We start from the raw sequence: 72,089 nt of genomic DNA on the forward strand, positions 1-72,089 counted from the left end.
ATATGAATAAATGTGTTTGATCTGTAAGAATTATTTATTTATTCTTGGATCCAGGGGCTCCAATTGTAGACATGGAAGTGATGAAGCACATTATATTTTGGGCTCAACTGGATGGCAGAATACTAGTGAATTTAATGATAGAAGAGACAATGCTTAAACTTAGGTTGGGTGATAAAAAGGAGATTACAAATATTATTTCTAGTTGAATGAGAGTGACACCGTTAGGTATCTTACATCACATTCCAACAGTGATTGCAAGGTTGAACTTTAGCATTAACTTTTTAGTGGTACAACCTATTCAAGGAGCTACTTTATACCCAATTCTTTTGGGCAGACCTTGGTTATTGTAGTCCCGATGTGATCAAAGCTAGCATAAGGGAATGATAATGATAGGACCCAAGCATGATGGAGTGAAGCTAAGGGTTGTGGCCAAATAATTCTTGCATGAACCCATGGAGGAGAGTACATATACTAATCAATCAAACCCACCTAGGATGGAGGATGAGTTCAATGAGAGCTTGGAGATTGAGCAAAAGTATACTTGGTTATATAGGGATTTGCATCATCAAGCCTCCTTAGATGGAGATAAGACAACAATTAATATGGTGCACCAAAACAATATTATTAAACCCTTAGGAATGGGAGAGTACTATGTGCACCATTCTTCAAAATAAGACAATGATAGTGATATAGCTAACTAGTTGACCACATTTGATAGTGGCCTTTTTTATCTATTAGTAGTTTCCTTTGAAGAGAAAAATGTTGGAGATGAATGGGACATTACTACTTTAGATGTTGAAGGCTTTGTGAGAGAGAGTGCAAGGCCAATTATCAATGAAATACAAGAGCAATATCATTGTGAGAACTTCTTGGAGATTACTTGACCTTTCCTCTATCATGGGAAGAACAAGAACATCTTAACGGGCACTACGACAGGCTCCTGCATGAACAAATGCGACTCATCCCTGACGAGGAGGCTGACGAACTATGCTTAACCGTCACGTTCAATGAAGTGCTCTGCCGACCGAATCTCGTAGACATAGAGCTACTAAAGCAACTGTCAATAGGCCAGAGTCAATTTGAGCAGCGTTGGTGCGAAAGCCACGTTGTAATGGCCGAACTAGGGGCTCAGATCATGACAGTCTCTGAGGAGCGATTGGCCAAATGGCGATCCCAAAGGGACCCAACCTATGTGGCACCAACTTCCCTTCGAGTACTCACTAACATTCGGGGTACGGACTTAGCTGGGACTAGGCTTCAGGGCCCTTTGATTGATAAGGTTCTCACTGAGGAGTTACATATTGCCAGTAGACTGGGTCAAGGTTCCATGCTACTCGACGTGGCAAAATATCTATCAGTATTAAGTCAGCTGCCACGAATACTAGATGCGTGTGCCACGCTCCGGTACAACCCCGAGTTCTACACTTGGTTCTTATCCTCGTGATGTGACATGGATTCATAGATATGTATATAAATAAACACTGATTTTTGTGTCACCATGTATAAACAATATCAACACACAGAAGCAATGATAGTCTAGCGCAGGGAGAAGAGTCGGATTGGACAGGCTAAGCTCCTCATGTCCTCCTCTCATCACACTTTTGAAAGTCGTGTGACCAGCCCCACCTCCAAGTGAAGGGCATGCAACCCATATTGCCGCCATAGGAGGCCTTGACCAACAACTCTGATGGTGTAGACAGGGTGTAGTCCCTTCCTATACACCTTCTTCCCTTTTTGGTCTATCCTTACGAGGATATACCATGTCCCACTCCATGACAACCAATCCAGGCGGCTTAGCATAAACTAAGATCCGCTAATGACTGGAGGCAACGCGAACATCAGCATGGGGGCTATTCCTCTACAACAATCACCGCATGTCTCACCTCTCCCCATCTTGTCATAGGCGCTTGATAAACCACACTAAAATCCCTTCCATGCGAACAGTTGTATCCTGTATCAAGGTCTAACCCTTGGATTGCATCTTGCAGGCTTCCAGACGGAACACATGGAGAACCATGGACATCTGGCATGCAAAGACACTCTTCACAAACGACGGGAGCATGTGGCACGCGCCCCTCCACCGAAGCACTATGTGCCCACCATCAAGAGATAGACCAAGAAGCGAGGCCCTAAGCGCCACTGTCTAGGGGGAAGGCCGAAGAATCCTCAAGTCAAGAAGGCCAAGACTCAAAACACGCAACAGGTGGCAGCGCTAGTGGCCCGAACCCCCAGCTCACGCCCAGGCCCCAAATGCTCAAGGGCAGAAAGGGCAGCTCAGGAAAGAGAAGAATTTAATGAATTATTTGAAGACATCCTGGAGACGGTAGCAGGCCGGGATTACACCATTCATGTCCCGGCCGACATGTTCCCTGCTCACCCCCATGGGAGTCCCACACCAGCAGAGACGCAATCACCCGGCCATCCAGACTCGCCCCGCCTCGTACAAATCGAGTAGCCCATAATGCACAAGGGGCTTATCAAATGATAACTGGCCAGGACTTTTTGTTTTTAAATGGTTAAGTGTTCCCGACTTGTTAAGTGTTGACATGTTCCTGACTTGTATGAACTTATCATATCTACATTTAATATATGCTACGCCTTTAGCAAAAGAAAAAGCTAATCAAGCGTAGGGGATAAATATCTAGTCAACACCATAGAATTCAAATAAGTGATGTCTCCTTGCATTGCATTGGTTTATTATAGTTGTGGCATACACAATGCATATGCTCTCATGAAGTGACAAGTGGATGCAAGATAATACAGGTCCTTATGTGAAAATGCTCAATGCCCAATCACCGCAACACCCACAACCCCACAACGAGCCGCGGCAAAGCCACGCTGCCGAAAGCACCCTTGCCAATCGCCCACATTGCATGGCCCACAAAATATTCCTGGGCCACGCCCCCTTTCTGGGTCAGGCTCTATAGTTGGCTCACGGCAGTCATTACCTCAATTGTATCAACATCGCATGTGCCGCAAGGAGGGTTGCAATATCTCAAGTGTATCTCCCCCTTTCGCCAACTGCTTCTCTAATAGCGAGGCTAGGGCACCATCATCATTGTACTATTCATTTTCTGAGCCTTCGAAGCTTGACATTTTCCAACCCATTGAAAGGCTGATAGCCTCAACATATTGTAATGGTTGTACTCAGGCAAAAAAAAAAAGAAAGAAAAGAAAAGAAAAGAAAAGAAAAAGAAGTGAATGGAAAAATAAGAAGCACCCACGATCACAGCACAGCACCTAGGGGTCCTCAAATTAGGTACGTCTGGTGACCTTGGTCGACCGGCTTCGTCCCTAGTCCCCTAGCCCCTTACAATCACCCACAATTGTTCAGGGCACATCAAGGGCAGGACATACCTGAGGAGCTTGTCTCGCCTAGGATTAGACCTGTCACCCTGACCCACTTGCACAATTTTCTTTTGCACTCTGCCTTAGTACCATTGCAATCAGTGGTGATAAGCACCGCATGATTGGCCATGAAAAGTACACTATACTCATCAAGCAAGTCCAATAGTTTCCAGCTACTGAAAGTGCGGTGTCCTTGTATTCCATTATGCTCCATCGTGCAGTCACAGTGCAAAGGATGTCTCATATACCTTCACGTGTATTCCTTCTCCACATGGACAACTTTGCTTCATCCACGCATTGTTATGAGAAACTAGCCCACGGCCTTCTAACTAGGTAATATCTAAGCATGCACGAGCACTCACATAATATCTGCACCGAAATATATCCACAGTTTGGGTCCTCAAGTACAGGACAATACTCTAGGCTTGCTTAGAGTTCGACCTGTCTCCCAAACTAATCAAAATATGTCTTGTGCACGATGAGAAGCCTAGCACTACCCCTTAAGGAGAGACCACATGTGAGGTTTTCCAATTGCAGGTATAAGGTGTTGTTCGCTCTTCATCAACACTCAACTCCGAATGCTTATCCCTTACTATCCGACAAGCCCGCAAAAGATCATCATGTGCCGAATCCCCAACAAACCAACCCTTGTACTAGCCATCAATGCAATCCCCAACACAAAATTGCCCTACCGCCAACTCCAACAACCTTCCACCAGCCACCTTAGCCACCAACAGGTCCCCCAAAACTTTCTACCACACCACCACCAGCACTCCTCCACGGAAACCACCGGCGTCCTTGTCACCCACGTCTTCGGTGCCTGCTACAGCCTACTACCTACAACGGTGAGTGCCATGGGACTGGCACTCGTCTAGGAGGGGGGTAATGTTAACCCCAACACGAAGAAAGCAAAAGGAAGTGGAAGTGGAAAAGACGCAGGGCAAAGGCGGAAAAAAGGTAGCCCGACTGAAGAAAGAAAAGGAGAAAATGCCAAAAGCGCAAGGGCAACCTTAAAAGTCCAAGGCAAAAGCAAAAGGGGAAAGCGCATTTTAAAATAAAAAGGCGCACCCTGAAATCTTGTAAAAGAGCGCCGGGGCTCTCACCCGTGCAATTTGTAAATGTAGACGGGCGGTGGACAGGAAGCTAGGAAGATAGAAGGACAATGGGAAAAAGGGCCTAGGCTATGGCCAGCCATGTAAAAAGGGGAAAAAGGGATGACCGCCCAAAAGGGATTTAGGGTTTTGTATATAAAGTGGAAAAGTAAATGAGAAGCTCATTCTTGTGTGTGGCAAAAAGTAGCTCTCCTCTTCTTCTTCTTCTTCTTGTTCTTGCTTGCTTGAGCTTGTGCTTGAGAGAGGGAGTGTGAGAGTGTGAGGGAGTGAGTGTGTGAGGGTGAGGGACCGAGGAGGAGAAGCTCTCCATCTTCTCCTCTCTTCTTCTCTTCTCTTCTCTTGTCTTGTCTTGCTCGCGGCAATGGAGCTTGGAGCGTGGAGCTTGAGGATGGAGCTTGCTTGAAGCTTGCACTTGGATCGTGGAGCTACCGGAGTGCGCGGGAGAGGAGGTAACTCGAACATCACGGAGGTAAGCTCACTACACCCGTAGATATGGATGATGCGTCGGTTATGTGAGAGGTAGCCATTAGTGCTCGGCTTGGAACGCTTGAAACAATAAGTGGTCCGTGGGTCTTGGCAGTTGAGCGAAATCTCCCACAGTGTTGCAATCTCAACTGTGGTAGCCTACTCTTTTTCGAGATGCAGCACAATTTGTAAAGCATGCAACAACAAGTGCCAACAAACCAAGGTACCCATTTGCAAGGACTAAGTCCAATCATTGCAAGATAACCATTTGAGGTGGCTAAGGCCCAATTTTACATCAAGTTTAGGTCGTGTAACTTGGTCCATTGCCACTTGTGTTCATCCAAAATATCAGTGATGAGTGTTTTAAGTTTTGCAGCTGGGTTACTAGCTAGTTTGTCCATTAGGTGCTCTAAGATCTTGAGAAGATCTCATTTGTTATTTGGGACGTGAAATGTGATAGAGGCAGGTCGCCTATGTGAGCTCCTAGCCATCATGCAGATTGGTACTGAGGGTGTGTCCCTAGGCTTACTCACTGCCTTAGCAGCTTGCTCGTATTCCTCGTTATCCAAGAATGGCAGATCAATTGTGGCTAGCACATGCATCCAATCTCACTCATCCTCAGGGCAAGGGATATACTTAGTCAATGGCATGTATGATTTCCTAATCTCAGCATCGGCCTTGAGCATAGCTAAGATGGTGTCTAAGTCAACTGGTGTAGTCTTCCAAGTATCCATCTCCACTCTTACCGCGCTTTTATTCAATTTCCTAGGAAGATCATACCATTACCCTAGTCCTCTATGACTCGTGCATTGTACATCCAGGGTTGGCCTAACAGGATATCATAGTCCACTCCTTTTTTTACTATAAAGTTCACATAGAACTAGACTTGTACAATCTTCAATTGTCAATTTCTCAATAGTCTGGATGGCTTCACTTTCGTTCCATTAGCCAGTGTGAAATTGAACCTAGCATCCTTGACAAGCAGGTTACCCTAAGCCTAGAGTACTACATGGCTAAGTACACTGACTCTTGCCCCCATGTCTACAATCCCTTTCCTCATGGTATCACCTAGAGCCAGGAGTGGCAAGACCATGTGCATTTTAATGCCTTCCCAGAAAGCATTAACATGCAAAGACTTGGGTACTGAGTATAGCATTAGGCTCGGTATTTGTGTTATTGTGTCATGGTCGTACAAGTCATCGGGTGGCAACTTGCTCCATCAATCCCTCCACCCATTGCTTTAGCTCCTTCCATAGCGTCGGATGTTGCCTGAGTAGATCTACCTAGGCTCAGAGTTATAGGGGTGGTTGCTAACATTGTGAGAATATTGCTAGCCATTTCTTGTCTCCTAATTTTGTGCTCCTTGGCCAATGGGCTCAACTAGTTTGCTGGCCTATGGCCAATGGCACAATTGTGCCAGCAAACCACCCCTATCGGCCTATTGGCACAATTTGAGGTGCGGACACATCTCTTGATCGTGTGGGAGAGTATGGTGTGCTTATGCTAGAGAGATCATCGATCTCATCCTCCAAGTTAGGCTCAACATGCTTTAGGTATTCCTGTGCTTCTCTCACCCACTCCTTGACCTTTTCTATGGCTTTGAGTTGGCGCTTCCGATTGCGGTACTCCCCTACCTTAGTACTCCCTTTCTCAGCAGTTTCTAAGTAGATATTTCTACCTCAATGTCCATGACTTTCTTTCTGATAGGTAGTGTCGTTGCACTTTCGGTTTTCAATGTGACCTTCGCTTCACTTTTCTTCTTTCTTTGCCTACAAATTTTCTTTTTGATTGAGGCTACATCCATGCTACTAAGCCTTGGCAATGATATGCCAGTCTGCTTCATCTGTGCGTAGATCATAACATGCAACGGAATGTGCGTGGCCTCTCGATCAAGCGTATTGATGCCCAACAATCCCAATGGAACTGATGGCACAATTTTTGAACTAGAGTATGTCTTCAGCCCAAGGCAGCATGGCAGTTGGCAGATAGGCAGGTGATTCCACACTCAGCACATCTAAGATTGACCTTGTCTCTATTTTCTTGCTCCCCCTTGGGGCAATGCAAAGAGATGTGTCATGGATGACCACAAGTCAAATAAGAAATTGGCTCTTGGGTCTACCCTCCTAAACCTCTACCTCTCTCCCTCTTCCTAACACCATCACTGATACTAGTCGATAATCCATGAGAATTGGATTTCCCTCTTCGTCGTACGAGACCTAGGGGTTCATGTAAGGCTCCTCATTGTTCAGTTCCTCCACATAGTGAACTATAGTCTCACTTGGTGGATGGGTTACTTAAGGTCCAGGTGGCCTAGGTATGCTTGTGGGATTGATCTCCATCCTAGGGATGGCTAGCTTTGCATCATTAAGTGCTAGAAGGGCCAACGAGGCTGCTCTCCCAAATAAATTTGGAGGCCTACTCCCTAGGTAAGGTTGGTTGTAAGGCTATGAGTATGGGAGTCTCCTTGACAGTCTGTAGTGCATGGCATCGTGGCCACAAACCTACTGCAATTGGTGCAAGGTTAGGACCTAGGGTCTTGACACTCAACTGGAAGGTGGTTTCTGCCACAATGCACGTATTGGACATGTGATCATGTAGGTCTCCTCATCATTTCTTGTAGTCTAGCTAGCTCCATTTTTATCTCTGCTAGCTCTGTTAGGCAGCACCCTTCCCTTTACCTTGGTTGCTTGGGCTTGACCATTCGCTAGATGTCGTTGCCGTTTATAGGGTTCTAGAGTTGAGTTCATCTTAATTCAAGCTCCTGGAGCTTCTCTCCTTAAGCTAGCAGTCCACTCGTATGGCCTCTTCAAAGACCCTAGCAAGTGTGTCTCTCTACAAGATTGAGTTCCCTACCAAGGCCTTGTAGAGTTTCTCACTATGGATTCCATTGATGAACACTGCAGATATTGCTTTGTCGGTGGGTCGCTTGTTAGTGGGGATTCTCTTATAGAGACTCTACACGTGAGTAACATAGTCCTTGATGTCCTATTTGTCCCCCTGCTTGACATTCATCAACCACACTATAATATTATTCAAGTACCTGGCCTTCTGAGAATCTCAAAGACTCTTGAGGTCATTGAAATTGTTGCACTACGTAGAGTCTAGGCTTGTGTACCATGTTTTACCCTTATCGCCCAAGCATAGGTCAGTCGCTTGTGAGCACTGAGCAAGATCTGTGAGGCCATTAGCTTCACAGACATGCTCAAAATTCTCTACAAAACTTTACCCAGGTCATTGCTCAGCTAGTACTTGTCTAGTTGTTTCGCAACTATGAGGATCCTCGACTGGCTCTTGGAGCCCTAGGTAACTCCTAATCCTTCAAGCAATGATGTTGCTAGTGCTTCCAAGCTTTGTTCTGTTGCTTCATGAGAAGCTTGCTCAGTCTACCTCTAGTACTCTTTCCCTCAGGCATTTGGTCCTGTTCGGTTTCTATTTGCTAGGGCTAGCATGCGGACTTATCACGTTTCTATTTGCTAGGCCTAGCACCTGCTTGACTTCTCACATTTCTATTTGCTAGGGCTTGAACATCTCACATTTCAATGTCCTATTGCAATCTCCTAGTCTTCCTATTGCTGGTTATATATGTTGCTATGCTTTGCAAGGCTTTCTGTGCCAGCTTTCTTTCCTTCTCGAGGTCCGCTATGATGTCTTCTGACGTTCTACCATGTTGGTCCAGCCTGGTTTGTGCATCGTATTTTTTCACCATCCGCTGAATTTTGACCAAAAAATCTCCCAAGTCAAGCTCTTTGTTTCCACGGTTTAACTAGGTTTTGCCATATATGTAGTCTCTTGCTTCACTAAATTGTTGATGAGGTTGATCAAGTTGTGCAACATCGTGCTCACAATGGTGTTTCTCCTTTGATGTGTCTGGCCTTTGGTGTTGTTTCTATCACTTGGTCCTATCGATTAGGATTGCTTGATCACCCATCTAAGTTTGAGGGTCATCTCCTATTGGTGGGTTCGTTGTGTTCATTAAGTCTGAGTGTGTTCCTTTTTATTTACAAACAATCCTCAATTTAGGTTCTCTCAGTGTGTGCATGGCGCTTTTTTCTGTGCACCGTCTGATTTCTGTGCATCCGATTCAAACTAGTCCGATTTTGGCGTCTTATTTTTTTGTGACTTAATTTATACGGGTCTGATTCTAGTGTGTCTGAATGGCCGTTTTTGTTTATTTGATTTAGGTTCGTCTGATTCCCAGGTGGTTTTCCAATTTTGGGGCGTGCGATTGATTGTTTAAGTGCCAGATTGTCTGAATTGGACAGGTCACATGTCCGGACTAGACGGGTTGGATGGTGTCCAAGTGATTCGATTTCCAAAATCAAACCATCCAATTATCCAAAATTGGATAGTTAGAGTCCGATTCTAGGAATCGGACTCTGTCAGTCGTGTTCAATTCCGACTACTGTGCTTCAAGTCGAGGCTAAAATTGAATCAATGGTGGCAACAATTTTGGGCATGCCAGGCCACACAAACTTCCAGAATGCAAAAATAGACAAGGGGCAAGGTTTGTATATACCTGGAATGGCCATCATAAGTTGATCGATCGGTTTCTTTGGCCTTAGACTCTCTCTTCTCTCTCTCTTGCTCTCATTGCAGAAGCTAAAAGTGAGCCTTCAACCCCCTTCCTTGGGGTCTTAAATGCCCAAGCGCTGCCCTGTTAGTGCTTATGACTTGTTAATGGATTGCAACCCCATTTTTCCCTTGTTTTTGCCCTATTTTGGGCCTGTTTACAATAGAAATCCTAAATCAATTTGCTTATATTTCTTGACTCTATTCTACTCTAAGTGCAACAAAAATCACAACCCAAGTACTGAAATGATTTATCCTACTCGTGTACTCATCAAAAACCCAAAATATTTACTTTTTTTGAAGATTTAAAACCCCAAATCTCCTACCTATATAAAGCACCGGTTCGGGGATGCAACACTACTTCGACACTCGATTTGAGGCATGCAAGTGCTCAAGCTTGAATCTGTTTGTCGCAGCAATGGAACCAAAATGTAGTGGGAGCTCATGCTTGACTACCAAGATCCATAGATTTCTTATTGCTTCAAGCATTTCAAGCAAGCAAAAATGGCTATCTCTTACCTAGTCGACACACCTTCAATCCTATAGGGGTGTAGTGATTTTACATTGATGCTCGAATGAGTAGCCTCCTCCCTCAAGCAAGTTGATAGCTCCACGATTCGAGATGTGAGCTCAAGCAACCTAAAGCCTCCTCCTTCAAGCTCCATCCTCCATAGCTGCTCATGAGAGAAGAGAAGAGAAGAATAAGGGAGAAGATGATGGAGAGCTTCTTCACCAAGATCCCTCACCCTCACGCTCCCTCTTTCAAGCACATATAAGCAAGCAAGAAGGAGAGAAGAAGAGAAGAAGAAGACACCACTTCTTCCACACACCAAAGAATGAGCTCCTCATTCACTTTTCAGGCTTATATATAAGCCCTAAATCCCTTGGGCACCCGTCCCCTTTTTACATGACCGGGAACCTTGCCAAGGTCCTTTTTTCCTATTCCCTTCTAGTTGTCTTATCCCTTCAACTATGTCTGTTTAGACTTTACAACTTGCACAAGAGGGAGCCTAGTGCTCTTATAAAATGAATTACATTTCACCCTACGCTTTCCTTGCAAGAGCCCACACAAGGTCTCCTTCATCCTTGAGAGAGCCTCCCTCATCCTTGACAAAGCCCCTTGCTAGAATGTTTGGTGCTTTCCTTCATCCTTGAGAGCACCTTGCTAGAATATTCAGTGCTCTCCCACGTTTTTTCTGAGCTTGCCTTCTCCTCCACTTTTCTTGCCCATCCAAAATGAGCTTCTTCATTCACTTTTTGACTTGGTCTTCTTTGGTCTTCCTCTACTTCTTTTTGGCTACATGGCCGTGTCCATGACATGTCTTGTAATAGGCCATGGGAGTTAGAGAAAACATTAGAAAGTAAAAGTGAGGCTAAGAGGACACAATCATCCACTAATGATGATGACTTTTTAGATGTTAATATGCACACAATAATACATTACTATGATCCAAGAATACATCCAATGCTAGTGCCTAACATAGTTGGGTACCATAGTGCAATTGCTAAGATCCATAAAGCATTGCATGATGTCTATGTGTGTGGAAAACCATTGACTAGTCAGTGATGGGGAAAATTCCCTATTGCATAGTGTTGGACTCCCTAAAACCACTTTGTGAGTTAGCAGAAAGGGAAGTCCAAGGAACTAGTGACTCTTCCATATCATTAGAGGTGGAAATGGAAGAGATAAGTAACACACTGGTATTAAGTCAAGAGGAATACAAAGATCTTGATAACCCAGTGTTGATCCCAAAGAAGAGGACTAAATGCCCTCCTCCTTATAGGGATCTGCTAGTGTTTTATGGGTTATTGGATGAGGATCCGACACTACACTTAAAATAATATGGCCTAACTTGCCTTGCAAGTGGGTTCAATGATCTACATCTGGATGCTTGTGTTTTCAAGTGCCCTAAAGGAAGAGGCTAGGAAATGGTATTGGAGCCTCTCAAGAGGGTCAATCAAATCATTTGAGGATTATGTGATAGATTTTTAGATGAATATGAGAAGAATGTTCCCATGACTCAAGTCTTGGGATAGCTTATATAAATTTGGCAAGAGTTATATACCTCTGTCAAAGGGTACACGAGAGCCTTCGATGACATTTTGAAAATTTGGCCAAGGAAATTCAACAGAAGATATGCTTGGTGAAATCTTTGTCAAGCTTGGAAATAAACACGTAGTTCCAAGTTGGGTTGAGAAACCTTAAGTCGATGAAGAAGGAAAAGGTTCAAGCAGAAGATTATGAGAGATATATTTAGAGGTGTTGGGAGAGCTATTGGGGTTTCCCCACACCCTTGAAATTCATAAGGATTGGCAACATTTTCTAAATTTTAGTCATACTAGAGGTGCAAGTGGCAGGCATACTAGGCATTAACTATAAAGATCCTAAGGCCTAGGAACCTTGGCATCCTAGTGCAGCCAATCCTATGTTCCAAAGCCATGAGCTAGATGGAAATCCGTGTAGACTTAATGGGGGAAGTAGACTGGTTAAGCAACCCCACAATGGTCTAAGTTTGAAAAAAATCATATCAATGAGATCATTCCCCTAAACATAGCTAATATATGCTACCATATGGAGGGTATCTCAACTATTGAGAGCCAAGGTTATAGGAAATCTAGGGCTTACAATAGTAAAGATCCACCTAGAGTTGAATCTAATAAAAGTATCCTATTTAGAGAAAGTGATAAGTAGCAAGCGAGCCAATATATTATCATGAAAGAATATAAAGAGTGGTGGCATCCTATCAAGCCATGCAATGCTTAAACGGAGATGGTTTTGGAGGCCTAAAATCTCTAAAAGTGTGGTTGTTGTGCTAGATGAGAAGCCAAGAATTCTAGGTGGATATACCATGGTCAATCCTCGAGTGGATGAGACGAGGGGCCATAATGATACATCTAACAATATAAACCACTCTAGGATGCATTGACGTGATGGGCCTAGGATTGAAGCCCTACCTTGTTTGGGTTGTAACAATAACACATTTGAACTTCCAAATAGGGAAGGTTTCAATGAGCATAAATCTATAATTCTCCTTATAGGAGGGGACTCTGGAAAGGTTGGATGATCAATCTATTGGAATGACAAGCAAGGTGGAACATATGAGCCCAATGAGGTCATTCATTTAGCTAATAGCACACAAAAAGAAATAGCCCATATTGATGTTATATCAATGGGAAGGCTTGGACTTGTGGATATACAAAAGATCCAAGATTAAAACTTAGTGATTGAATTATAGTGAGATCACATGCATATGTGGCATGAGGTTAGCCCTCACACATTATGTCACTTTGGTTTAGCTTGGTTAGTCTCATAAGGTGCAATTTATATGCCAAGTAGACCAAAATTGGCTAGAGAAAAATGACTTTTTAATGTTTTCTTGTTTTAGTGCCATACCAAACATATTTGATGGAGTACCTAGAGCAAGCCTCTTATTGTGCTGAAGCTTCTTACAGCAAGGTCCAGGTGATATCCTTCCTTTATAATGACAAAGGTTCAAGTCTTGATTAGCACTCCAAATTATTCATTTTTAAATTTGGCACAATGCTACTAGTAGACCAAAAAATCTAGGGGGGCTAACAATTTTTGTAGGTCCCTATGCATGACACATTAGGGAATGACTCTGCAATTGAAATGTGTTCGGATGTGGGTGTACCCCCCCTTATCCATGTGAGTTTCTCTTTGTGATGTATTCTCACTCAGTTTAATTAAATTTTAATTAAAATTGTACACTTGATAATGTTAAATAATAATGATAATGTTGATTGTAAGTTGGAGATAATTTCAACTCCTAACAAGCCAACAAGCACAATTTATAAATGGACTTGAAATGGCGTTGCAATTTTTGTTGGAGATACAAGGTTAAGGATATAAAGAGCCAAATGTAACATGTGAAGCCACGTCGAGGAGCTGTAGCTTGATTTGTTGAGGTGGGTGTATGCATTTCAACTAGTCCAATTGGTTGAGGTTGGTTACTTGTGAACCCATTTCAATGAGCCATAGCTCAATTGGTAGAGAGAGGCACATGTGTTTGAACTATTCATATGAATGATTCCCCCCAATTGTTTCATGGCTTTGCAACACTTTCCATCCCTAGGGATGGTGCCCTCAACTGGATGAGTGGGTGTATGCATTTCAATTGGTCTAAGGATCAATGTCTCTGAACTACTACATGGCTCTATGGCACTTGCCATTGTGGGGATTTTTACTTTGTTGGGAACTAACATTCAAGGCGACCCTAAAGTACCAAAGTTTAGGTTATGTGTGTATGAGGAGGTTCAAGCAATTATCTACTACCTCAACCTATGAAGACATTGTCAAGCACTCTAAGAACTATTCTAGAAGGTAGTCCTAGTGGCCCTATTATGCTACCCTTCTAGGTAGCTGGTTCTAGGAGTTTCTGTTAGTTGTGAGATAGTTAGAGAAGCCTACCAAATAAAGAAAGAAGATTATATATATCTATAGAAAAACCCAAAATACGAAGATGTGTAAAAAGGGGTTCTAATCCCTGAACAAAAGAAGCAAAAATGAAGAAAATGAAAAATCAAAGAGAAGATAATCATCACCTTGCGAAGGGCTAGTAGGTTTCTCGGAATGAGTCACCGATGCCTTGTCTTCTTGGGGGTGATTTCTAGCTAATCAAAATAAATAAGGATGGTTGGAGTAAAAATAAAAGTGAGCGAAAGAAAATGATTTAGTTTCGTCTTACGAGGGCTTGGTAGGTTCTCAGATACTGAGTCAAGATCTGAGGCCAGATCTGAGGCCGATGCCCTATTCTCCTTGGGTCACTATGCTTAGCTCCCTCCTTTTTACACATCAAGTATCAAGTCCTAAAGTATATAAAGAGTGATGAATCAAAAGTAGTTGGAAATGAAAGATCTAGCTATATGAGTCCTTGCCTAGTAGGATCTCCTAGTCCAATTGTCGTGGGGTAGGCAAGTAGATCAAACTACCACTCGAGATGACTTTTGTGATACTTCTTTTCAGCCTATCTATGTTGAAGTAGTTGGTTAATGACTATCTCTGGATCTCTATTAGGTTATACTTGGCATATCCCTTATGGATCTTTGTGCCTTGATTTGGTTCAGGGGATAGGGTGAGAGCTTTGTTTATGTTTTGTTGTGTATTCTTCTTTGAAGCAGTTTGATGCACTTTATAGTTTCTTTATGTGTAGATTAGTTTGTGGATTTAACAGGTTGAGTCACCCTATCCCATGGTCGACAATGAGAGAGGACTTTAAACACCAAGGAAATGCTCAACAAGTGCCAAATCACGAGAATTTTAGGTAGAATTCAAAGCTCAATGGAAGTGGAAGACACAGATCCAACAATTTTAAGTGGCCATGAAAGTTGAGAATTCAAATAGCTTTGAAAGCTAGACTTTGCAGTGGTTGCAAATTTTTCATAGTTTTTTCAAGTGCTAGATCAAAGCACGATGAGTTCCACATAGTTCAAGACTTCAAGATGAACACGCAGAAATTTTCAAAATTGGAATCAAGCACTGGATGCAGAAGAAGCTGAAGATCGAGCACCCAACATGATATAAAGGGACTTGGAAGATTTGAAAGGGCATGACCCTTGGAACCCTTAGTGGCCCAAAACTTGACAAATTGGGCACAAGGGGGGGCAGGCGGGGGTGGGGGGGGGGGGGGGGGGGGGATGCATACATTTTTTTCCATGGCGGCATGAGGAAAAATGGTGCCTCCTTCCTCTTGGGCGGCTACGATTTGTTGAAGGGGGGCCTATGGACTGCAAAAAGCAAGTATATAATTTGATTATGTCAAGCCATTCCTCGATTTTTTTGCTCTCCATTTCCACCTTTGCCTCCAAAAATGGTAGCCTAGATGTAGAGGTGCAAAATCAGTCTTTCTCTCTCCTCCCTCTAGGCAATTCATGTGGAAATCACAAAGTGAAGGGTGGGATGAGGATTGGTCGTGGCATGAACCGGATTGATATAAGTTCAAGAAGAGGACACTGAGAAGTGATGTCGAGTGCTACTTGGATATTGATGGTGGGTCCAATGGTTATTCGTGTATTCAATTATAATAGCCCGCAACACATGAATTAGCAGTATGCCTATTTTATGGGGAAATTTTGCTTGTTTTTTATAATTTATGGGGTCCAAATGAAGTGCATATGTTATGAAAAATTATATAACTTTTTTGACATGTCTTTGAGGGTATGAGTGATAATATGTCAAACTTGTAGTTAAATATGGTCATTATTAACAGTTTAAAGCTCGAAATACAGTATTTAATTTGAAAAAATAAGGGTTTTCTTCATTTCGAGTGAGGAAATTGTATTCTTGTGGGATGAAATGAGAAATGATAGTGGATTTGAGCAATTATAATCAAGTTACATCAAAAAATATAAAATAATAGTCATTAGTAATAAATAAACAGAAAAAATAGAGAAAAAATAATTTATGTACTTTAAAAATTATGAATGTGTCCGTGGATGTATGGTAGGGCTAAAGCATAAGGGTTAGCCTCAACTAAGCCCTATTTCTATGTTAGAGTGTGTATTTATTACTCTCCATACAAAAAACAATACATTGATACATTCTCTACACCTACCACCACAAGCATAACATTAAAACCGATAGGGAGGGGAGGGATCATGAGTGCTTAATATAGGCTAAAATCTGATTTTTATAATGCACTTTACAAATAGGACACCTTTGTTTTAAAAGTTAAAGGGTTCAGTAGCACGAGTATGCTCTTTGTTGTCCCCTACGCCGCAAAGTAAATATGTTGGTAGTATGAAAATCATGAAAACAATTGGTTGTGCACATCCATGTTGCTGATTTGATTAAATAAATTGTTTGTGCACTCTTAGGCATTCACATTTGCATTGCATCCCATATACATGGTATCAAACCAGTATCAGCACACTTGGATTGCATAGCACTTGGTTTCATAAATGTTGACCCACGTTGAGAGAGTGAGAAGTCCCAAGACTTAGGGTTAGTACGCTCGTTTCTTTGGGGGTTGATTTAGTGAGGATTATACTTTATCTCGTGGAATGATTTTTATAAAGAGAGGACTATGTGTCATATGTGCTTTATATTTGGACAACGCATCTTGGGGCCAATCCCCCAGGTGTAGGAGAGCTGTAGTGGGGCCGCGGTAGTCAATCAAGGGGTGCTCCTTGTGTATGTGCTACGAGGTGCTAGGCACCATTATGTTTGGATACTCCTTGTGAGGAGTTGGGAAGGCATCCATTGGACTATGAATGGTATAAACATGTGTGTAAGTTAGATCAAAGTGTATCCTTCATACGCTCCTATCCATGAGGCCATGGGGTGTTTTGTATAGTTGCAAAGCAACTTGAGAAGTATCACACAGTAACGATCCTTACAGCTTTGTCGAGCAATTTGAGCAAGTATGTGAGGCAAAGAGCCTCATGGACCCCACTCACTGTGCTCAAGCTTTTGGACTCTGCCTAGGGGACAAGGGACGAACTTGATTTACTAGCATGAACAATGCGAAGCGCAACAACTTCAATAGCCTAAAGGATCTTTTCATTAAGAGATTTTTCAAAGCTAGAGACTCAAATAACCTAATTGTCAAGTTGATGAATGTTAGCCAAAAAGACGAGGAGTAAATTCGAGACTATGTCACTCACGTGAGAAGTCTCTTTGCAAGAGGATTCTAGCAAGATGGAGTGACCCAATGAGAGAGTAGTCTCCACCATGTTTATCAATGGAATCTAAAATTAAGAACTCTATAAGGCCTTAGCTAATAACTCAAACTTGTAAAGGGATGTGTTAGTAGCCAGGGACTTTGAAGAGGCAATACACGTGGATGACTTGATTATAGAGAGAAGCTCAAGAGTCACATCGCAAGAGAACATCACCTCTAGGAACACGGAGAGAACCACAATCCTTAGTGATTGATCAAGCCATGGCATGCAAGATAAGGGAAAAAACATCGACCAAAACCAAGAGATAGCTAAGTTGAAGTTAGATTTGTCCAAGCTACAAGAGATGTTGAGAAAGCCAGTGCAACCCCACTTGCAATGTGTGCATTGTGGTGGGAACCATCTTCCAACTAACTTTCCCAACTCTATATCATGGCCTTGCACTAACTGTGGTAGGTTTGGACATGATGCAATGCACTACGTTTCCAAGAAGGCTCCCATACCCACAACCCTATACTTAGCCCTACTATCTAGGGAATAAGTGGTCCAACTTTGTAGGAGGAGCTCCATTAGCTCTACTAGCACCTAATGACTTGAAGCCAACTGCCCCTAGGATTGACATCAACCCCACAAGAATCCCTAGGCCACTGGGACCCATAGTGACCCATCCACCAAGTGATGCTCTGATACATTTTGTAGAGGAGCCACTTGAGAATGAAGAATATGTGAATCCCTATGTCTCCTATGACAAGGAGGGTAATCCTATATTGATAGACTTTAGACCAATGCCGATTATGGATTTAGGTAGGGGAAGTGGTAGAGGTCTAGGAGGGAGCTTGAACCAAGAGCCACTAGCACGTTGGACTTGTGGACATCTAGGGCGCATTTCATATCATTGCTCTAAAAAGGAGCAAGAAAATAAGGACAAGGCCGACTTGAGATATCCAGAGTGTGGATTACACATTTGTACACTGATTGCCCTAGACAAAAACCCTCCACTAGTACGGCAATTGTGCCATTAGTACCACTTGGACTCTTTAGTGTCGAAACACCTAATGATGAAGCCACACCAATCCCACTAAATGTCATAATCTGAGCTCAAAGAAAGCAAGTGAGTACCTCATTTCTTGGACCTAGCAACTTAGATGCAACATCTGATGGAAAGAAGAGTCAAAGGAGGAGAAGGAAGAGGGTAGATTCTAGCATAACACTTAAAATGGATAGTGCCACCACATTGACCAAAGGAAAATAGGTTGCGAATGAGGAGGCATAAAAAACTACCCCTAAGATAGTGGAGAAGGGAAGTGCCAAGGTTGGAGAATACCCCAACTCAAAACTCCATTTAGAAGTTGTGGTGGACAAAGTCAAAGAGTGGGTGAAAGAAGCTCAAGTGCACCTACAAGATGGAGAGCCTATCTTGGAGGATGAGATTAATGAGCTCTCTAGTGTGAGTCCACCAGTCTCCCCTATGCACTTGAGATCAAGAGGCACATTAATGCCCCATGTAGCACCACACACCACACAAGTAGAATCTAGATGCCATGGACAAACAAACTACCCAAGAGGATAGGCGAAAAAGCCTTGAGTTAAGGAAAAGGAAAAGGCTAGAAATTTGCTCATGACATTGATATCAACTCCTGTAACCTTGCCATTAGGAGATTTTCTTAGACAAAATCCCACACTATTGCAAGTGTTGAAGGAATGGGTAGAAAGACCCGATGGACATGGAGCAACCAACTGCTAGACCATGATGCAGAGATACATATACCAAGCTTGACCGTGAACCCATTGTCTAAATCTCTATAAGTAAATTCCTTTCGGGAGGGCTCAAAAATGCACATAGTCTTACTTGTTGTTGCATTGGGTGATGCCACATGGAAAGGAATTGTGGGCACAAGAGCAAGAGTTAGTGTACTTAGCCACACAGTTCTGCAAGCTTGGGGAAACCTACCAATGGAAAGTGCACAGTTTAATGTTACACTAGCGAATGGAATGAAAATTAGACCATTCAAAGTGCTAAAAGATTGGAATCTAAAGATAGTAGAAAGCCAATTCTCAATTAGCTTCATAGTCATGAAGGAAGTGGACTATGATATTTTGTTAGGTAGGCCATGGATGAGAAATGCTCGAATGATAGAGGATTGGGGTAAGGGCTTGATATTCTTGGGCAACAGAGTAGAAGCTGTTCGAGTAGAGATGGACACTTGGAAAACCTCACTAGTTAACCTTGATTCTATCTCTATAATACTAAAGGGTGACTCACAAGGTAAGAGTGAACATAGACCCTTAACTAAGTATATTACTTGCCCTAAGGATGCGTGTGATTGAATGCATGTATTTGCAACCATTGACTTGCCATTCTCAGATGATGAGGATGAGTATAGGCAAGCTATAGAAGCAGTTAGTAAACCCAACAGAGTCATGGCTTCTGAGTTACCCAAGAATGATACTACATCATTAGTACCTCTCTACATGATGGCTAGAAGTTCCATCAATCGACCACCTATATCACCTACCATGTACCAACTAATAAACTTGAACTCCATGGAATTCTTGATGAGTACCTAACAAGAGAACTAGCTGGCAACCCAGCTGCAAACTATAATCCTCTTAAGGATCTCATAGAGAATGCGGAGTGGCAATGGACTAAGGTGCATGACCTAAATATATCGTACAACTAGGCTCTCATTGCGGATGAGAAAAGTTCTACGAACGAGTGCCATGGGAATGATGAACAGTCTGAGCATGAGGTTTTTGATTATGAGTATAAAGACTATTATTCCAATGGTGAGGAAAGTGAGGAAAAAGCTGAGACCATAGAATACAACACAAAGGGACGAGTGATTGAGTAGATAAGAGCACACTCTAAACCCCGAGAGACTAGTGCTTTTAGGGTGGAAAGAGGAGTTATCAAGGTAAATTGTGATCATACCTGGTTAGAGCACCTAGACATAGTGGACCATGAGTGAGCTGGGTTACTTCAATCAAGTGCCACACCACTGCTTAGAGTGGAATCAGTCTTGAAGCTATGACCACCAGGGGAAACTCATTCTTCCGGTGAAGGTTGCGAGTTCAACTCTGAGTCAAAAGTCAACTTTGAGAGTGATCTAGAAATCCCATGACCACCTAAGACCAAATGCACCAAAGGGGACCTCCTGGTCCATCTGAGGTGCATGAGGCTTAAGGAAGAAAGAAGGAAATAGTCCAAGTCCTTGAAAGCTGAATGACAAAAGAAAATACATAACTTACCCAAACACTTCAATAATTATAAGAAGGGCAATCACATACTGGTGTTAATAAGAGACAAATGAGCAAGACAAGTTAGTGAATCCATTGAAGGACCCACTAAAGTTAAGGAAGTCAACTTGGCAAGGGAAGGGGACAAGCCTCGACCCGTGTACATAGCCAATGACTTAATTGAGCAAGAGGAGACCAATCTCATAAATCGCTTACAAGAGTACGTGGATATATTCACTTGGGCCTTAGAAGAGATGAAGAGGTAATCGATTCTAATATTGTAACTCACAATATTCCTATGATCCCCAACGCAACACTAGTCAAACAAAGACCGTACACAATGAATCCAAAGCACGCTCTTATTGTGGAGGAAATAGACAAGCTATTGAATGTTGGATTCATTTACAAGATTGAGCATATAGAGTGGGTATCACCCATAGTAATTGTCCTGACAAAGAATGGGAAGATTCAAGTGTGCGTGAATTACAAAAATATCAACACAATGACAAACAAAGACAATTATTCATTACCGTACACCGAGCACATGCTTGAGAGAGTGATAGAGAAGGAAGCCTATAGTTTCTTGGATGGATTCTCCAATTTAACCAAGGGCAAGTGCACCCAAATGATAGGCATAAATGGCATTCGCAACAAAATGGGATGTGTTTTCCTACATAGTCATGCCACTTGGGCTAACTAATGCACCTGCTATCTTTCAGTGTCTTATATGTGCCATTTTTAAGGACATGATTAGAAAGTGGCTGGAAGTATTCATTGATTCCAGTTGTGTGTTCATTCTTGTTGAAAGGAGCACCTAGACAAACCCTACAAAGTCTTTGAACAGTGTAGACAATATGGTCTCTCACTAGCCCCCTTAAAATGCTAGTTCTAGGTAAAGCATGGATGTATCCTAGGAAACGTAGTCTCAAAAAATAGCATTGCTATTGACTTTTCCAAAGTTAGAGTGATTGTTGATTTACCACCACTAACCAACTACAAGGAAGTTTAGTGCTTTCTTGGTCACACTAGGTACTATCAACGGTTTGGGTTGAATTACACACTCATTGTAGGACCACTTTACAAGTTGTTGATTGTATTTGAGTGGACTAAGGAGTGCCAATGTGCTTATGAAGAATTGAAGAAGGCTCTAATGACCGCACCTACTCTATGAGCCCCAGATTGGTCCATTACTTTCCACGTGCACATTGATGCATTAAAGTTTGCCATAGGAGCAATTTTGTGCCAGTCTCCTGGAGAGTATAACTTGGATTACCCTATGAGCTTTGCAAGAAAAAAACTTGGTGATATGAAAATGAACTACTCCACAACAAAAAGGGAAGGGTTAGCTATGGTCTTTGTGGTTAAGAAATTTTGACATTACCTTCTAGCTATGCCCTTTACTTTCTTTGTTGATCATCAAGCATTGCTTTATCTTGTGAACAAACCATGCACAACAGGATGCATTGCTCAATGGAGGTTACTTTTGCTATTAGAATTTGGCTTCTCTCTAGTAGTGCACAAGGGTAAACAACATTACATGGCAGACCATATGTCTCACATAACCACAAGAGAAGCAGTTAGACAAGGCATTATAGATGACCTACCCAACACACATATGTTTAGAATGTCCAATGAAAGAGATTTGTTTAGATTAGATCTTACACTTTATTGGGTAGATGGCATAGTCCACATCCTAGAATATGGATTACTTGAACGTCCAATTGAGAAGACTAGGCTAAAACATCTCATTTTAAAGATTCAACCCTATCAATCGATTGCCGGCCAACTCTATCGATTAGGGCATAGGATGGATTGTTGAAAGGATGTGCATGTGAGCATGAGATGCATTATGTCCTTGTAGAAGCTCATGGCGGAATTGTTGGAGGACACTTCAATGGGGACAGCATACAACACACATAAGGTTCTCTAGTCTCAATTGTGGTGGCCTATACTATTCCCCGATATGCAGCTAAGTTTGTGAAGCACTGTGATGAGTGCCAATGAACCAAAGTCCCTATTTATAAGGTTAAGATGGACTTGACCCCAGTGATAGCATGCCAATCATTTGAAAAATGGGGAATTGATTTCATCAGTCCAATAAGCCTTATAGCACAATACTTACAAGTGAGGTACAAAATTGTAGCCACCATACACTATCTCACTAAGTGGAGGACCATTGCCAATTTTCTTTGGGAGCAAGTGATCTCACGATTCAGATGTTCCATAGAATTAGTCAGTGATCAAGGCACGCACTTCATCAATGAGGTGATTGTCCACTTGTTATCCACTTTCTTGATAATCCATCAGAAATCCTCACCATTTTATGGTCAGCTGAAGCCATAAATAAAATCCTAGTGACTGTCCTAACCAAGGTGGTTTCTTCCTCATGTAGTGACTAGGACAACAAGCTAATGTAGCATTACGGGCTTACAGGATAGCCTACAAAAAAGTTGTAGGATAGATACCATTCAAGCTAACCTATGGAACTAAAGCAATCTTATTAGTAGAGTTATTTGTTCCAAGCTTGAGAATAGCAATCCAAGAGAGATGGGATGGCAAGGAAACATGGACAAATCACCTAGTAGAACTAGAATGCCTATCTGAAACCTAACTCATTGCAACCCATGCCCTAATCTATGAGAAGGCATGACGCAAGAGTTGGTTTGACAAGCATGTCAAACAATACAACTTTGAATAAGGAGACTTCGTGTTGTTGTACTCTATAAAGGGTCACAAACAAAAGATAAAGTTTAGGGGGTTGGAACCTTTCAAAGTCCATAACATTAGTAGAATTGAAAATGTGGAGCTCAAAACCATAGAGGGAGAGAGTATAGGCTTTTTTAATGGCAGTTGCATCAAGAAGTGCTACCCTCCATCACACCCACTACACAAGCCTCCAATGATAACAGCACTTGTGTTTAATGATAATTTCCCAAAAGGCACACATCTTTAATGCATTAATCGATGAGGGAGCTGACAACAACATCCTCTCATATGATCATTGGACCCTCATTGGCAGTCTCAAGTGCAACAACTGACTCAGCCCCTTTGGGGGGTAGTCCTATCCACTACTAGGGAAGTGCAAAGTAATGGTCTATATCAAGACTGAGAGCCTCCCAATCATCTTTTATGTACTACCTAACAAAAAAGATGTTGCAAGAAATCACATTTGGGTCATGTTTTTAAGAAAAGACTCACTGCAATGTTGATTACGACTCTCAGTGCATCCACCTTACGATAGGCAATGTTAGGATAGTCATGACTTTTAGGAAGGGTACCATGGCTTTGCCAAAGCCCACGGTACCACCAGTAGTTAAACCTAGTGTCAACCCTAAGGAGAGGGATAGTGGACCTACACAAACACCCAGTGTGAAAAACTCGCAACACTTAGAAGCCCTAACCAAAGCTGTTATCCAAATAACCAAGTGGATTCCCAAACATGAATCACAACCTACCAAGGGCACATCCGCAATGTCTCATAGCTCTCGTGTCTTGTACACCAGACCTAAAAGAAAAAGCTAGTGTTACACGCATAGGCAAAGGACCAAACCGCGATGGGTGCCAAAAGCTCTATTGCATGCCCAAGGTTTCTATGATGGCAACACCCTAGTGTGGTTGCCTAGATCCACGAATGGCACACTTGCCAATCCATTGCAGCCTCCCAACCAACATACACATACCCATAAGCCAGCCAAAGGTAAAAATTAGAGTGCACAAAAATATGCTCAACCCATGAACACTCAATGGGTCTATTGTCCAAAACTTAGACCCACTAGTATTAGGCATTGCCCTAATACCTCCAGTGCACCACCCACTACACAAATAGAGAACTACACATCCCTTGAACCTCAAGCTCCATCACAAGCGATAGATAGCAAACATTCCAATGACAACATCATAGCGAAGGCAACCATAGCTAAGAAATCTAGTTGATAATCATCCATAGGCCTTGAACCATCTTATCAATGTCAATCCATTCTTGAATCGGCATCTGATATGGCCATAAATAAAAGAGATGGCTTAGTAACATGTATTAGACTCAACTTTCACATTGTTTGCCAAAAGCTATGAGCGCTTGGATCTAGGCATACTTGACGAGCAAATAGTAATTGGCATATGATCTTTGCCTTATTCTTAGGAGGAATTTGAATTCATATTCATAAAAACTCCCACGATTCAAAGAGAACTCATTGTGAGCTATTTTGTTATGATAGGAATCCAAATGATAAGGCTCTCATTTACTGAGGATGAATGGAACAAATGTCACTTAACCACGGAAATGTAGGTCTTCAACCAGTTACGATACCAAAGCATACACAACCTAGAAGAACTTATGGCAATTGAGGACGCGGATAGTTAGATTGTTGAGCATTGCAATTTATCCAAGTACTTTGAGAAGGTAGGCAACCATCAAATAGATCATGGCAAGTGCATAGGTTTCTTAGATCCTTTGATGCCAAGAAGAATAGTGGTATAGTGATGACGGTCAAACAAGGGGACATAACCAAGAGGGTGGAAGTTGTGTGTAGCCTAGAGTTGGTTGAGAAAGCTCTAGGGTTAGTGGACAAGCCAAAAAAGAGGCCAAAGAGAGACATGTACGGCATGCTAGGGATGAATAAGTAGTAAGTGCACACGAATGATAGAATCAACCTAGCAGACATCCCCGATCCCACTATCAAATTGCAAGCTAAGATGTTACATGATCTTTTCTCAAGTCAAAGGTACAATGCACTCACAAAAAAAATAGGGGTACCTTGCTCAAGAGTATTGCAACTAAGGCATTGGATAAATCTAAACTCCTATGTCCGAACAACATTCCAAATCTCAACTAAGATATTGGCATTAGCTCTAAAGGGGCCATAGGCGAAGAATCCCCAACAACAAAGGCTGAGTTAGAAAGAAAAAAATGTGCATCCAAGGCATCAAACATAGGTTTTTGAGGAGTGCTAACAGTCCTAATACAAGAGGTCATGGGAGATATGGATAGAGAAGAGAAAGGAGAGGAAACACCAAAACAATTGCCAAACCCATGATCATCATTTACCCATTTGAGTAAGCCCTCCCATCTCTTTCTCTATAGGGAACCTTTGGGACAAAGAAGCTAACAGAGTTCAATAGAGGAAGAAGTAGAGCAAGCAGCTAAGAAGAGGGAAGCTAACTGCCAAGCTCAACAACAAGGAACCTCAAGTGAGAGAATAGTCAATGAGCAGGGGGAGAAAGGCTCAGTCGGGGGGAGAGGTGAAGAATTATGTTGAGGATTCCCATCAAGAAGACCAGAACCACCAATGTGAAGTAGTTGTCTCAATGAAAGTAACATGATGGCATGGGTGCAATACCTACTAGGGAAAGTGCATGGCATGGCACCAACAACATGAAAAGAAGGGACCCCAATGGTAGGAGCCAAGAGACCAGCAACAAGCTTATGCATAATCCCACCAAGGTCCTAAGGTGCCACACCTTGAGTTATCAACCACTTCAGTACTATCAGCAATGTGCAACATAGAAGAGTATGATGAAGAGCTCTAGAGTCTGTGTGAGAGAATGAATGAAGAGAGAAAAGCTTCAATTACTGAGCTAGAAGTAGAAAAGGATGCTTTTATAGCCTTCTGGCTAGGAAAGACAAGGAAAATGGCGATATACACTAAGGAAGTGATGGTGCTAAAAGAGGCCTTGAAGGAAAGACAGGGTGAGGAAAATTTGTGGGACTTGTACAAGGAAGAAAGGGAAAGTTGCATGGCATTAGAGAAATTGTGTGCCCTTAACTTCAAAGAAAACAAACTCCTGGAGTTAGAAAACAAGGAGTTGAAGCAGCAAAGGGATGATTTGAGACAATAGTTGTATGCCACAAAAATGCAAAAAGATGAAGAGGCTATGAAGAAGATGGCAGAGCTACATAATCAACTCCAAGTAGCACTCCATGAGCATGGCATCCTAAAGGAGTAAGTGGAACACCAAGGCCAAGACAAAGAAAAGATGCTTGTGATATGAAAAGAGTAACCATCCTTTCATGAGAGCAAAACTAAAGCCTCAAATAGATGAGAGAGAGCTCAAGGATGGGTGAAAAGGAGCAATGCTAGAATTAGGGATTTAGCATAACACTTGGCACTATCAAAAAGCAAGCACATAATGGCTGAAGCAAAAGAAAAAGTGATAAAGATAGGGATGCTAGCACAACAAGAAGCCTTCTTAAACATTGTGTTGCATATCACTCAAGCAAAATGAAAAGAAACAATCAATGGGTTTAAAAGGAAATTAAAACTCACAAGGAGAGCATTAAGATATGGTCTCCATGAAAATACACCTAGAGCTAGCACCAGCCTAAGTATGGAAGAGCAAAGGCAACATCTGATTAAGGCAAGGTTATCTAGACAAGATCTTGGCCTGCTAAGACTTGGGGAATAAGAGCAGTAACCACATCCCCCTATTACGGAGCCTGTAGAGCTAAATCTTGAAGAAGGACCTAATTTTGAGTAGGAGGATGATAAGAAAGAGCACTCTAATGTGTCAAATCCACCCCCACAACCAAAGTTGCAAGCAAAAACACATGACAAAGACCCCATTGCCCCAGAGAGAACTGTGGAAATGAGGCACAAAGGAGGGAATTGGTAGAGCTCACGCAGAGAGAGCTTAGTGTCAAGCCTCAACTAGTGCTTGAAGTCCCTATCCCTCAACATAAAGAATGCTTGCCAATCAACTAGGCATGAGGACTGTCCCTATGGGAGCAATATGAAAGCTACTACAACCCATTCAAATTCACCTTCTCCTAACCCTGATCACTTGATTGAGTACCGTCACTAGGGATGGTGAAGGAGGTGATCAAGCTTTCAATGTAGCTGGGCAAAAGGTGGCTAGAAGAATGCATTGCCATGTGAAAGGGATAATCTGACCTACATGTCCTACCCAGGGAGATACAGACTAGATTTTGCTCCAAAGGTGCATGGAAGGTACGATTTCCCTTGAATTTACAATGTTAATGTCACGTCCCCGATGAGGAGTATATGACCTTCACTGAAAAAGATTTATGCCCATCTATCGCGCACTTTCTCAAGGAGTTTTCTTCATGTCCAAATCCAGTGTTTATCACCACTTGTAACTATCTACATTTCCTAAGAATCCTTCTTAAGCAAAAGCCCACTATAGAGGAACAATGGCTATCGCCTCTCTTTTTTTATATAAATGTGGGCATAGATAGTTGTGATATGGCTAGATTCATGATGAGAGCTACCCGATTGCTAGCTTTTTGTATGAGCCTACTAGAGGATATGAGTGATAGTCAATTACAAGATGTGACTTAGTAAGATCCCTTGCAAAAAAACAAAACAAAAACAAAAAATAATAAAAATAATAAAAATAGTAAAAATTTCTCATTTGTAATATATGAGTGCCACGAACACTACATCTAGGGACCATTAAATCCCTAGCCCTCCCCACTTCACGCACCTAAGTGTGGAATAACACCTCAGGCTTGTCGAGCCCATCTTCAAGTTTCACCACTTCTTGCACAATGTACTACAGAGTAAGGTAGAAACTCCCCCTAGATGGTGCACCAATACTTTCTTTACAAGTACATTCAGTAGTTGTGCAGGAAGCCAACAACTCTTGAGGCCCTCTTCAATTAATCAACATGTTTTCAGCACTAGCAATCCCTGATCAGTATTCACAAGGTCATCCTACATGACCAATTTTCCAAAATCCCCAAGTACCATTTCCCAGACCACCCTCTACCTCTCCAATCCATACCATCCAGTGCCATGGGATTGGCATTCAACTAGGAGGGGGTAATGTTAACACTCAAAACAACATAAGGTGCAAAGACGGCTTAAGAAGGAGCATAAGAAGACAACCTGATAGAAAAACAAGACCAAGAAACACATAAAAATTTTTAAAAATCAAGAACATGGCACACAAGAGATAAAGCACATTTTAGCCCTTTGTAAAAGAGCACCAAGCTCCCTCCTATGCAAGTTGTAAATGAAAAGATGTATGTAAAGGATCCATGAGAATATGAAAGAATAGAAAAAGAGTGGAAAAGAGGACCAAGGCCAGATGGTCAATCATGGAAATGGGTTGGGTACCCAAGGGAGAAGGGCATGTATAAAAGCCAAAAAGTGAATGGATAAATTCATTCTTAGTGTGTGCAAGAACTAGCTCTCTCCTTGTTCTTGCCCTTGCTTCCTTCTTGTGCATGAGAGAGGGAGAGTGTGAGTGTGTGAGAGTGAGGGAATGGATAAATTCATTCTTTAGTGTGTGCACAAACTAGCTCTCTCCTTGTTCTTGCTCTTGCTTCCTTCTTGTGCATGAGAGAGGGAGAGTGTGAGTGTGTGAGAGTGAGGGACCATGGAGAAGCTCTTCTTCTCCTCTTCTTATATTCTCCTTCTTCTCTTCTGTTTTTTTGCACGCACTACTATGGAGGTTAGAGCTTGGAGCATGGAGCATGGAGCATGGAGCCTGCTTGAGCAAGCACCTTGAATCATGGATCCATTGAAGGATTTGAGCAGGAGGACTACAACTAACAAATTCAATGGTAAGCTCATTATATCCTTGTGTGAGAGTGTGCAAGGCTATGTGAGAGATAGCCATTGCCACTTGCTTAAAACGCTTGACTTGATAAGCAGTCCATAGGGTCTCGGCGGTTGCTAGTGATAGCAATGACAGACTCCCTTTGTACTATGAGGGCATATGCTAGTGCACTACAAGGTGCCCATTCTTTCTTCCTTATTCACCTTATCTCCCCCTTGCAAATAGGGTGAGTGTTGTACTAGTTCTAGAGAAAGAGAGAAGAGACTAGCAAATATGTGAGAATGCATTTTTCCTTTGTGCACCAAGGAGATGTTGTGCTGGTGTATGTGTACATGTGCACTATGCGCTATGTGCTCTGCATTGTGCACTGTGCATCGTACATTGTGCACTAAGTGGGGGCCCATGCACAAGGGTGTTATGCAATAAGATTAATTTCCTAACATGATAGGAGATGGGTGTACTGTGTTGTGGGTAATAATCTAGATGCAAGGGGTAGATGTAAAATTTTACTTGTGCATAGATGCACTAGTATACGTGTGCACTAGTGTACTTGTAATGGACAATGTGCTCTATGTGTTGATGGTACACTAGTGCACTATAGAGTGACTGGTGGAGGAAAGGGTAGTGGATGCAATAGTGGCTTTTATTTTGGGAGTATGGCATACAATGATGAGCTACATATATGTGAGTGTGTGAGATGTAATGCACTAGGTGGTGTGCATCATGATGGGTACAGTGTATACAGGTGTGTGTGTGTGTGTGTGTGTTGGGATGGAATTTTGTGCAAGTGACTACATGCAAGGTTCAAAGGTAGTATATAGAGGGCACTATGGGATGTCTCATTCTCTCATACTCTTACCTCCCCAAGTCCCCCTTGAGAACAAGGCAAGCATTGTGCAACAGAGGAAGAGAAGAGGAGACACAATGAGCACAATGGTGTACATGTACAGGGCTATGGTATTCATGTACATGCATGTGCACCGATATGAATCAATTACAATGCAAGACAAGACTTAATGTGTCTTAGTGAAGTTGGTATTGTATCCTAGTATGGGATTCCATGTGTGTGTGTAATTTGCACCATACACTAATGTGTGTGCACTTTGAGGCACCTCCTTCCTTCCTTCCTTTGCCCTTGTTCCCCCCTTGTCGGAACAGGGTAGAATTAGGTTGAGAGAGAAAAAATGTAGAAGAGACCCAACAAGTGCAATGTGTTACATACAAGTTTTGTGCAAGGTGTGGTATACATGTGCACAGTGCATTGTGCACTATGCATAGATGTGGTGCACAAGATTAAACACTTCTAAATGCAAGTTTCCTTTCTCATTTTTTCCCTTATTCCCCATTGCAAATAGAGTTATGTTGGGCAATCAAAGAAAAGAGAAAAGATGATCTCGTACACTCTTGTGTGTCCAAGAGGTGATGTGCACTATACATGTGTGTATGCACCAATGTGCATGTGCACTGTACGCTATACACTATGCATTGTACACTAAAGTGAACCCCCACAAATAGCCAAAATAATTTAATGCACCATGCTATCCAATGACTTTAATCAATTCTATCAAATATTTAAAAGAAAATAGACAACCACTTCTAGATAAGAGTCAGCTATTTGCTTTCCATTGAATCCTCTCTCTCCACCCCCTCACCATAGGATGAGTGTCAGACAAGCTAGGTTGTTAGGTAGCCTTCCTCCACTCTCTTCTCTTTAATGCAGTCAAATCCCTCCAACCAAGCAAGTACAACTAGCTCAAATTAATAGCAAAGCATAAACCTTTAATAAATTCTACATGCTATCAAATAGCAAGTACAACTAATTCAAGTTAATAGCAAAGCACAAACCTTTAATAAATTCTATGTGCTATCAAACAATCCGCTGAAGCTCCTCCTTTGGCTATGCTTGTGGTAGTTACCTCCTTCCAACTTCCTTCCTTAATCGAAATCTCTTTCTCTCTTCTAGTTGTTTGTGTCCACATCAAACAATGCTACACGTATAGCAGATGTGGCAAGAAGATGGTAGAGAGAAGGATGGCCAAGAAGGAAGTGCAGATGGCTTTAGTAGGAGAAGAAGAGATTTAAGCTACAATAGAAGATGAAGAGAGGATTTTTCTTGCAATCTCTCAATCCCTTGATGAAGAAGATAATGCTTATGGTTCAAATTTGTAGGCAATCTATTGTTGCAATTCGTTAGCACATTCTAGGAGTAGGTACATGCAATATGTAGTCTATAGCAAGCTTCAACCCTTGATGAAGATGATGAAGATTAAAAAAAAAGATTATGTTGATGAAGGGCAAGTTCTTTTAAAAAGTAACCTAGTCTGAACCTACTCTCCCTATCTCTCTCTATATTTCTCTCTTATCCCATCAAAACTAATACTCAACTCTTGTGATGAGAGTGCTAGCACCATGTAGCACTTTTTATCATTTTTTTCAATAATTCTTTTCTCAAACTTGTACAAGTACCATAATGATGTTTATCATTTTCCTAACTAATTCATTATTTGTCTAAATACAATTTTTAAACATGGAACCCTATACTATGATCTATCTACTATCCATATTTCGAACTAGACACATGAGTACACTATCTTATTTTGTGGTTTTGATGTGCCTGAGTGGCTTCCTCATCAATGTGTCAAGGTCTTGGTAGTGAAACCAAAATGTCAGACTCTACAAGCTTGATATTAGGACCATTGGACATGCTCTTATTACTTCAAGAGTTTGACATATGTGAGTTGCAACTAGCTCTCACCTAGCCTACTCACGTAATGGATCCAAAAAACATGGGAGAAAAAACTTACCTATACTTACCTTCTTTGTTGTAGTACATTTATTTGTTTCCCTCATTCTCGATCCAAGCATACACTCCTTCGTACTCTTCAATGTCCCTTCCTTATTATTGCAATGGAGTGGAGATCCCACAACAAACTCAAAATAAGAAGAAATGAATATGGTTTCTTGCTCTACATCCCTCACCTTCTTGTACTCTCAACTCAAGCACTTGCTCACAAAGACACTCACCATGATGAGATAGAGAAGAGAAGATGGTATGTGAAGAGCTTCACACTCCATGTCCCTAACTCACTCACAAGCTCTCAACTCACTCTCCTGGCAACAATTGCAAGAAATCAAGAAGACAAAGTTTGTATATACATGAATAGCCTTTTCCATCAGTTCTCATCCTTTTTATACAAGAAATTTAGGGTTACGTTTTCCCCATGTCCCTTGGGGTTGTGCCCCTTTTCTGGCCTTGTAAACTAGTCATGGCTTCTATTCATGCTTCTAAACCTCAATCTTTAACTGAAAATTGATTAATACAAATGATAACTTCAAAGTATCAATTAGTTGTTACAATTCACACATGTAGGGGCCTACTCTTCAACAAAATAATAACATTAACTTGTTATAAAATCATTTCTTTTTCACAAATTTGTAGGCATTATTCCTCCTTGTAGTTAACACACCCTTGATCAGTCCTCTTTAGTTCCTTGATTAGTCCTCTTTAGTCTTCAAACTTGTCTTTAGTAGCCTTTCTATTTGTGAAGTTATCATTGGGTGAGATCTTTCACCTATGCATAGGAAGGGCCCTCACGTGTGCATGTAATTAAAGTTTTATTGATATTTTTCCAAAATTTATTATCCTTACTAGAAATGCATGATCTTCACCCATTGACTCACAAATTTTCTACTTTCATTTAGTATTTAATTGTTGAAAATATAAATATACAAAGTTGAAATATATCTTTAAGGTTTATAAATGGTCAACATGCCTTATTAAATCCAATTGTCATTAGTGCTAATGAACTTTCGAAAAATGATAGTTTGAAGTTTCCCTCCAAGTCAAACTCTGTTTAAAATATCCCCTCTCGATGACCGAGATCCGTCATGCCTCTATACATCAATTGAGCATTCACAAATACAAGTTAGTGTATAAATCTATAAATGAATTAAAATGCTTTTCAGCATGTTAACTTTATAAGTACAACTAAACACTAAATATCATTCTGACGGGAGCATTCATACTCTAAATCATATAAACATCTTGATATTTATTTTATAGAATCACTCGCTTGTGATTTCAACCCTGTACACAGCAACAAACCGTGATTATGAAAAGTATAAGTGTCCCCATCAACTCTTTGGCTATGAAACCTTTATCTCACATTGAGAACATGCCTAGCACTAAAGGAGAACCATTTAAAGCACTCTCCACTTCCAACAATGCGTACAAGGAAAACTAGTTAAGGTGTTGAACTTCTTATGTAGGTGCCTCTTTGGCAACATATATGTAGCAATGATGAATAAATATGCATATCAAATTAACAAGAAAAAGTAAATTAAATCAAGAGGGAGTTTTTTTAAAGGTTTGGGAGCATCTTATAGATGCCATGCAAGATTGGGGTGAGGTATGATAGATCTTTGGATTTTATATCTATAGGTGCAAACAAATGGTGTTGGACATGTCGTGTATAAATAGGTAAGTTAGAAATGATACCATTATAACCTATTTTTACTTTTGGGTATTTTCAAAAGCAGGGATCCGATTTTGTGGAACCCTTCCTTTGCACAACCAATAAGAGGTACTATGTTTTGCATGCCTATAGGGTATGCTAGTAGATAGGGCAAAGCAATAGCCATTGCAAAAGAACACAACATGGTCAAGTATTTTTTACTAGAGAGCATATGCTCAAGGTCCTTCTGCCTGTGGAAATTTGGCATGATGGATGATCTAGCTATCAAAGAGGTATGCTTTGGCATCTTCGATTCTGATATGAGTCCCACTCATACTATTCATACTATGATCTTTTGGAAATTTGGAATGATCAGTGATGGATAACCCAGCTGCTAAGAGATGTTGTATGGTTTGACATCTCGGATTCTAACATGAGTTTCACTCATTATATATTCATCTCCGAGAATGCTGTGGAAAGTTGGAATGTGGAAAGTTGGAATGATGGGTATTCTAGCTATTAAGAGAGGTGTTGTATGGTTTGACATCTCTAATTCTAACTTGTTAATGGTTTGACACCTTAGATTCTAAGGTGAGTTCATAGTACAATGTTTGGGCAGAGAGACATGTGGGTGTGTATTTTCCATTCTTCCTCGTGGGGGTGGGTACTAGACTCTGAGAGGCAGCCTACACGCACGCATATGCTCAAACCTGCTTACAACGTACAAGCTACCTTACTTGCGGGCTTGGAGTTTTCCAAAGCTTGAAAAGACATAAAGGAAGACATGTACATGCAAAAGTTGGTTCAAAGCAAGGCAATACATCATACGATTCAAGCATCTGGCACAACAAAGGATGAAGGCACGAAAGGTTTGATTCTCGACTAAAGAGGAGAATCTGTCAGGTCGGGGATTTTTCCGCTTGAGATGTGATTGTCGACTCGACACAAAGCTGGATAAAAGCTCTCCATGTAGTGCGCGTTAAGCATGAGCCATGAGCTAGGAACATCTTAGTGAGACCACCCATATGGTGTGTATATGAACCACCTTCCCCTTAGGGCTCAAGGATGCCTCATGGGTATCCCTTCCCAATCATTTCTTTTCTACTAGGTCCATTTTGTTAACATGGTCTTGCTCTCCAAGAGAATTCTCTCTGCTATTCCTACCACTATGGTCAAATCATTGTCTTTGTGGAAGTGTCCTTTACGACATTGCAAAATAATTTTCTTAATGAATATTTGAGGTTTTACTGCATCATTGCTTACTTCCATGGTGGACATTCTATATCAACGTCACTTTAAATAAAGAACGTACACAAAGCATGTGGTCAAGTAACAAGAGGATGAATGGAAAAGGTGCTTGAAGCAACAAAGCAATGAAAGGGGAGGTTCAATTACTAAGTAAAGGGAAAAGGGTTTCAAGCTAGGGAGGCAACATCAAGTATGGTAAGCTTTCATACATTAGTTCCCATAAATGATGTTAATGAGACAGCTACTTTCTAAATGATCCATTGCAACCTTAGAATTTAGTTGGTCTTCTTTCAATATATTGTCTTAAGGGCCAAACTAAAAGCTTAATTGACAGTCTTATTTACTGTACTCTAAAGGCACATTTAAAGTTCATACCATATAAAGTTCTTAGGGACTTAATGATTTTTAATCCTTCTCACTCTTTAGTTCTTTCACTTCCTATCTTGCTCTCTATTGATCTCACATACACTTGTTCTAGATCCTACCTCCTCTATCAGCATAATGATTTGGTACCTAGCTAGCTAGCTAATGTACGTTTCTCCTCAAAGGGAGATAACATTTTCAATATATCTAAATTAAATTATTGACCCAAATTACTATATGATTATGTTGGAGCAAGATGATCCTCATCTAACACACAACCTCAAGACTCCTTTCAATTCAACATTTTGGGCTTTTCAAGTCCCATTGCAGTGTTCGCTATTCCTAAAGAGTGGAAATAAGCAAAAGGTAATGAAATGGGGCCTTCATAATGTGGACTCGTCCCACAAGGTTTTTGCAATTCTATTGGCTTACAAGGTATCTTGCTCTATAGACCTAGTTGAAGAAGAAGATACGGCACCAGTTGTCCGTATGCTTTTCTCGGATAACACTATGGAAGATGAGCCTAATAGCTTAGAGACTCTTGCCCCTTATTTCGAGTACAAAAAAGTATCCAAAAAAGGAGGCCTACATTGCAAATTCAAAGGAGGTGTAAAGTGATCCTTCAACAAGGTTTCACTTTAGCACCACCAATCATCCATGCACCTAAGGAAAACTTTGATCTCATAATGATGTCACCAATGACCCTTGATTTTTTGGAATACTTGAAGTTTTGTATAGTGTTGGAGTACCTAAAGATGAAGGAAGAGAATATGTATTCTTTCTTAGTCCATTACAGGGATGATAGGGTGAGACTTTTTCCTAAAGGCCTAAACATAACTAAGGATGGTCTAATGATATATGGACAAGCCATAGTAAGCAAAGGAAGGATTTCTGTTATAGCTCTTAGCATGACAAACTTAGATGGACTTAAGGGCAAGAATAAAGGTGTTTTTTGTAGGAGAGAGCTCCAAGGTTTTCCCCGTGACTAATAGGTTTTCCTTGAGCCATAGGTACCTAATAAAGGTGTTCTAGGGTTTTGTCTTGGTAAAACGTTGTATTTAATTTTAAGGTTCAAGGCTTAATATCTTAATAATAGGTGTTAACATTTAAGACTGAAAAAGAATGAAAAAAGTCAGGTCAAATCAAAGTAGGAGTATGCAAGTCAAAGTGATGGAATTATTTTAGAAAGGATTATTCTTTTTGGTTTCATCATGTTACTTTAAGGAACCTTCATCTATAATATGTAGCTACAATGTATTCTAACTGATTCTTACACATGTAAACATTTATTACTTTTATAACATTATATGAGAGTTAGGCTCACTCATGTGCAAATTGTGAAATCTTCCAAAATTAGTATACAAGGCCCCGCATTAGATGTGGGGTTTGTAGGTATGACATTTCTATTCTAGTTTGGTCCAATTAACATAACATGTATGCATAAATTAAAAAGGCATGATCAAGAGCCAAAAAAGTGGGTAGGGTGCCCAACTTTTGGTGAAAACCCTAATGTTAAACCTAATGTATAAAAGCCAGAGAAAATCCAAAAGGTGAATGGAAGAGCTCATTCATGTATATGCGATTTTGAGTAATCTTTTCTTTTCATTTCTTATTCTCTATATTGTACTACCATTATTGAGTGTGTGTGTGTGTGTGTGTGTGTGTGAGAGAGAGAGAGAGAGTGTGTGTGTGTGTGTGTGTGTGTAAGTGAGACTATGTATGAGTAAGGTACTTGTATTGAGAAACTTATCTCTGTTTGTTACTTCTCATCTCTTATTCCCAATGATGAGAGTTTGAGAGTAAAGTGTAAGGGATACTTGTGAGTGAAGGTGAGGAAACCAAGCAAGGAAAAGCTCTATTACAACTACTTCTTCTTCTCATCCTCTCCTTTTGATGATGGTATCTCCATTGCTAATGCAAAGGGATTCAAGCATTGCTTGAAAGAAGCATCATGTGTATCCTGGAGCCATTTACGAACCTTCCAAGCTTCAACTATAACATGAGAGGTAAGTAGGTGAGTTTGCTACAACTTGATGCTAGTCTTACATGCTTGCTTTCTTGAATAGGAAGGGAGATTGCATAGCTGGTTTGGAGATGGAGTGTAAGGTAGGTGGGTGAGATATAACTTGGTCCAATGTGATTGAAGCTGTTGAATCAAAAAGATCTTCATTCAAAGTCTCACGATTGTGTGTAAATTCTAAACACAATTGTTCTCATGAGTCTTTAGCTTCCTTGAAGGCACTAGATGGCTCTCGTACATAAGTATTGTAATATCCATGCCCCTTCTGTGCAAGAATGCACACTTGCAAGAGGAAAAGAAAACAATGGTTAAATAAAATTTATTATTATTATTAAATTTTCAAATTTTTGTAACCATCAATTCCATAGCTTCCATCATCAAAAATAAAAATAATCATCATTGTTGTCATGATAAAAAATCAAACTAGTTATCATCTCTTCTCAACATTGTCATCTCAAGCTAATCTTTTCCAATAGCCACCATTTTCACAATGTCAATTACATGATGAATTGAGAATAGGCAACTTCATTATATTTAATAACTACAACACCATCATTGGGCTCATCATCTCCATACACATCAACTCCACCATGTCCATCAATTGTATCAAATAGCACAATCATTGCTAATCAATGGAGCAGTCACAACAATTTGAAATGGTCCATCACTAGGCTATATAGTAGCCTTGAACCTTAGACTATGAAGCTTTTTCCTTTCAAAGGATTATCATGCCAAAAAACTTTTTTTTAAATGTTGCTTATTAGAGAGAGAGAGAGTGTGTGTGTGTGTGTGTGTGTGTGAGGGAGGGAGAAGATTGAGAGAAAGAGAGAGGAAGAGTGAGGGAGAAGAAAAGATTGAAAGAACTAGAGAGTGAGAGAAAGGAAGAAGACTTCAAAGGACAAAGAAACTTAAGAAGCTAGTACATCCCAAGATACATTGTTTGAAGCCAAAGCCTTGAAGAGTCCTATTTTGAACAAAGAAACTTAAGAAGCTAGTACAACCCAAGATATATTGCTTGAAGCCAAAGCCTTGAAGAGTCCTATTTTGAACAAGGATCGTACCTTGACCAAGGCCATAAATTAAAATCCCCTTTGCAAGCTTTGGATACAAGAGTGCTTGAATCTCAAGAGTGATGAAGAGCATAAGGATTGAAATGTGTGACAATGCCATATAGTTTGTGTACAATGGCCCTGAAATGATGAAACATGGGAGTAGGATAGGAGATAGCACATGCAAACAATACCACCCTGACCCCAAGCCAAAGTGTTCCTTGTTATGCTTGCACTATACTTTCAATACTTTAGTGAATAATTCCTTGTTATTTCTTGATAATAATTATGCATATAAATGCAACCACTAGGGTTTCAAACATCTTATGGTGGTTTCCTAACTTTGATAAGGGGATTCCAAATGATGATACCCTAGGGAGGATTTCTAGAACGAGTATTCCCTGCCATAATGGAATTGAATCCAATTATTGCTTCATGTTAACTCGATGTTAATACATATCAATTTTAAAAACAGTTTGGTATCAATGAAAGATAACATTAAATAATGAAAATGGAGTACTAGATAAAGAATTGAAGTACCTAAATATAGGCATAACATGATAGGGCCATTTGACAATTGACAAAAAAGGAGGAAAGGTATAGGTAGTTCTAATTAGCCTAGTAGTCCCAAATCGATCTAGAGAGTTCAAACATTGCAAATAAGGCTACCTATTTTGGTTAGTCCAATTTGCCTAGAGTGAGTTTGAAAAGGTTTATAAGCCAAGTTATGTAATATGCCCTAACAAAAAGGAAGGTCTCTTTTTTCATTGTTAAAGGCAAGGTAAGGACATAACCTAGGGGTCTATTAAGTAGTCTTTAAGGGTATTTTGAGCCTTTGTAATTGTTCAGATGTGAAAAGTCATGATTAGATTGTGACTCTTTTTGGGAAGTTAGAAGGAAGAGTTGTCAGATCTGTTCGTGTCTATTTTTTGCATGAAGAGAATAGATGAATCTGTAATCGATGTGGTTATTCAGAAACTAATAAAAAGAACAGAACATATTTCTATTACTGCGTTTCTATTTGTATTAAAATTGTTATCTATTTTGAGTAATTGATTATCTGATTTATGAAATGGAATCTTTGTGGTCGGAAATGCACCTATTGATGGAAGGGATGATTCAGAATTAATGTTTAGAACATAACAGATTAACCTTGATGTGTCTCAATCTGTCTTATACAATGTTTCCTTTCTTGGTTTAAAATGTATCTGAATTGCAAAATGAATTTTATTTGGTGGAAAGTTGGTCTATATGTTGAAGTGATGTTCAATGGTGTGTTTTGACAAAGGTAGAAAGGCCAATAATAGTCGCAATCTGAATTTGTTTTATATCAGAGAGATGTCTGTTTTGGGTGAATTTAGGGGAAGGCTTTTGACCCCTAACACTTGCCAATCCTGCAAATTAGTATTTGGGCATCAGACAGGATGGTTCAGAATGGAACAAATGTAGAAGATTCGTGAGTTAAAGGATACGGTCAGAAATGGATTCTTGGCTTGAGGAATTTCAGTATTGGACTAGTGAAGAGGAAGAACAGGAATCCTTTGCACACGCTCTGTTCTATAGGAGTTTCAGAATTGGACAACAGAAGAGGAGTTTGAAGCATATAGTCAGGTATTTCTGAACGCACAGTTTTGTGATTTACCTTTGGACATTATTTGAAAGGTTAGGGAGGTAGTGTGGAATGAATAGACAAAACAGGTTGCTCTTTTTGGCTTGAAGTATACAAGCAATGTGTTCAGGAAAATTTGGCATGATCAGTATCTTTGGCAATTTTTTCAACCATATGGGCTGAGTTATACACCTAAATTGGTCAGGGGAAGATGGAAAAATCAGCATGGTTGTGCAAGTCATCACTATGAACATTGTGCACCTGGTTCTTAGCAGTAGAATAATCTGATGAGACAGAATAGGTGTATGGTGTATGTCTGCTGAAAAATACAGCGGTGAGAAGAGAAACAGAAGAAGAAGGAACAACAGAGGTCCAATAGTGGTAGTCAGGTGAATATCCTGGATTTAGGGTATTTGAATAATCAGGAAGTATAGACTAAAGAAGTAGGTCCTAGTCATGCAACAAGAGATGTTGTTACTGATCAACAATTACAGGTTACACCAGGTGAGGAGGAGAGAAACAAAAACAAATTTGTGGGATTGTTAGCATGGTCACAAATACAAAGACATGAAAGGAGAAAACTAAGGTTTCAACCATTGCCTAAAACACCAGCAAAAAGAATGGTTGCAGCAACACAAAAGACAGGATCAATGGCACAACCCCCTAATCCAGCAAGAAGAAAGGTTGCAGCAACACAAAAGCCACGATCAATGGCACAATCCAGCAAATCTCAAAGTCAAATTTGAAAACTTCAAGAGTGAGTCCAAAAAGGAAGACCCTGATGCCCATGTAACTCAATTCAGCACAAAATGGGAAGCAAGTGGACTAGGAGTATTGTATAGAGATGATGTGAAGAAGCAACAATTTGCTGCCACATTGGAGGGTAAGGCTATAAACTAGTTTACACATTATGGTGCAGCCCATTTTGTTGATGTACAAGCATTACAAACAGCATTTCTCGCAAGATTTAGAAGGTGGAAAACACCCACCACTGATATTTTGAAGAAGCTTAAAACAATGAAACAGAAGATGCTCCTTGTGGAGGATTATGCACAACAGATTTTAGATTTGAATGGGACTTGCACCCAATGAAAGGCCAACCAATGAGATGCTGGGGGATTATTTTTGTAATGGATTGAGGAAATCCCTGAGAACTGCAGTAGCCAGTACAGATATTCCTAGAGGTGCATGAGGATTTAATCAATTGGTAGCAACTGCCAGAAGAGCTGAGAAAAGGTTGGCAATCGTCAAACAGAAGAAGAAGAAGAAGTATAGTAGTGATTCAGATTCAGACTCAGATTTCGAGTCTAACTCATGTTCAAATTCAGAAGATGACAGTTTAGATTCAGATTCTGATTATTCAGAAGATGAGGAAAGGAATCCAGAAGCAGGAAAAAGAAAAGAAAGGAGAAGCAGAGAAGTAAATCTAGGGGACAAAAGGAGAAAAATGGAAAGGAAAAGACAAAGAGCAAGTCTCAAAACCTTACTAACAAATTATTGCAACTTTGAAGAGTATGGGAATTTCAACATCTCAGAAGAAGGACAAACCATATTGTAACACATGCCAAAAGCATGGGCACACAGATGCTACTTGTTGGTATAATCCTAACAATAGGGCAAACCCAAGATATCAAGTGCCAAGGGCAAATGCACCACCTACAAATGCAATAGAACCAGACAGAAATAGAGTAATGGAAGGTCCACCTAGAAGATTTCTAGGGAGAAATAACTGGGGACTACATAATCCTCAAGGAAATGGTAACCTGAATGATAACCCATGCACATACTGTGGAGAAATGAATCACAAGCAGGGTCCTAATTGCTCATTGTGGTGTAAACATAGAGAGGAGAGAGGTATTCCTATTATCAGATATAACAAGCAGAGACAACCTACACAAGCACAATAGAATAGGCCACCACATGCTAATGCAGTCATTGTGGAGGAAGCTAGGCAAGTTAATGAACCTGTGTTGCAAAAACAACAAGGGGACTATCTCAATGTGTTGCATGTCTAGTGTGATTGTTCAAATTGCATATAGGTGGATGAGATTCCTAAAAAATTAGCATCAATTTTGTTTATTACAAGATCAAGTGGAAAGTATGTGGCTGATCTTGGTATATCTCATAAATAGATGAAATACCCTCAGTATTGGTGGGAGAATCAAAGACATGTCAAACAGGGGTGTTTGAAGGAAATTCAAAAGAGTCAGTAAACTGACTATGGTAAATAGAAATTGCAGCAACAAATACTTGCTATACAGATAAATATTAGGAGGAGATCCAGCATCAAGAAACAAGGGAGGCTCAGTTGACAGCTGAAGTTTTGAGGAATACCACTATTACAATGGATCTGATTTTAAGTTTGGTTCATGAGTTTAAAAGACAGGTACTGAGAAATCTGAGTGAGGAGGAAGAACACATGGATGAACTTGAAGCCTATTAGATTGAGACTAAAGATGTGGATTACAAAGTACCCAAAATCATTGTTAATTTTCAGGAATTGGAAATACAGGGAGCATTATTGGATGGAGGTTTAGGTGTAAATATTTTACATGAGTTCTTGTATACCAGATTAAAGCTACTTGAGTTGGAAGAAGCTCCTTTTAAACTTAAAATGGCATATCAGAGGAGGATTCAGCCTCTAGGAATTCTCCGAAATCGACAGATTACTCTTTTAGGACTCACATTTCCAATGAATTTTGTGGTTCTGAAAATGGATGATGAAGGAGACATCCCATATCCAATTTTTTTGGGAAGGCCTTGGTTTAAACAAGCAAAGGTCAAACAAGATTGGGGAGCTGCTAAAATTACAATCAGGAAGGGAAAGAAAAAAGTTCACATGAATATGGTACCTAGTGTAACCTTGTCCAAAGAAGCCAGAGCCTTGTATGCACAAGGTATTAATATGGTGAAGGAAGTTGATGAGGAGGAGGATGCTTTCCTTAAAGTTAATGAATCAGTTGTATCTATTTTTAATATAGATGTGATCAAAATTTTAGAACATTATAAGGAGCAAAAGAAACCTAAAACTTCACAACAACAGAATGAGAGTAAACAAGAAGATCCTATAGAAGAGGACATAAACAGGAAGTTATTTGAACAGGAGGAGAAGATGCACATTCAACAGATCATTCAGGCTAAAAAGGCTTTTGAGGAGCAGATGGCTAAAACTGCCAGGGTCGAAGAAGATGATTTACAGGATCTTAATTTAGGTTTTGCAGAGGATCCTCAAGTGGTCAAAGTCAGTGTTCATGTGGAAGGCCAGTTCAAAACATATCTGAGTCAGTATTACAGGAATTTAAAGATATTTTTGCATGGAAATACATTGATATGAAGGGAGTGGATCCTAAGTTTTGTATGCACATGATTAACCTCAAAAAATATGCAATCCATGTTATTTCACAGAGATACAAGATGAATCCAAATTATGCAAAGGTTGTTAAGGAGGAGTTGGAAAAACTTTTGAAAGTGGGATTTATTTATCATTTGGAGAAGGTGGCATGGTTATCACCTATAGTGGTGGTGCCAAAGAAGAATGGCAAACTCAGAATATGTGTTGACTACATGAAACTAAATGCAGCCGCTATAACTGATCCTTTCCCATTACCATTTCAAGACACTCTGTTGGATGCAGTTGTAGGTCATCAGATGTATAGTTTCTTGGATGGATTCAGTGGTTATAATGAGATATTGATGGCAAAAGAAGACAGAGAGAAGACTGCTTTTGTTACAGAGTGGGGAGTATATGCCAATAATGCAATGGTATTTGGATTCAAAAATGCTCCACCTACATTTCAAAAATGGGTACATGAAGTCTTTGCTCCATACTTGACAACATTCATGAGAGTCCTTCTAGATGATTTTAGTTGTTTGAGAAGGCTATGGATTATCTTAATCAACTCAGATTATGCTTTGAAAGATGAGAATGGCTAGGTTGATTCTTAATCCAGCCAAATGTAATTTTGCTATTAAAAGAGGGATTTATTGGGGCATATCATTTCAGAAGAAGGAATGCAGGTTGATCCCAGGAAAGTGGCAGCTATTCAAAAGGCCAAGGCACCAGCAAACTTGAAGGAATCGAGCAGATTTTTTGGACAGATCAAGTGGCATAACATATTTTTGAAATATTTGTCTCATGTATGTGTTCCATTAACCAAGTTGACCAAGAAGGATGTGAAGTATGTCTGACAGAAGAACATGAAAACGCATTCAGATTACTAAAGAAGATGTTACAAGAAGCACCAATAATGCAGCCTCCTGATTGGAGTTTACCATTCCATGTGTTTGAAGATGCCTCTGATATTGAAGTGTGAGCTGTGTTAATGCAAGAAAAACAGAAAGGTTGTTTTAGACCAGTTTATTATGCAAGTAAGGTGATGACAAGAGCAGAAATAAATTATTCTGCTATTGAAAGGGAGTGCTTGGGATTTATATTTGCACTAAAAAAGTTCAAGCATTATTTGTTGGGCAATTCAATAATAATTCATGTTGATCATCAGGCATTGATCTATTTTGTGAAAAAAAAAGCACAACCAATAGGAGGATTGGCTAGATGGATTCTCTTATTACAGAAATTTGATTATTCAATTGTGCATAGACCTGGAAGAGAACACTTGATTTTGTTGATTATTTAAGCAGAATGGAGTCAGGAGAACCTCCTGAAGGGACAACAAATGATTTATATGATGAGATTTATTTCAAATTCGGGCAACCAACTCAGATGATTGGTATGAACAGATGCTTAATTACCTTACTGAAGGTATATTCCTTAAGGGAATGACCAAAGACCATAGGAGAAAGCTAGTGTTAAGAAGTGCAACCTATTCAGTAATTGGAGGATATCTCTATAAGAGAAGAGTGGATCAAATTATCAGGAGATGTGTTCTTGAGAGTCAGCAGGCAGCAGTGTTAACTGAAGCTCATACAGTAAGTTCTAGAGGTCACTTTTTAGGTGACATAACTAGTAGAAAAATATTTCAGAGTGGCTTATGGTGGCCAACAGTAATCAGAGATTCACATCAATATACAAAGGCTTATGATAAATGTCAAAGGGATAGATGTCCAAGGAATAAGGACAGAATGAGGCAGCATCCAATTTTGCCATTGGGTCCTTTTGAGAAGTGGGAAATGGATTTTATGGGTTCCATTCAAGCCAGCAGCAGAACTTTTAGAAAACAGATATATTTTGGTTGCTATAGATTATTGTACCAAATGGGTAGAAGCTATTGCATTAAAGGATAATAAGGCAAGGAGTGTGGCCTATTTCTTGTACAATAACATAATGACCAGATTTGGCTACCCAATGGAACTTGTATCAGATCAGGGAGTCCATTTTCTTAACAAACTGATTAAATTTCTTACTGAAACTCATATGATTAGCCATAAAATGTCCTCAGTATATCATCCACATGCCAATGGATTAGTTGAGAGCAGTAACAAGATTTTGGTTAAATTTCTTAAAAGGAATGTTTCAAAAAACAGAAAGGATTGGGATCTGAAATTGAATTCAGCACTGTGGGCATTTAGAACATCCTTTAAGGTCAGTATAGGATGCACACCATTCGGATTGGTCTATGGCATGGAAGTTGTGGTGCCAATGGAGTTCATAGTACCATCTTTGAGGGTGGTAGTTTCAAATAGACTAACACAGGAGGATTCACTTAAATAGAGATTGGAGTAGTTGCTGTCTTTGGATGAAGACAGATTTCACAATGCTTATGTGGCTACTGTGATTTAGAATAGAAGATCTGCATGGCTGAATCAGTACTTGAAGAAGAAGAAATTCAAACATGGAAATTTGGTCTTGATGTATAACTCTAAATTGGGCAAGCATCCTAGCAAATTAAAACTCAAGTATGTGGCAAATTAAAACTCATGCAAGGAACATTTCAATTGGCTGATTTGGAGGGTAAATTGTTGGCTAAACCTGTGAATGATTTTAGACTAAAGTTATTTTTGCTCAATAAGTTTCAAGATGCTGATTTGAATTTGGTGGAAGTGGACACAAATTCATTTTCACACATATCCTTTCATGATGTCGTGGATATTGACCATAGCAAGTATGCAATTATAAAAAGGAACATGCATGATGTGAAATGTCAAATCTCCACATGTTCTGAAAAGTCAGAGCGTGGTGTATTGACTGAAAATTGGGCTATTGTACCTGTCGGAGAAGTGCAAACTTATGTGCAAGAAGAGAATGTTATTTTAGATGTTCAGTTACAGAAGTGAATGTGGTTGATACTTAGACACATGTCAATGCAGAAGATGTTTAGAAAATTGATGAAGTTGTTCCAAGAGGTGAGGAGGAAACCAAAAATGATGCAAAGAGTGAGAAATCAATTCAATCAGTTTTAACTTATATTCAAGCAAAGAAGAGTTGACAGTCAGGAAAGCAAAAATGAAATTCTTAGGACTGAAATGAAAACAAGGGATTTTGTGGGTTCAGATCCACTATTTTGAGAAAATAGCAACCACCATGTGTGCCAGTGTTAAAGGCAGGGTAAGGGCATAACCTAGGGGTCTATTGAGTAGTCTTTAAGGGTATTTTGAGCCTTTGTAATTGTTCAGATTTGAAAAGTCATGAGTAGACCATGAGTCTTTTTGGGAAGTTAGAAGAAGGAGTTGTGAGATCTGTTCGTGTCTATTTTTTGCGTGAAGAGAATAGATGAATCTATAATCGATGTGGTTATTCAGAAAAGTAATGAAAAGAACAGAACATATTTCTATTCCTATGTTTCTATTTATATTAAAATTGTTATCTATTTTGAGTAATTGATTATCTGAATTATGAAATGGAGTCTGTGTGGTAAAAAATGAGCATGTTGATGATGGAAGGAATGATTCAGAATTAATGTCTAGAACAAAACGGATTAACCTTGTTGTGTCTCAATCTGTCTTATACAATGTTTCCTGCCTTGGTTTAAAATGTATCTGAATTGCGAAATGAATTCAACTATGCCCTGAGGTGGAGAGAAGGTTTGTAGAAGATTGCAGGAGCTAAAATGCCCTCCTTTGCTTGCAGTAATTCCACCAAAATCAAGGGGTTCAAAAAATAGGTTATGGAGGTGAAGAAGATGGATGAAAGATGGAGTTTTTTTTGTGCACTTAGTGGGGCTAAGATTTGAGGAAGCTAAGGGGATCAGAGGAGCCTCTGATACCATGTGAGAAAGCAGAGTTGCAGCATTGGAATGTGTGCACAAGAGGGAGAAGAGAGCTCAAAAGTACAAGAACAATAGCTTGTTTACTAAGTTGCTTACAAGTACAACTTGGGTACACTCTCCCACACATGATAGTGACCGGTAGGCTGTTGATATAGCCTCTGCCAAGCTAGGGTTAGGGTTTCCCCTACCCCTAAGGCTATTCACAACCATCTTCCCTCATACACCCTTGCTTACAGTGGGTTCCTATGTCTATCTTCTAACATAACAAAGGAGTAGTAAGCTTCCAACCTCAACCCCATTTGTTGCATGGCAAGGAACTCATTTATCTTCATGATATAGTAAGATAATGGGAGATATGTTCCTCATGTAACTTTCTTCACATGTTTCCAAGTGGTGGCCAACTTTAAGGTTCCATTGGCTCGATTTCTTACACCATAGCCTTGATTCTCTTATTAGTTTCAGCTTGGCTATTATGGCTTGGTTTGAAGTGCCAATGCCAACTATAAAGAAGTAATCCTCCATTGTCTCAATCCAAACCTTGACATCAATTTTGACATTTGCACCCTTGCCATGAAACTTAGGTGGATTAACTTGCTTGAGGAGAAATTTATTCTCCTAAGTTTCAATATGGTTAACTATAGGTGGAACACCCTAGACTACAATGCATGGAACTATTTTGATATAAGCTACAAAGGTTTCATGTAAACCTTTTCACATTCTTGATATAAGACTCAAGAAAACATTGATCTTCGCACAAATAGAAGAAGAGAGACATCTTTTATTCATAACTATAATAGCCAAAGAGGCATTGGATCACACTAAGAATTACTTTAGAAGACTTATCCATGACAATTGGATACGTGAATGGTTTTGTAAGCTAGAGTCTTGGAAAAAATATATAGGATTTTGTACTTAGAAGGAAGGTTTGGGTAAGATTCTTTAGAATAGTTGTGATAGTAAGAATAGTGTAAAATAGCAACACTCTAAACCGAATTGACTTGAGTCACTTGCTCATAGATATAAAAATTCTGTCAAATCTACTATCCACCATGTGGAGGGTAGGGTTTAATATAAATTTTTCAAAGATGATTAGCTTAACAACTTTAATATTTTCCATCCACTAGTTTCTCATCAAGTTAGTTTGAACATAAGCAAGGTGACTTGCATTAATGAAGTTGCACACACCTTCATGTATCCAACACCCTTCATAGTACAATGGGGATGGGTTATAGATTAGATCCAAGGTAAATATGAATTGATCTCTCCATTTAAAATCCCAAGTGTGCATGACTAAGGTGAACATAGTCCAAAACACTAGAAAGTGTTGCTAAGCTTTATCATTTTGGAAAAACCATTAATTCTCTAGTGGTAAAAATACTTCACAAAAAGTTATCAACTTAATCATAACCTTATACAAGCTTTGCAAAAAATTCTACCTAGGTTTATATAACTATAATTACTTTCACTCTAATACCACATGAGATTTTTATAAGAAATTCTTGATAGCACAAATGTTCTCGTCCATCAAGGGATATACATAGGTAACTCCATCTAGAATTCCCACACAGAATATCCGAACTTTGTGGTCTAGGATCACTTGATTTTATCCTCGCAGGGGAAGCTCCGCCTCATTGCCATGAGGATTGACCTGCAATAAGGATTTTAATTGACTCTAAGATCCCCTAGCAAAGTTTCTCATGTCAATGGGTAAATATTTTCATGAGACAACCTAAATCAAAGCAAACCCATAATGCACTTGATTCAAACAGAGTGAGAAACAAGGGGGATCTAGATGCCTTCTACAATGACAATAAGTAATGAACTAACACAATGCTCTAATATAGCTCTTTCCAGAAGTTCATATTCTGATGCTTTTTGAGGGAAAATTCTCAGATACGGCTAACCAAGACGAGCCTAGAACCTATCAAGCACTCTCCCCTCCCACTTTCCATTCAAGATGAGGTTTTCTTAGTTTCCTAATTACCTATCATATTAGTGTTGAGATATCGAGCTCCACTCGTGATACGCCAGGGTGACCGTTGTATATTTATGTCACCGACTTGTCAGTTGCAGACGCGGTTGGTACACCGCCCATGAATAATAGCTACATGATAGCTATCCTTATCTACTCTAGTTCGTGGCTCAGTTAGTATGCCACCTTAGTTAGTTGAGTTTGGTTTGAGACCCATATAGAGGGTTCTTCTATTTCTTTGTACTTTGAGTTCTTTTGGCTTACACAACTAAGAAGAGGAAAACTGTTTTCAGCCTCCACCCTTGTGTGTCTTCCCCCATTGTGCAAGCAAGAAAGCTTCAAGCGAGACTCCTTCCTTCTCTCCCACAATCTTGACATGGTATCAGAGCCTTGTTCGTGGTAAGGAGCTCAAGAAAGCAAGCCAAGCTCGCGGTGGTCTGGTAAGAGGAGCAGTGTTGCTTTCATTTCCTGTTTTGGGAGCAGATCTCTGCAGGTAGCACAGCCGGAAATTGCAGGAGTGCATTGTCTCAGGTTGAGACGCCCTTCGCGGTGAAGCAAGAGGGCAGTATATGCTGCGGGAGAGGGCTTTAGCCCGTGGCGACCTTGTTTTTTTGATTTGAGGCCATTTCGGGGCCTGTTTTGCAGACGGAAGTTTTCTGCACGCACTCAAAAAAGGCTCAGTTTTATGCTGTGCGACCACTGTTCTACAGGTCGGTGAAAAGTTACTGTAGAAATTGCATCGTATGCTTGTGCGCAGAGACATTGGGAGTTTCAGAATCATCCTTGGTTCCTGTTTATGCAAAATCGTCACTAGGAAGTGACTGTGTGGTCAAATACCACTTTCGCCAGTTTTGCAGATTTGCCCTTGTGAGGGTGAAGCTGTGTTTTTTGCAGTGACAGAATTTCTTGCAGTATTCTGTAATGGCGTCTGATTCTCTTTCACAGATTGTCACTGAAAAGCTTGACAAGAACAACTTCCAGGCATGGAAGTTTAGAATGACGAATTTCCTTATGGGAAAAGGATATTGGGAATTTGTTGCAGGAAATGAAGAAGAACCAGTTCTTCCTGATGTTCCCAATCAACAACAAATGCAGGCATTCAAAGCATGGCATGAGAGAGCCAGGAAAGTTATGTACTGGCTGTCTATCAGCATTTCAGACTCTATGATTGTGCATATTCAGGATGCAAGTACGCCAAAGGAGGCATGGGATACTCTGTCAAAGATGTATAGCACAAATACGCAAGCTAGGAAAATGCAGCTCAAGCAAGAGTTGCACAATGTGCAAAGAGAAAATATGAGCATCAATGACTACCACATGAAGGTGAAGAAGATTGCAGATGCACTTGCTTCCATTGGGTCGCCAGTGGAAGATGATGATTTAGTTTCCGTGACCTTGAATGGTCTAGGAAAGGATTATGCACAGTTTCGAACATCCATTTCCGTTCGTGAAAGATTTCCTGACTTTGAGGAGTTAATTGCTCTTCTAATTTCTGAGGAGCAGAGAAATGGTGGTGCATCTTCTTCAGGAGGAACTTCAAAAGAAGCTGTCTTCTACTCAAATGCTGGAAGAGGTAGAGGCAGAGGTAGAGGAGGCCGATTTGGAGGCCGTGGCAGAAATCAGAATATGCAGCAAACTCAAGAAAACCAGTCCTATGGAGGAGGACGTGGTAACTCTAGAGGCAGGGGGAGCCAAAGAGGTCGTGGTGGATGGCAAAGAGGCCAAAATGCAAACAGTAATGTTGAATGCTACTACTGTGGTAAAATGGGTCATATGGCTAAAGACTGCTATAAAAAGCAGAATGACATCATGAATGGAAAACTGCAACAAGGAAATTATGCATCCTCTAGTAGACAGGGTGATGACAGAAATGAGCATTTGTTCATGCTGCAGCACATGAACAATTCTGTGACAAGTGCAGAAGAAAGCAATGATGTATGGTATGTTGACTCAGGTGCATCAAACCACATGACAGGTCATGCAGAATGGATGGAGGATGCAAGGAAAATGAAAAAACCAGGATTTGTGGAGACTGGTGATGATACTACACATCCTATTGTGCAGATTGGAAAAATTCCATTGTCTATGCAGGATGGGAAAAAGAAATACCTGTCCGATGTATTTCATGTCCCGAATATCACCAAGAATCTGGTTTCTGTTGGTCAAATGGTTGAACAGGGCTTGCAGGTCAGATTTAATCCTCATGGATGCTTTGTTGAGGATATGAAAAATAAAGGTCGCTTGATAGCAAAAGGAAAGAAGAAGGGCAGAATGTTTACATTGGATGCAGACATGTCTGAATTGAGTGCAGCAATGTTTGCACATGGGACCGGTGTAGTTGCAGATATTGATATCTGGCATAAACGCATTGGTCATGTTAATGTACAGCGACTTAAATCAATGCAGGCCCAAAATATTGTTGCAGGATTGCCCAAATTCAAGGTTGCAGAAATGCATAAGGTATGTGAAGCCTGTCAGTTTGGAAAACAGGCAAGGAAACCATTTCCTAGACATGTTCAAGAGAGTAAGAAGCCATTGGAATTAATCCACTCTGATGTGTGGACTACTAAAGCTGCATCTCTTGGAGGCTGTCACTATTTTGTCAGTTTTATTGATGACTATAGCAGAAAAGTTTGGGTGTATTTTATGAAAAAGAAAAGTGAAGTTTTTGGGCATTTCAAAACTCTTAAAGCTATGGTTGAAAAAGAAACAGGCTTGCAGATAAAATGCCTAAGGTCAGATGGAGGGGGAGAGTACCTCTCAAATGAGTTTGCAAAGTTCTTGCAGGAGCATGGCATAAAGCAGCAATATTCATGCAGTTATACCCCACAACAAAATGGAATTGCAGAAAGGAAAAACAGGCATATTGGAGAGGTATCTCGTGCCATGCTCAATGAAAAAGACTTGCCAGATTTTTATTGGGCTGAAGCAGTTGCTACAGCAGTCTACATAATGAACAGGACGCCCACTGCAGCAATACATGGAATGACTCCAGAGGAGAGGTATACTGGTAGGAAACCAGATATTTCTCATTTGAAAATTTTTGGTTGCATTGCCTATGTACATGTGCCAGATGAGCTGAGATCCAAGTTGGATCCAAAAGCTGAGAAGTGCATCTTTATTGGTTACTCTCTGCAGCAAAAAGGGTATAGATGCTATAACCCTTCTACTCGTAAGTTTACAGTGAGCAGAGATGTTGTTTTTGATGAGATGAGTAGCTGGTATAAACCAGTAAATGTGATTGATGATGAAGATGCACAAAATGGTAATGCTACACAGAATTCACAGCAGCAGTCACAAAATATTAGTGGACCTGGAGCGTCCTCTAGCAGTGGTTCACATTCTTCGCCATGGACAGGCAGATTGAGATCAGGAGAATCTTCTCAAAGCAATGCAGAGAGTGGTATGCAGGTATCACGAAAAGGAAAAGAGAAGGTTGATCAGCCCATGTTTGATGTGAATGCAGGTCACTCTTATGTGGATGGTGAATCCAGTGGCTCAGAACAGAGCATTGATGATGAGTTGGGTATTCCTTCTATTGTTACACCTGGAGTAAGGAAGACCAGGGATGTTTTGAGAGCACCTGGGAGTGAACCTACTTTGCGCAGGTCTACAAGAGCTAGGTATCCTGTGGATAGGCTGAAATATGATGGATTTACAGCCATTCACTATGCATATATGGTCAAGGTGATACAGGAACCAGAACCCACTTCTTTTGAGCAAGCCATGGGAAAAGAAAAATGGGAGAAAGCCATGGATGAAGAAATGGATGCCTTGGAAGCAAATGCTACATGGGAATTGGTACCTTTGCCTAAAGGTAAGAATGCAATTGGCTGTAAGTGGGTTTATAAGGTGAAGCACAATGCAGATGGTTCTGTGAACAGATACAAGGCAAGATTAGTAGTCAAGGGGTATGCACAAACATATGGCATTGACTATGAAGAAACATTCAGTCCGGTTGCAAGGATGGCAACCGTAAGAGCAGTCATTGCTATGGCTGCATCAAAGGGATGGTCTTTACATCAGATGGATGTAAAGAATGCCTTCTTGCATGGTGATTTGCAAGAAGAGGTATATATGGAGCAGGCACCAGGTTATGTGCATGCTGTTCATCCTGAGTTTGTTTGCAGGTTGAAGAAAGCTTTGTATGGCTTGAAGCAAGCACCTAGAGCATGGTCTGACAAGATAGGACAGTATCTTGTCACTATTGGATTTCAGATTTCCAAGGCAGATTTCTCACTTTATGTGAGAAAAACAGAGAAAGGTATTATGCTGCTTGTCATTTATGTTGATGATTTGATTATGACAGGTGACAGTGATGAAGATATCCTTCATGTGAAAATGCTATTGAAGCAGAAGTTTGAGATGAAGGATTTGGGAGAGCTGCGTTATTTCTTGGGCATTGAGGTGATTAGATCACCAAGTGGGATACAGCTCTTGCAGAGGCAGTATGGATTGGACATGCTGTCCAAATATGGGATGACAGGCTGTAAGCCTATTTCAGTTCCTTTGGAGCAGAATGTGAAGCTCAGCACAGATGCAGGTGAGCTTCTGGAAGACCCTACTATGTACAGACGCATAGTAGGAAGTTTGATTTATATGACTATTACCAGGCCAGATTTGAGCTATGCTGTTGGATTGGTAAGTCAGTTTATGCAGGCTCCAAGGAAACCACATTTGGATGCAGCTAGACGCATACTCAGGTATGTGAAGTCCACATTGCAGTATGGACTATTTTATGAGACTGGGGTTCAGATACAGTTGCATGGATACACTGATGCTGATTGGGCTGGTAGTATTTCTGATAGACGATCTACCAGTGGATATGTGTTCTCTTTTGGGAGTGCTGCAGTCACTTGGAGCAGCAAGAAACAGCCTACAGTTGCCTTGTCGAGCACAGAGGCTGAGTACAGGGGTGCAGCAATGGCTGCATGTGAGGTAGCTTGGTTGCATAAGCTACTTTATGATATGCATCAGTCTACAGATGGGCCAGTTGTCATTTATTGTGACAACATGAGTAGTATACACTTGGCAAATAACCCAGTCTATCATGCTAGAACAAAGCACATTGAGGTGCATTATCACCATGTGCGAGAGAGGGTTTTACTAGGTCTTATTGATCTAGTTTATGTCAGCACAGAGGATCAGGTAGCTGACATATTCACGAAGGCATTGGGCGCAGAGAAGCTGCGCAAGTTCAGAGACCTGCTTGGTGTGCAGGAATTGGGATTGAGCTCGAGGGGGAGTGTTGAGATATCGAGCTCCACTCGTGATACGCCAGGGTGACCGTTGTATATTTATGTCACCGACTTGTCAGTTGCAGACGCGGTTGGTACACCGCCCATGAATAATAGCTACATGATAGCTATCCTTATCTACTCTAGTTCGTGGCTCAGTTAGTATGCCACCTTAGTTAGTTGAGTTTGGTTTGAGACCCATATAGAGGGTTCTTCTATTTCTTTGTACTTTGAGTTCTTTTGGCTTACACAACTAAGAAGAGGAAAACTGTTTTCAGCCTCCACCCTTGTGTGTCTTCCCCCATTGTGCAAGCAAGAAAGCTTCAAGCGAGACTCCTTCCTTCTCTCCCACAATCTTGACAATTAGTTTAATGCTTACAAACAACTCCTTGATTAACTCATTAAAACATCATTCATGTAACATTAACACAAACAAAATAAAAAATAAAATAATCCTCTCTAAAGCCATAATCTTTGTCTCAAAAGTTGTACAATCATTATCTTATTACATCAATTCCATTCCATACATAGGACTATGCCCAAGGCAAACTATCAATTTTCCCTTAGCTAGCATCAAGGCCTTTCAAGAGTCTTAACCTAGGCTCATAAGGGATAAGACTAGTCTTAGCATGTCTAAGGAACTATCTCCAAGGCTACCCTAGCTCCTTGGCACATGTTAGATAACTCTTGGTCCCTATGCTAAGACCTCTCGTGTACATAATCATCTACACAATCCTTTCTAATGCACCAAGCAATTGTTTTAATGCAACTTATGCATAGGAATTTATTCTAAGTGCCATTTTCTCTAGCATGGGGTCCCCATGATTCATCCAAGTTGTCATGAACTTTTCATAGGCTTTAGCCTATCGCTTTGAAAGAAAATTCTACCTTGGGATAATTTAGTATCTCTAGTTGAGCTTGATTCCCTTCTTTTAGGACTTTAATCATTCTTAGGCTCTACATTTCTTCTAATCATAACCTCTTTCTAAGGTTATAAGGGTTCTTACAACCTTTTGTTTAAGAATATTTGGGAAAAATCTTCTTAGAAAGGGATCCTAGGAGGAAATTCTCTAAGTGTGTGGCTCCTATGCTCCCCTTAAACTAAGTTGTCTTAAACTATCATCGTTTAAAACTTCATAGTAAGGATGATGACTTACTAGTTTGAAGAAACAATTATCTTAATCAAGGATAAGAATGCCAATACTCTACTAACCAATCCTTTCCAAGGATAGGTCCTTGTTTGAATATGGATTAATATAGCAATGTCAAGGTTATTTAACCTTGCCAAACTTATGCCTCTTCACATTGATAGTGTGTTACAACTCATTCTATTGACTTAGTTCTTGAGGAAGGGTTGCATATTTGACCTAGCATGTCATTGCTCATAACTTTCGTATGGTAAGTCTCTTATAGCTACTATACAATCACTTTATCTTAGTAGCAAGTAAAGATAATTTAACCTACTCAAAATAGTACATTGTGCATGGACTAGTCTCATCAAGGGAGGGGATGCTCCTTTCAAAAATTATCTCTAGGCATAAAAAACTTAATTTGCTAATACCCTAAAAATGCATATTTTAATAAATTAACATTTCATAGGCTCATGAAAATTGATAATACTAGTAGTTTTATGAATTTGAAGATTTCTCAATGCCTTGTTAGAGTAACTCGTCACCTTTATAAGCTTTTTCTACCTTCTTCCAATCAATTCAACATTAATCTAATATTGGGATCTTACACCCATGATTGTAGATAAACTATACAGTGCTTCTCTTCCATCTAACAATGTCCATCTCTTGGTTATTGTCATACAAACTTTTATCTAATAACTCTGTATTTAAGAATGATCAAGAAAACCTTAAGCCCACTCAACTAGCGTCACACTTGGAAATTATTTTCAATTAGAATCGGTTATATATGGAGTTACAAAGCTTAATGAGGGTTTGATTAAGATAATGCCAAATCCATGAAATGAAACATTGTTAACCCTTAGAAGACTAAGATGAAAAATCTAGAAAATTGAAAGCGCAAGACAATCTCAAGGAAAGAGGAAGACAAAGGACAAAGGTTCACTAAGGAAAAATTGAAAACACAAAGCACAGGAAAGAATTCTAAATGTAAGAGCAAGGCGCACAAGAATAAGCGTACCTTAATATTTTGTAAAAAGAGGGCAGGGTGCATTGTAATTTATTTTGTAAAAGAGCACCTGGCTCTCTCTCGTGCAAGTTGTAAAGAATAAAAGGCAAGGGTTGAGGCCATGCTAATAGGAAAGGAGAAGGAAAATGAGTGGAGGAATGGACAAAGGCTAGGACAAAGGCTAGACCAAAAAGGGGATGCCCACCCAAGAAGGAGGTAGGGCATGTATGAAAGTCAAAAAGTGAATGAAGAAGCTCATTCTTGGTGTGTGGACAAACTTTCTCTCTTCTTGTTTCTTGCTTCTTGCTTCATTCTTATGTATGAGAGAGAGAGAGAGAGAGAGAGTGTGTGTGTGTGTGTGTGTGTAAGGGACCATGGAGATGCTCTTTTTCTCCTCTCTTCATCTTCTCCTTCTTCTCTTCTCTTTTCTCGCATGCATGGCGATGGAGCTTGAACTTGGAGCTTGGAGATGGAGCTCGCTTGAAAGCGCATCTTGGATTGTGGAGCTACTGACGGATTTGTGAGAGGAGGCAACTCGATTGGATTCAAAGATAAGCTCACTACACTTGTGTGTGTGTGAGTGTGCATGCCTATGTAAGAGATAGCCATATCTCTTGGATTGAAATGCTTGAAGAAATAAGTGGCCCATGGATCTTGTTGGTGTGCTTGTGAGAGATCGACATTTTGGTTCCGTTTCTAAGACTAGCGGATTCAAGCTTGAGTGCTTGCATGCTCCAAATCGAGCAATGAAGTAGAAGTTTGTTTCCAAAAATGATGTGTGGTTTAGGTAGGAAGTGAGGGAGTTAGAGGGTGTTTGATCTCCTTTTCTTGATAATTTATGTGTTGGAAGATTTACAAGCATTAGTTAGATCACTGCTATGTGGTTTTACATTAGTAGGATGCATTAAGGTTTGGAAAATAAGAAAAAAAGAGGAAAAAGATAAGTCTCTATAAAAACCAAGAAACGAGAGAATGAAGAAAGAAAAAAAAATTGAATACTTAGAAAGGAAAATAGATAGTAAGGGAAGAAAGAGAGAGAGCATTAAAAGGAAAGAAAAGTGGGAAATAGCTCATTTGAGTTGTGAGAGATTGAGAGAGAGAGAGAGAGAGAGCAATACGTCCAGGGAGAGCAGCAAGAAAAAGGAGCGACAGAGATCCATGTATCTTTGCCCTTGGTGGTTCCAAGTATGATCAGAACCCTCCTTTCTATGACCGATGAATGTGGACAGGATCATAATTAAGCATGTGGGTAGTTGAGTGAATCATTACCATAATTTTTTGGTCATTCGACATGTTTTTTCCATCACTTGGATTGCATCCCCTGGCCTCAAATAGTCAAATCCTCACTAGCCCCTCGAACCTCTGAGTCACCTTAGTCCCACTCAAACTCAAACACTCGGACTCAGATAGTCCCATTCCAATACTTGGACAAACAAAGTCAACTCGGACTCAAACACCCAAGTCACTTTGGTCTACTCTGACACTTTTTCAAAGTCCACTCAGATAGTCCCTCGCTCAAACACTCGGATGGTAGACTCAAACACTTGAATGGGCACCCCTTATTCGAAAACCACTCAGATGGTCATAGAGTCCACTCAAATGGCCAAGTTTGGGACTCGAAGAAGTAAACCTACTACTCAGATGGGTTGTCAAGAATACAATTTTTTATCATTCTGACTACTCCAAGACATGCTAAGGCTAACATCTAGCTATCTAGCAATCCAAGTTAGAATTTAGATTGCATATGAGACCATAGAGCTAATTGTCACTAGAGCTTTAACCTAGCAGTCCAAGAGTGGCTGATATTATCTACCACTGGCTGCTTACCCCCTAATAGAGACTCAATTTGACTACCTGGGATGATCACCCATCAAACCACCTATCAAAACCCATGAGGGACCCAAAATTGACTATTAGGAGTAATCAGATTCATGCAAAAGAGCTGCAACTACATGAAAGTAACCGGTGAAAGTGTGGATGTAATTGATTTCATCAAAGGTTGCACCTTGCATCATAAACACTTAAGTGCATGTGAAAACCTAAAAGCATGATTTCACACAGCTCACATTGAGTAGCACCACTCAAGTGTATAAGTGTGTGTACACTTGAAATTTGATTGGATTAACAAGGAACACACCAAGCTAAGAAACAAACCCACTAGTAGGAGTGTAGCCCTAGAAATCAAATAAGTGACCCAAGACACCAGAGACAAAGATCTAGGGAAGATAGAACCATGAGACCCCTGAGGGAAGGAAGGACTAACCAAGATTAAAAACACATCTTTAGCCGGCCTAGTCAACCTCATAGAAATACTAGTGGGTCAAGAGATAACCACCATGGCAAGTACGAGTTCGAACGAGAATGACCTTGACCTTAACATACCAAGGTACCTGAATGACATCCAGCCACTTATCACACAATTTGACCAACAGACAAGGATAACACATCATGGAAGACCTACGTAGCTGATATTATAGTCAATCTTGAGGAGAAGAGGAGGCTAGGAAGGATCACACTACAGTGCATAGTGAGCTATAAACAAGAGCAATGGGCTCAAAGGTCACGCCAAGAGAGAGAGCTCAACAAGATTTACAGGATCCTAGCCATCCCAATTAGAAACAGAGCATAAGAAAATGCCGAGATGGAGAGACCCTTAAAAGAAGATCTTATAGAGAGTGAGCTTCTCACAAAGTGATTTCTAGACAATACTAGCACCAAACAAAGTGGAGCAGTCTTGGCAGTAGCATTGCTAGCTGGTGGGCTAGGATATCGAGAGCCAAACAAATATACCTATAATTGCCAAGAAACATGACAAACAATGACCCCTATAGCTTTGTCGAGCACTTTGAGCAAGTGTGTGAGGCTAACAACCTCATGGATCCCGCTCAACAAGCACAAGCATTTGGTCTTTGCTTAAGAGATGAGGAATGAACTCGGTTTACTAGTCTAAATAATGCCAAATGCAATAATTTCAAAGATCTAAAGGATCTCTTTATCAAGATATTCTCGAAGGAAAGATACTCTGATAACCTCATCGTTAAGCTAATGAATGTTAGCTAAAAAGACAAAGAGGATATACAAGACTATGTCACTCACGTAAGGAGTTTCTACAAGAGGATATGTATAGCTAAGTGACCCAGTGAGAGAGCAGTCTCCACCGTATTCATCAATAGGATCTGCAATGAAGAACTCTATAAGGCCTTAGCCAACAACTCAAACTTGCAAAGGGATGTATTGGCAAGAGTCTTTGAGGAGGCTATACGAATGGATGACTTGCTCAAAGAGAGAAGCTCTAGCGCTACATAGCAAGAGAACAACACGTTTAGAAATGTCGAGAGAACTGCAGCAGTTAGCAAAAAATCAACCCCCAGCGAGAAAGATAAAGGAAACAATGTCAACCAAACCCAAGCAATAGCTGAGATCTAAAGTCAAAGCTGACTAAACTATAGATGTCATTGTGAAGGCTAGTGTGACTTCACGTGCAGTGTGTGCATTGTGGAGGGAACCATTTGCCATCTAAGTGTCTCAATCCTAGGTCCTGGCCTTGTGCCAACTACAAAAGATTTGGGCATGACATTGTGCACTATCAATTGCCAAGATGGTTGCCATACAAGCAACCCTATGCTCGATCATACTCTCTAGGAGTTAGGCATCCTAACTTTGGAAGAGGAGCCCCTTTGGCTTTATTTGCACCTAACGATTCAAATCCAGCCACTCCAAGGATTGATATCAACCCAAAAGGAATCTCTAGACCACCAAAACCTATAGTGACCCATCTACCAAGTGATGCTCCAATGCACTTTGTAGAGGAATCACTAGAGGAAGACTCATGTGTGAACCCTTATGTCTCTTATGACAAGTAGGGTAATCCCATACTGATGGACTTTAGGCATGTGCCAGTCATGAATTTGGGCAAAGGAAGAGGTAGAGGCCAAAGAGGAGGTCAGAACCATGAACCCTTAGCGTGTTGGATGTGTGGCCATCCAAGGCATATCTCATCGTACTGCCCTAAAAAGGACCAAGAAAATAGAGAGAAGACCCACTTAAGGTGTCCCGAATGCAGAGTCACACACCTATTTGCCGATTGTCCTAGGTGGAAACCCTCCATAGTTCGACAGTCATGCCATCTATGTTGCTTGGACTCTTCTCTGTCAAGTCACCTAACAACAATGACACACCCATCCCCATAAATTTCATGACATGAGTCCAAATGAAGTAGGCTGGTATTTCATTACCTGGACCCAACAACCTAGATGCAACCTCTATAGAGAAGAAGAGTCGACAAAGGAGAAGAAAGAATACTAATGCAAAAATAACACTCAAAATAGAGAGTGCAACCACTTTAACAAACGAAAAGCAGGTTACTAATGCAGAAGCAAAAACATCTGCTCCTAAGACGAGCGAGAGGGAAGTGTTAAGGTTGGACGGTACCTTGACCCCAACTAGCAACTAAAGGCTATGGATAAGGTCAAAGAATAGATAAAAGAAGCACAAGCTCACTTGCAAGGTGCTGAGCCTATCATTGAGAATGAGATCAATGAACTCTCAACCATGAGCCCACCAATCTCTACCATGTACTTGAGAGCAGGAGAGGCAACATCACCACATGCACAATCGCATAGGCAGAACATGGATGCCATGAATGTCTAGACAAACTACCTAAGTGCATTGGCAGGAAGCCCATGAAGAAGAGGAGAAAAAGATGGTAGGAAATTTTCTTGCCACACTTATATCAACTCCTATAACATTTCCACAGGGAGAATTTCTTGGGCAAAACCATGCAATGTGGCAAGTGTTGAAAAGAAATGGGTAGAGTGAACTGATAGACATGAACCGCAAGACTTGCCCAACCATGACATTGTGACACACATACCAAGCCTAGCGCTAAACCCAATATTTAAATCCACACAAGTGAATGCCTTTTGGGAAGGCACTAAGATGCACATAGTCTTATATATAATTGCCCTAGGAGCTACAATGCGAAAGGGGATAGTAGACATAGGAGCACGAGTTAGTGTACTTTGCCATGCATTCCTATAGGCTTGGGGAAACCCATCTATAGAAACAACATTGGTCAATGTCACTCTAGTGAATGGAATGAAGGTTAGATCCTTTGGAGTCCTGAAGGATTGGCCTTTAAAGATAGTAGGAATTCAATTCTCCATGAACTTCATAGTCATGAAGGGAGTGGATTATGAAATTCTGCTACATAGATGAGAAATGCGTGAGGCTAATAGAGGATTGCACTAATGGCCTGATATTCTTAGGCAATAGATCAAAAGCATCCCGAGTAGAGATGGACACTTATAAAACCTCACCAATGTACCTAAATGCCATCTTTTCCATGCTAAAGGGTGACTCAAAGGCCAGAAGCGATTATGGACCTCTATCTAAGTACATTCCATGTCCTAAGGATGAGTGTGGTTGGATGCATGTGTTGGTAACCATTGATCTGCCATTCTCAAATGATGAGGATGAATATAGGCAAGGTATATACTAACTCAACTAGCAAACCCAACAAAGCCACAATGTCTAACCTACCCATAGTGCCCCTATGCATGATGGATAGGAGTTCCATCAGCCAATTGACACCAATCACCTATCATGTTCCAACTAACAAATTGGAACCTCATAGAATCCTTGAGTACATGTCAAGTGAACTAACTAGCAACCCAAGTGATGCAAACCTAAAGCCCCTCAAGGATCTCATGGAGAGTAAGGAGTGGTGATGGACTAAGGTGCATGACTTAAACCTATTATACAACTAAGCTCTCATTAAAAGTGAGAAAACACTTGGGGACAGGAACCCTGAAAACAACCCACAGACTGAATATGAGGATTTTGATGATGAGTATGAAGATTGTTGTTCCATCAACGAGAAAAGTGAAGAGGAAGTAGAGACCATAGAATATGACATGAATGGAGAAGAATTATTGACCAAGTTAGAGCAGACTTTAAACCCTGAGAGGTCGATGCTTTTAGAGTGAATAAAGGAGTTGTCAAGGTAGATTGTGATCAAACTTGACTAGAATACCTAGAGATAGTAGATTATGAGCAAGTGAGATTAGTCCAGCTTGCCACTACATCATTATTTGGAGTGGAGTCAGCCTTAGAGCTATGACCACTAGGGGAGACAGCCTCTTCCAATGAGGATTGTGAGTACATCTCTAAGTAAAAGATAAGCTCTGATAGCGACCCTGAAATGCCTTGACCACCTAGGACCAAATGCACCTAGGGGGACCTCCCAGCCCTCCTAAGGCCCAAGAGGCTAAAGGAAGAGAGAAGAAAATAGTTGAATTCTTCAGAAGAAGCTGATCGACAAAAAAAACCCCAGGATTTTCATAAGTTCTTCACGAAATTTAAGAAGGGTGATCAAATAGTGGTATTAGTAGGACCCAAGAAGAAAGGGCAAGCGAGTACACCCATTGAAGCACCAACCAAAGTTAAGGAAGTCAACTTGGCAAGTGAAGGGGACAAGCCTCGACCCATGTACATAGCGGATGTTCTAAATGAGAAGGAAGAGAATAATCTCATAAATCGCTTAAGGAAATTCTCCAATGTGTTTGCATGGTCCTTAGATGAGCTAAAAAAGGAATAGATCCGAGTATTGTGACTCATAATATTTCCATGACCCCCGATGCAGTATCAATTAAGCAACAACCATACACAATGAATCCTAAACATGCATATATAGTGAAGGAAGAGATTGATAAGCTACTAAATGCAAGATTCATTTAGGATATAGAGCACATGGACTAGGTATCACCCATAGCGATAGTCATGAAAAAGAATCGAAAGATTTGATTGTGCGTAAACTATAAAAAGGTCAATGTAGCTACAAAGAGAGACAACTACCCATTACCATACACTAAGCACATACTAGAGGGATTGGCAAGAAAGGAAACCTACATTTTTTTGGTTTGCTTCTCAAGCTATAACCAAGTGCAAGTCCATCTAGATGACAGGCACAAGATGGCATTCGCCACCAAATGGGGGGTGTTTGCCTACATAGTCATGCCATTTGGGTTGACCAAGTCCCCTACTACCTTTCAATGCCTCATGTGTGCCATCTTCAAGGACATGCTCAAAAAATGGTTGGAGGTATTCATCGATGACTTGCACATTTGAACCAACTAGAAAGAGCACTTAGAAAAGCTATGAATAGTCTTTGAACGATGTAGGCAATACAATCTCTTATTGAACCCCTGAAAGTGCCAATCTTGGGTGAAGCACGGTTGTATTTTAGGGCACATTATGTTGAGGAATGGGATAGCCATAAACTCCTCAAAAGTTAGGGTAATTGTAGGCCTTCCCCCTTCGACCAACTTCAAGGGAGTTCAATGCTTTTTAGGCCACACAGGTCCTATCAACGGTTTGTGTAAAACTATGCATTGATTATTAGACCTTTCTAGAAGCTATTGATATTATTCAAGTGGACCAAACAATAACAACAAGCCTATGAAAGGCTTAAGCAAGCTCTAACTTCAGCTTCTATCTTATGAGTCCCATAATTTTCCATTACCTTCCATGTGCACATTGATGCATCAAAGTTTATCGTGGGGGCCATGTTATGCCAACTTGGTAAGCATAACCTTGATTATCTATTGAGATTTTCTAGTAAACAACTAACTAATATGGAAATGAACTATTTCACAAAAAAGAGGGAAGGGTTAGCCATGGTGTTGGGCTATAAAGAAGTTTAGACATTATCTTCTATAGCGACACCCTTTACCTTCTTCATGGATCATCAAGCATTTTGTGGGAGCTTTCACTCAACCGCCAATACCCACGGACCGCTTATTGTTTCAAGCATTCCAAGCCGAGCACTAATGGCTACCTCTCACATAGCCAACGCACCATCCATATATACGGGTGTAGTGAGCTTACCTTGATGCCGTTCGAGTTACCTCCTCTTCCGCACACTCCCGTAGCTCCACGATCCAAGTGCAAGCTTCAACCGAGCTCCATCCTCAAGCTCCACACTCCAAGCTCCATTGCCGCGAGCAAGAAAAGAGAAGAGAAGAGAAGAGAAGAAGAGAGGAGAAGGTAGAGAGCTTCTCCTCCTCGGTCCCTCACCCTCACACACTCACTCCCTCACACTCTCACACTCCCTCTCTCAAGCACAAGCTCAAGCAAGCAAGAAGAAGAAGAAGAAGAAGAAGAAGAAGAGAGCTACTTTTGGCCACACACAAGAATAAGCTTCTCATTCACTTTTCAACTTTATATACAAAACCCTAAATCCCTTTTGGGCGGTCATCCCCTTTTTCCCTTTTTTACATGGCCGGCCATAGCCTAGGCCCTTTTTCCCATTGTCCTTCTCTCTTCCTAGCTTCCTTTCCACCACCCATCTACATTTACAAATTGCACGGGTGAGAGTCCGGCACTCTTTTACAAGATTTCAGGGTGCGCCTTTTTATTTTAAAATGCGCCTTTCCTCTTTTGCCTTTGCCTTGGACTTTTAAGGTTGCCCTTGCGCTTTTGGCCTTTTCTCCTTTTCTTTCTTCACTCGGGCTATCTTTTTTCCGCCTTTGCCCTGCGTCTTTTCCACTTCCTTTTGCTTTCTTCGTGTTGGGGTTAACATTACCCCCTCCTAGACGAGTGCCAGTCCCATGGCACTCACCGTCGTAGGGAGCAAGCTGTAGCATGCACCGAAGACGTGGGTGACAAGGACGCCTGTGGTTTCCGTGGAGGAGTGTTGGTGGTGGTGTGGCAGAAGGTCCTGGGGGCCTGTTGGTGGCCCAGGTGGCTGGTGGAAGGTTGTTGGAGTTGGTGGTAGGGCTATGCTGTGTTGGGGATTGCATTGATGGCCAGCACAAGTATTGGATTGTTAGGGATTCTACACATGACGATTCTTTGCGGGCTTGTCGGATGGTAAGGGACAAGCATTCAAAGTTGAGTGGTGATGAAGAGAGAACAACATCTTATACCTACAATTGAAAAACCTCACATGTGGTCTCTCCTTAAGGGGTAGTGCTAGTCTTCTCATCGTGCACAAGACATATTTTGATTAGTTTGGGAGACAGGTCGAACTCTAAGCAAGCCTAGAGTATTGTCCTGCACTTGAGGACCCAAACTGTGGATATACTTCGGTGCAGATATCATGTGAGTGCTCGTGCATACTTAGATATTACATAGTTAGAAGACCGTGGGCTAGTTTCTCATAACAATGCGGGGATGAAGCAAAGTTGTCCATGTGGAGAAGGAGTACATGTGAAGGTATATGAGACATCCTTTGCATTGTGACTGCACGATGTAGCATAATTGATTACAAGGACACCGCAGCTGGAAACTATTGGACTTGCTTGATGAGTATGGTGTACTTTTCATGGCCAATCGTGCGGTGCTTATCGCCACTGATTGCAATGGTACTAAGGCAGAGTGCAAAAGAAAATTGTGCAAGTGGGTCAGGGTGACAGGTCTAACCCTAGGCGAGACAAGCTCCCCAGGTATGTCCCGCCCTTGATGTGCCCTGAACAATTGTGGGTGATTGTAAGGGGCTAGGGGACTAGGGATGAAGCCAATCGACCAAGGTCACTAGACGTACTCAATTTGAGGACCCCTAGGTGCTGTGCTGTGATCGTGGGTGCTTCTTATTTTTCCATGCCTTTCCTTTTCTTTTCTTTTCTTTGCTCTTTTTTTTTCCTTTTTTTTTTTTGCCTGAGTACAACCATTACAATATGTTGAGGCTATCAGCCTTCCAATGGGTTGGAAAATGTCAAGCTTCGAAGGCTCAGAAAATGAATAGTACAATGATGATGGTGCCCTAGCCTCGTTGTTAGAGAAGCATTTGGCGAAAGGGGGAGATACACTTGAGATATTGCAACCCTTTTTGCGGCACATGCGATGTGGGTACAATTGAGGTAACGACTGCCATGAGCCAACTATAGAGCTTGACCCAGAAAGGGGGCGTGGCCCAGGAATGTTTTGTGGGCCATGCAATGTGGGCGGTTGGCAAGGGTGCTTTGAGCAGCATGGCTTTGCCACGGCTCGTTGTGGGGTTGTGGGTGTTGCGGTGATTTGGGCATTGAACATTTTCGCACAAGGACCTGTATTATCCTGCATCCACTTGTCGCTTCATGAGAGCATATGCATTGTGTATGCCGCAACTATAATAAACCAGTGCAATGCAAGGAGACATCACTTATTTGAATTCTATGGTGTTGACTAGACATTTATCACCTACGCTTGATTAGCTTTTTCTTTTGCTAAAGACGTAGCATATATTAAACGCAGATATAATAAGTTCATCCAAGTCAGGAACATGTCAACACTTAACAAGTCAGGAACACTTAACCATTAAAAACCAAAAGTCCTGGCCAGTTATCATTTGATAAGCCATTTATGCATTATGGGCTACTCGATTTGTACGAGGCGGGGCGAGTCTGGATGGCCGGGTGATTGGGGCTCTACTGGTGTGGGGCTCCCGTGGGGGTGAGCAGGGAACATTCGGCCGGGACATGAATGGTGTAATCCCGACCTGCTACCGTCTCTAGGATGTCTTCAAATAATTCATTAAATTCTTCTCTTTCCCGAGCTGCCCTTTCTGCCTTTGAGCATCTGGGGCCTGAGCGGGAGCTGGGAGTGTGTACCACTAGTGCTGCGGCCTGTTGCAGGTTTCGAGTCTCGACTTTCTTGACTTGAGGGTTCTTCGGCCTTCGCCCTAGGCAATGTCGCTTAGGGCCCCGCTTCTTGGCATACCTCTTGATGGTGGGCACATAGCGCTCTGGTGGAGGGGCGCGTGCCACATGCTCTCGCCTTCTGCGAAGAGCATCTTTGCAAGCCAACTCTCCATGATTCTCCATGCATTCCGCCAAAAAAGGAAACCTTCAAGGTGCGAACCAAGGGTTAGACCTTGATACAGGATACAATTGTTCGCATGGAAGGGATTTTAGTGTGGTTTATCAAGCGCATATGACAAGAAGGGGAGGGGTGAGGCATGCGGTGTTTGTTGTAGGGGAATGGTCCCCATCTTGATGTTCGCGTTTCCTCAATTCATTAGCGGATATTAGTTTATGCTAAGTTGCATGGACTGGTTGTCGTGGAGTGGGACAGGGTACATCCTCGGGAGGATAGACCAAAAAGGGAAGAAGGTGTAAAGGAAGGGACTACACCCTGTCTACACCATCAGAGTTGTTGGTCAAGGCCTCCTATGGCGGCAATATGGGTTGCATGCCCTTCACTTGGAGGTGGGGCTGGTCACCCGACTTGTAAAAGTGTGATGTGAGGAGGACCTGAGGAGCTTAGCCTGTCAAACCCGACTCTTCTCCCTGCGCTTGACTATCATTGCTTGTGTGTGTTGATATTGTTTATACATGGTGACACAAAAATCAGTGTTTATTTATATACATATCTATGAATCCATGTCAGATCACGAGGATAAGAACCAAGTGTAGAACTCGGGGTTGTACCGGAGCGTGGCACACGCATCTAGTATTCGTGGTAGCTGACTTAATACTGATAGATATTTTGCCACGTCGAGTAGCATGGAACCTTGACCGAGTCTGCTGGCAATATGTAACTCCTCCTCAGTGAGAACCTTATCAATGATCTGAGACCGTCATGATCTGAGCCCCTAGTTCGGCCATCACAATGCGGCTTTTGCACCAACACTGCTCAAATTGACTTTGGCCTGCTGACAGTCGCTTTAGTAGCTCTATGTCTACGAGATTCGGTCGACAGAGCACTTCATTGAACGTGACGGTTAAGCGTAGTTTGTCAGCCTCCTCGTCAGGGATAAGTCGCATCTGTTCATGCAGGAGCCGGTCGTAGTGCCCGTTAAGATGTTCTTGTTCTTCCCATGATAGAGGAAAGGTCAAGTGATCTCCAAGCTGTTCCTTAGAGATCATGCCCATGTCCGCAAGGATGTAGACACGCGCGACCACTTTGAGCTTAGCTTCCAACTCAGTTAAGCATTCTGCGACACTTCTATGTTCAACGAGGGCTTGCTCGGTTGCTATCTCATGCAAAGTTCTAAGAGTTTCCTTAGGCTTTAGCATGGCTGGGGGCTCAGGCCTAAACGAGCAAGATTGGTCCACGCTAGGTTTTCTTATGCTCTTGGGGTTCTCACGTTTCTCCTGAGGTTTTGCTGTTATTTTGTCACGGTTCTTCTCGGATGTGACTGGTATAGATTTGTCACCCTGTTGTGACAGCGTTGTATCCACTCTTGATTGATCAATGTGAGTTCTATTGTCAGTGGATAGAGTGTTGCAAGCAACTGTTGATGGCAACGGTTGCTTTGGTTTTTCAGAGCACACGGATGTGTCTGAGGGTTCACCGCTATTAGGAGAGGTATCAGTGGGTTCATTGGTGGATGGACTCGATGCTTTATTCCTCAGCTCTCCAACGCCCTTCGTCTCAATGTTCTTTGGGTCCACAACCACCTGCATCTATTGTTGTTTTCTCTGCTTTCTCCTCTTTTTCTTGGTCAATGAAAGTGCCTCTCTCAACGACTCAGGACCCTGGGCTATATCAACCGTTGATGTGCTTGGTCGGGCCTCAGCATTTCCCTTCTCTAGTGTGTCCTTATGGGACATAGCCGCGGTTTGTTGAATAGCCTTGCCCGGTTGTGAGGGCACAACTACCGCTCTTTTCGGAGAGTCTAGCTTTTCAACCAACTCCCCTGCGTTTGACTCCTCCGTCCTAGGCTTTAGGCACTTTGAAAGTGCTGGAGTTGTCGAGGGATTTGGTTGCGACACCTCCTCCTCAGGTAAACCACTAAGGACACATTCCACAAGGGGCATTGTCACAGCCAAGGGCTGTGACTGCTGTGGTCCCTGATTGGAAGTAGTAGCAGCTAGTTTAGTGGACTAGCTACCATTGGTACACTGCGGTGTCAAGTCCTTGGGCAGATCAGAAGTGGTCATGCCTTTTGTTGCCCTTTGCACATTCACTTGTATAGGTTGAGCAGCAGCACGAGGTTGTTGTTGTCGTGCTTCCCGTGTCCATTTAGGTGAAGAGGATGTGGGAGATTTGGGACTCCCACATGGGCTTGGCACTGACTGGAGAATTTGCTCGTGATTGTTAGGCGATTCTATCATTAGCTTTGTTGAGAAATCAGCCTTATTATGCGCAATGTTGTGCATGTGGTGCTTATTATCCTCTTGGAAAGTCAAAGGCTCCTTGGGCACTAGTGGACCTAGTGTACGCTCGATAGTTACCTCTGATATTTGCTTGCTAAGCACGCTAGGCTGAGGATCTACTTTTTGATAGGTCATGTTTGGCTTCTTGATTTCAATCGTGAGGGGCTCAATCACTCCAATATTTTTGGTTCGAGACCTGGACTTTCGTTTAGGTTTCCTCCTATGCCTCTTTGCTTTTGACATAATCTGGGCTTCTGTCAGAGCTGGCTTAGCAGGGGGTTTCGGTACCCAAATCCATCGGTTGCCTGCATGATACCCTTGAGCCCAAAGCAATGCCTTGGATATCCATCGTGGCATTGTGTTGGCTCTCCACCGACGCCTCCGTCTATAAGGCTTGGACTTCTTTCATGGTCTTCTACGATATCTGTAAGTCCCAACTCCATCCTTGGCCTTGTCTCCTGACCTTTTTGTTTCAAGCATGGCCTCATTCACTGGTTCTCTCCGTTCAACCTGCGCTTGTATCAACTCTTTCAACAACTCCTTGCTCTCATTACTAGGCTTGCTTGGTATGTCAGAATGCTCCTTTCCCTTCCCTCGAGGTTTGGTGAGGTCACCCTTGCTAAACGTTGTGATTATCCTCACACCTGGTAGTGTTAGGTGTATCCTCTATGCTATATAGTCGGCTTCACACTTCGTTTCCTTTTTGAAGGGCCTTCCTAGGAGGATTTCCTTTCCACAATTCTCGCTATTTGGAGGGACATAGAACAGGACTGGCAAGCTTTCTGTTTCAATAGTTACAAGGATTCTGCACTTCCCTAGAAGTGCTTGTGGGTATTCCCCGTAAGGGTTAAGAGTTGCATCAGTCGGTTTGAGCTCTGGTTGACCTAGTAGAGTCCATGCTTCATAAGTCAAGATATTGAAATTTGCTCCTTCATCAATGAGAGCATCAACACTATGCTCTCTTTCTGCGGTGAGTTTGACCCTAAGATAAGCAGGTGGTACTATGTCTTCATCTTCCAGGTCCTGGCTTGTAAATTTAAGCCTTCTGACAGATGCCCTTGAGTTCTCGACTGCACGACCAGATGTGGATTCTCCACTGCTGTCTTGGATCATCAGTGCAGTGCTATTTAAGGTACATCTTTCGTCAAGAGTGTCATGTCTAGTCATCTTTACTTTTGTAGCTTGCTGAAGTTGCATTTTGCTCTGACTAGACAAGGTTTGAACACAATGTCTTAGTGTTCTCGTTGTGTGGCCTTTTTGCCCTTGATGGCTAGATTGGCCCATTGATGTTGTAGGGTCTCTGTTTGTCTCTATTCGGGTACGAGCTTTTGGTTGCTCTTTTGCAAGTGAGAATCCATGCCCGTGTAGAGCCATTGCTACACTAGGGTCCAATTTGGAGGTCCTGTCACAGCGCGCATTTTCTCTCCAACCTACTCGGGGGAGGTGCGGAGGGGGGCAGAGCCCCCTCTGCGGGGGTCCGGGGGGGGCAGTCCCCCTGGCCCGTAGGGCCGTTACGGTAGACGCCATATGCAATTTGGAGGACTGTTTATAGCCAAATTTTGAATACGTGCTCTAAATTTTAGCCCGGTTATGAATTTGTGATGTGCCTTCAACTCTACGTAGCCTTGGGGGTCAATCTCGGGGTTTAGATGTATCAAAATTTTGTTCTAGACACGTGTCCGATTTTGACAGTTTTCTGTTCGATTCTCAGATGTCCGATTTTCAAGAGTCCGATTATCAGAATCGGACGTCCGATTTTGGGTGGGTCCGATCAGACTAGTGGTCCAATTTTTGGTCGTGTCTGATTCTAGGAGTCGGATCAAAAAGTGGTCCGATTTTCAAGTGGTCCGATTCTAGGAATCGGATCGGACAGGGTGGTCCGATTCTGGCTGGTGGTCCGATTCTGGCTGGTCCGAGTCTGGGACTCGGACGGCCTGGTCCGATTGTGAGTGGTCCGCTTATGGACTCGTCCGAGTGTCCGAGTCGAACAGATTGGTCCGAGTGTCCGATTCTCAAAATTGGAAAGGTTGGTCCGAGTGCCACGTGGCACGTCCGATCGGGCTAGTCCGATTCTGGGAATCGGACCACAGCGAGTTGGTCTGAGTGCGTCGGTGACGGGCGCGATTCCCGCACGTTTGTCCCCTCCTCACTGTCTGGTGCACAAAATCACCACAAACTTTCTAGATCTGATCAAGGCACTTGTTGGAAAACACCAGACTCACCTGGAGCAGCACGAATCACTGGCGCCTAGAAATCGAGGCAGCGCTTCCTCGTCCTGTGAACCAGAAGTTCTCTCTGTCTCTCTCTCACACAAGGCAAACCAAGGAAAGGAGGTCTGTCCTGGCCTCCCAGGCCTCTTAAGGTCCTTTCCTAGCACTGGAGAACCTTACAGCTAGTTTCATGTCCCTATCTTACCCAGAACTTGAATCTGGTCCCCTATTTCCTTGTTTTAGCCTATTATACAACAACAGAGAGCCCTACTGTTTGTTTCTTTTTCTTTGTTTTTTTCCTATCCTAAATGCATCCAAATCACAAAATAAATACCTATACTACTCCATTCCACAACATAAATCTCAAAAAGCAGCAAACCTACTTGCCAAGGAGATCGAATACCATCTTCAACCCCCTCGCTTCCTACCTATCTACCTCAAGCACCGGTTCGGGGGAAACACCTTACTTTGATGCTCGATTCGAAGTGCGCAAGCACTCAAGGCTTGAATCCATTGGTCCCGACAACGGAATCAAAATGTGGGAGCTTTCACTCAACCGCCAAGACCCACGGACTGCTTATTGTTTCAAGCATTCCAAGTCGAGCACTAATGGCTACCTCTCACATAGCCGACGCACCATCCATATATACGGGTGTAGTA

This window comes from Lygodium microphyllum, chromosome 12, assembly GCF_053477565.2.
Source record: "Lygodium microphyllum isolate KBCC chromosome 12, Lygodium_microphyllum_v1.1.10, whole genome shotgun sequence".
NCBI lineage: Eukaryota > Viridiplantae > Streptophyta > Polypodiopsida > Schizaeales > Lygodiaceae > Lygodium > Lygodium microphyllum.